This window comes from Argiope bruennichi, chromosome 1, assembly GCF_947563725.1.
Source record: "Argiope bruennichi chromosome 1, qqArgBrue1.1, whole genome shotgun sequence".
Taxonomy (NCBI): Eukaryota; Metazoa; Arthropoda; class Arachnida; order Araneae; family Araneidae; genus Argiope; species Argiope bruennichi.
In genome coordinates this window covers 125,268,120-125,340,208 of record NC_079151.1, presented here as the reverse complement: position 1 = coordinate 125,340,208, position 72,089 = coordinate 125,268,120, and the positions used below count along the sequence as shown (strand labels likewise).

The following is a 72,089-nucleotide window of genomic DNA, read 5'->3' as shown; positions in this document are numbered from 1 at the left end:
AAGAGAAAGAGTAATACGGACGTCCTCCAGATTCAACCACTCTACCGATTTCATCAATTTGTATTCATAACTAGTCAGTCATGATGCTTTATATTTGTTGGGCAAGCATAATTTAAAACAGCATTTTGTATGCATAGCTAGTCAATCATAATGCTTTATATTTGTTGGGCAAGCATAATTTAAAACAGCATTTTCAATTGATATTATAAGCCTTTTTTTTTAAAAAAAGTGATTAACATGATTAAATTAATTCTACTAATATGGTTAATGAACAACTGTTCACTAAAAGCGGCTTGCAATCAATAAGTTAAAAACTAAGTTAAGCAGTAAAACTCTCCACATTTTACTGCACAATTAAATACTCATTCAAGTATGTATATTTAAATGTATTGAAGATGTTACTGAATGCTTTTGTTTTGAGGCAAGTATCTAAAATTTTATAAAGAAAGAATGCTGGCAAGCATTCGCGTTATCGGCTTGGAAGAAATGAGGGAGTGTTTTTTTCGTAAGCAGCACTTCATTTTCTAGAAGCAGGTTACTGGATGGAAAAGTAGGTTTCTTTTTTCTCCTCCCGAGTTTTTCTGGAGTTGGCTTAAAGACACTGATCTAAATAATTGTTCCGTGGAAGAAATTAAATAACCAAGGACAGCATATGGGTTCGTAAACACGCAAATTGAACATGAAGAATTACGCAATGGATTTGTATAATTACTAGGGTTTGTCAAAGAATCATTAGTCAAATGTAATTTTTTATGGGCTCTTATTTTTATAGAGCATAGTATTTAAAAGAATATTTTATAATTTTTTTTCCTTTAACTACTGATTTTTTAAAACGAGGTGTTTATCTTTGCTTTTACAGCATGGGACTAGGGATTGCAATACCGCACCAAAATTTCAATACCGGTATTCTGTATTTTTTAAATCTTAATACGGGGATACCGGTTTTAAAAATTTTAGAAAAAGTAAGAAAACACAGGTGTTTCTTTGTTTTATTTTCCGGTTTTGTTAGAAATAGATGAGCAAATTATCCTCCTAAAATTTCATTATGTTTACCAAAATACTTTTGAGTATATCGTAATTACTTTCTCCAATTATTTATCTCCTTCAGATTCTATGGGAGGTATCAACTTTCAATGAAAAAATGAAAAAAAAAAAAAAAAAGATAAAGTCGTAAAATCATTTGAAAATTCAATCACTTACAAAAAAATTTCCGTAGCCCACATACTTTCATCGTGGTTATCATATAAAATAATGTTAACTTATTATTCCGTATGGAGAAAACTTCTCCAATGAAAGCAGTTTCGTATAATTGTCACCATTCGTTATTTATAGGAGGTGATCCCAATTTATGTTGCATTTATTAGCTCAATATATATATATAAATCATTCTCTTAAATGAAAAAGTGTTCTTGAACCCAAAATTATAAAATAAAATAAATAAAATTATAATTATTAATTGAAAATAACAAGAAATTCAATTTTTAAAAATCAATCAACTTTAATAATGAATGTCAAGATTAAATTCTTAATACTATCTCATTGTATAAAAAATTCTGAAGAAAGACAATGACAAATGAATATTTTTTTTAAGTCCATGCTTATAGCTTATATACAAATGCATGCTTCTCACAAAGGTTTGTAAGAAAATTTAATGCCAAAGCTTTTAAACAGATAAAACTTCCCTAGAGTAGAATAAATATTTAATAAACCAAATTGATTAAAACACTCATTGATTTCTAAATATTATTTTCTTTGTAGATTATGGATATTGAATGGGATGTAAAAGGATTTTTCTCACCTGGACCAGAAATACCATCTAGAGAAAAGCACAAATGCTGGATCTATGCTTTTTCATCAATTGACGATGAAAACATAGTTATTAATTACTGGAAAATAGGAAAATGGCTCCTATTTTTTGACAATGTACACAGGTCCAACATAACAGGTTTGACAGAGCACGATTACAACTGGCAGTTTATTAAAAAGCTGGCAGAAAATGACATTCTTTTACAATGTAAATGCTCCACAGCTTTGAAAGGCATTTGTGAAGCATATGACAAAAGCCGAAATGGAATTATATGCTGTTATACATTAGACTATACCAACAAACAAGATGTTAAAAGAGCTGCAGAAGCAATTCGCAAAACAGTCCATTGCCCTTTTGATTTGTTTTATAAGACTAATATTGATACCAAAGCTGGAAAATACAGATACAAAGGGGATAGATATGTATGTATTTATAAACACACAGTAGAAAATAAAAAGTATGAGAGAGATCTTATATTTAAAAATCAATGGAATCTTGTCAAAGTATAAAATTATTGCAAAATTTATGAAAAAAATGCTACAATCATTGTGACTACAACATATGAAAAGGCTTTAATGTATGTAATGATGGTGATACTAACATATGAAATGACATATGTGACTATGATTCTTAACACCTTAAATTAATAATACAAGAAAAGCAAAGATCTATATTAGTACCTCCCGTTAAATAGTGCTGTGTGTGAATATGCTTGTAATGTATTTAAAAATAATTTATACACATTTGGATAAGATAGACTTCAAAGTACCCACAAGAGAAAATTTTTTTAATGATAAAATTTTATGCTTAAAACAAAAACAACTTAATTCCAGAGTTTTTTTTTTTTTTTTTTTTTTTTTTTTTTATGATTCTAAGATGTATCAAAAAATATATTATGCTTTTCTGTATGTCTATTTCATTATTAATTTTTAAGAAAAAATAAGTTGCTTTTGTATTTATTATAAACCTAGTTTATTTTTGCTAATTGACTGTGTTTATAAAAACTGACACATGAAGGTGTTTTATGTAGTTGGTTTATATTTTAATATGGTTAATTAAATTTATATTCATTAAAAAAATTAATAATATTATTGTATCAAAATGTTAGTGTAAAGGCAGCCATCTCCCCCTTCAGAATCACTTTGTGTTTTATATATTCATATGTCGCTAAATTTTATTGATCTTGTAAACTTGAAGAATTGTTACTTTATTTGATGCTTAATGTCATCGTCATCAATTTGAATATACTAAATTCAATTGGTGAATGGGTTGGTCTAGAGTAGTGTCAATCTGAATTATTTATTTTTATTTATTTTAAACAAATACTATATAGATATCAAAAACTTTGGTATGGATATGAAATTTTATTTTATTTCTTCTAGATGAGTGAATGTTATGTAATTATGCACATTTTATTATTCATCTATTAATGTAGAAATAAAATTTTTAAATATTTTCAAATTAATTCTAAAATAATGTAAATGGGGATTTAGTAATCATTAAAATGATTTTCATAATCATTAGAGTTACAATAAATTTCATTGCAAACAGATGTTCTTAATTTGCTAACACTGAATGACAATTAAAATTGATTCAATTCTTGTTCATGAGGTATGTATAAATGCACTATGACACTGAAAATATTACAAAATTAAAAATTATAATAGTTTTTTTATACTGCATGAATTTTTAAAGCTAATTATAGCTCTAATAAAAAATTAGTTTATGCAAAAAAATAATTTTTTAGATATTAGTCCTTATTGAAATTTCGTTAACACATATTTACTTAAAAAAATATGCTACTTAAATGAGTTAGTTATAAACAGGAAATCAATACACAAGATAGTTCAGGAAATCATGTAACATAACAAAAATAAAATTTGATACACACTAAAATAATATAGATTAAAAAGTTTTAACTCAAGTTAAAAACTTCAGCTGAAGCAACTTTTAACTTCTGTGCCATTTATAGTTACTCATAGATTTTACTAAAATTTAATCTATCTGCATATTGAAATCATAAAACATGTTGCAGTCATCTATTGAGCTCTTAAATGAATGAATATTACAAATAATAGATGTTTATTACCAACATATATGGTTAATTGAATTATTGTCAGTTTCATGCCCACATCTAAACAAGAATTAAAGATTATATTAATCATAATTTAAGACCTCTTTGCAGATAAATAAAAAACCTTTTTCTCTTTCCTCATATCAACAGAAGATAAAATATTAAAGTGTGTAGAGTTTGCATATGTGGTTATACATTCTTTCAATATGGGGTTATCAATTTGAAAATAGCCTATCCATCACACATATAATACAATAGGATAATCTACATGGTGATTAGTAATTAAAGCTAAAAGAAGAAAGCATAATAACTCTAAGATATGTATTATCTGTAAAGTTTATTTTTGTATATGTAATAATGTATAAGCTCATTTTTGAGATCCCATTTTCAAACAAGTTGATGAATTCAATTTCCAATTTTTTAAAATCATCTCTATATTGTCAAAAGAAGACAATTCTTTGTAAATTTAATATTCATTTTTTTTTATGTCAAAGATATTGTCAATTGTTATGTTGGAGGGGGGGGGGGTGAAATTAGCTATAAAAAGTTCTTCTTTGCATGTAAAATAAATGTGATCTAGAACCAGCTCAATATGAAATTATTAATTAATTCACCATTCTTCTTCTAAAGAATATTAGGAATAATTATTGTTGTATAGAGCAAACTCTCCAATAAATGAGTACTTTATAAAGCAAAGTCTTGTATATAATTATACAAAGAACAATTTTTGACAGAAGGTTCAGGCTTAGAAATTAAATCTTGAATTGACACAAATAGAGTGAGGTTTAAAATACTTGTATATAATTGCTCAGTGTTTTTCTTATATGACGTTAAAAAGTTTTTACGAGTAAAAATATAATTTTCAATGATATTAAAAAAAATAAATTAAAAAAACTACTCCACTAAAATATTTTTGTTGAAGAAAGAAGTATTTACAATAAATTATGTCATTTGCATTGAAATAGTATGTTATAACTGTAGCTCACCTTTATATAAAAGATAAAAATGCAGTAGCTAGATCAATGAATCAGATATTTAATTAAAGTTTTGGTAAATGCATTTCTAGTTCAATCATTAACAGAAATAATTACAGTAAAAAGCATTTTGCATGAATTTCAACAAAAAATAATTTTGTCAAATTTATTAATAAAAGGGGCTTTAAGAATTAAAAAAAAAAAAAGGCATGAAAATAAATTTACAATTATCTATAGTCCATTTCATCTTATTCAATCTATATAATTTTGATATTTCTGGAAAAAAAAATATTTCAGAACAATATAGTCACAATTAATGAAAATTTTAAAAGTTATCCTTAAATTTGTAAATTAATTACTATTTGTGATGGCAGATCTGTTCTAAACAGACACCTCTTATATACACCATATTACAATAGTAATGGGAAATGCCATACTATGAAATTGTATAAATTAGAAGATTAAAAATAATGTTTAGGAATTAAAAAGAAAATTATTTTTTCAAAATGGGGTATTGAACATGTAATCTGCAAACTGGTGGTTAAGGTTTGAAACTGATACTCTTTTTAAACATGGACAAATAACTGCAACATGAATTATAAAATTTTATGCCATCTAAGAATGATTATATATTTCTCTGGCAGAGAATACATTTATATACAATTTTTTTTATTCATGGTACATTAAGGGTGAAGTGCATTTTTATATTTCTGGATAAAAATGCCATAGATATAATAAGACTCAAAGTTGTAAAATGTCTTACACAAATTTTATTTACCATATTTATAGCTCATTTATCAACAGAAATATGAATAGAGATAATATAAATCATATACTTTCTTGCTAAGAAGAAAATTAAATGATTTATTTTTAGTTATTTTATGAAAGTGTTAAGGGACTAGAAAACAAAGACATCGAAATGAATAAATATAAAAAGATCATCAACGATTTCATTTAGTCTAAATTAGTATGACTCTTCGATGTTGGAAAATCAATGTTTAATGATAGCACTCCATTATGATGTCTAATCATAAATGCAACTCTAATGCTATTATCATTAATGATAATAAATCTTATTATTAAAAAGTAAATACAAGTAAACAAGACAAAGAACAATTTTAACATTATTTATTCTATTCATTTTCCATTTTAACTCGTTTGTTTGCAGTATCTTCTTCAGTATATATCACTTGATCCACTGTTCGTTTCTGAGAATTTAAAGGAATTTCTGAAAGTTTTGGTACTTTGCATGCATGGACAATCCAACCTTGCTGTTTAGGTAACTTGTGTATACCAGTTAAAGAAACATACCCACATCCAGTTTCATTGCGGGTATGAGCATGTTTTAACACAAGCTTTCCAAGTTTTCTAACAGCTGATTCAGCTGTATTTTTTTGAAATCCAAAAAGTAATCCCAAATTTATAACATCTAGAACTGACCTTAATTCCAAAGGTTTAGAAGCACCACTTGAAATAAATATATGCCTTCCTTTCAAAACATCAACAAGTAGTTGAGCATTGCTTATAACCATTCGTCTTGATGTTTGATCCCTTAAACAAGGGGCATAAGTTATTTCGAAACAAATTCCTTTATCTGTAGCAAGGCCGACAGTAGTCCTTTTCAGATTGTAACCTAAGCTATCTGTTAAATTTAAAGAAATTATATCAAAGTCTGTTAAAGAACAAACATGTTGCAGCATTTTTTCACCAACAGGTTGTAGGGCAACAATGTCATATTTTTTTGTTATTGGACTTTTCAAAAAATGATGGCTATGTATGCTTTCTTCGATTACTGCTGTAATTCTATTTAACACTCTAAAATGTTTAGCCCCCTCAGCTTTGAAATCGATGAGCTTTGGCTCTGGTATAGATATATTTTTACCACTCAATTTGCTAGAATCTACGATGGTATTGAGTGCAACTGTTTCGAAACCGAATTCCACAGCTCTATCTAACACATGTTTTATAAGATCCTGTTGATCAGCATAAACGTCAACTGCTATGTTAAGATCCATCTTGAGAAATAACAGATAATTTATTAAAATTTTAAATCTAGATATTTACTAAATATATCTAAATTTAACCTATAAAAATGAAACGTATAGAGATTGTTGATTTGCCGTTAATAAACAAGCACACATGGAAATAAAATCACGGTTAAAGCTAATGTTCAAATAATGGCAATAATGGTTTATGCTATTAATCGCGCCACTTTCAAAGTAAATAGAAATCGAGCTGAGAAAAAGCTATAATTTATAGTAATGAATAATATATTTTTTAAATTTAATATCAAAATGTTTGAGGAATCGAAATGCTTTTTCTGGACCACACAATAGATGTATGTTGAAATCGCTTTTCATTGGCTCGCGTAACCAAGTGACCAACGGATATGCGTATAGCAAATGCGCGATCTTCATAACAAATAAGCAATGATTTGTGGTTTCATAATTAATATTTTTTTAAGTGTCAGTTAATATTTAATTAATTTTTTAATTTTCTACATATCAATTTATATTTCATTGAATTGAAACACGAGGCGAAAAACGTATGTAAATTTTATGGTAGGATATTTACAACTCTCCATAATAGCCATAGGCATTGAAAAAAAGCATGATTTTATATATTTAAAACACAAATGCCCCAATTACAATTTGTGTACTCAGAGAAAGATGAACTTCTTAAATATACTGCTGTTAATGACGCAGAAACACATAATCTCTGCTAATCCAAAGATCACCAATATATCCAGCTTGAGAAAAAAAAAATGAACTTTTTGAAAATGTTGTAAATCTCTGAATTTTGTAAATGTCCAATATCTGAATTAATCATGTTTTCCAATCCATCAAAATCCGTTTCTTCCATTAAATATTGCAAAAGATAAAAGAAATATACCCATGCTTTCATCAGAAAATTTGACCGGGGAATGTAAAATTGTACCTTTTACTAAAGACATCTGTACCAACATATTAATGAAATCTTGCTCAATTTAATGAAAGTTTGATTTTTAATTTGTAGAAATCGAAATTAATGCATCATGTATAAAAAAGAACCATATAATTCCTACACTACAGTGTGTCCTTGCCTCTGCAATAGATATTAAGTTAAGAAAAAGGTCTACAACATTTAGAATTTGCTAGGACAAATAAAGTAAAATCATATTGACTTACATTTATCTCAGTCAGAAGTTGTCAAGAATCAGGTGTTTAACTATAAATCAAATTAAAAGATATGTTTGTCCAGACAGTCTATTATCCCGTTAATATCTCAGATTTGGTTGTCACAGTTAACTAACAAAAGTTAAAATATAAAATATCATGATGCTCATTGGATGATCACTTTAAAAAAAAAGAAAATGTTATTATTATACATTTTAATTGTTATACTTATCAATTCGAATTTTTCGATTCTTCACATTCTATTGAATTGTCTGCTACATCATTTAAAAAGTTTTCCATTTTTATTAAAATAGAATCAATTTGTTTCTCTTTTTTTTAGTCGCTTGCACTTAACAAGAATTGAACGAATGGCTTTCATCTTGCCATACCTGGATTTGTATGGCTATTCTTCTAGGATTTAAACAAATAATACTCCTAGCAAGTACATAGTTGAGAAACTATTTATTCAAAACATTATGAAGGAAGTATGCATTTGACATTCATGCTTCAAACTTGTTAATTGTTTCCAAATTTTTCAGATTCAAAGCTCTTTTAGTATTCTAATCCAAAAGTAATCAGTATATTATATAGCAGCAGATGCTTGGTTCTGCAGAAATTTTTGGGAAACCTTCTACTCTGAAAAATAGTAATGATCATGTTTCTTTCTTCTTTCCGATTAATACTTGAATAATTAATACACATTAGACTAAAAAGAAGTTCAATATCTCAATCAGGATACAATTAGTGGCGGGTTTAGTAATTTTGTAGCCTGAAGCAGTGCACGTTATGAACCCCTTCCTTTAATTAACTGGTTAATTTAATTCCACGTTTCAATACATTTTTAACATGTTGATGTTTTATTTCAGGTTAAATGATTTGCTTCCATATAGAATCAGAAAAACAATATAATAGAAGCAGATTTTCGTTGTTTATAAATATTAGAATTATAAAGTGAACGCAATGAAACACACACACTTACACGAGAACCAGAAAATTTATGTTTAATAAAGTATTAGTATTATCCAACTATTTATTTATAAAAATTTGTATTTTTTATAAACTTGTTTATTTGGCAATCAAGAAAATAAAATCCTTAAATTGACCTTTGGCGATTCCCTCTCAGCTTAGTGGCCTTAAGTAGTTGCTTAGTTGATAATTACCACTACATATGTTTATTAACAATTTTGAATTTTTTTTTTTTTTTTTTGCATTTTATTATTTAATAAATTACAAATTTCCAATTTATAGATGACTATCAATTGAGAGAAATATAAGCTTTTTCGAATCCAATTTTAGACATTCGCCTATAATATTTTCGCTGTGGAATGGCCCATTAAAGTTGAAACCACATACCTGGTTTCCAATCTCATTTTTTTCTTTCTTTCAAAAATCAAAGATATAAATCCACTTGTTTTATTTCAAAGACTGGTTGAATGTTCACCAAATATTAGATTATATATTAAATGCAAGTTATTTACATCAAGATCATCCAGACACTTATATAAAAACTCTTTATATATGGCATAATCTCTATTTCTAATAAAATATGCGTGTATTGGCACTATACTGGCTAGACTTTTGACCAATCAAATATGGCCGTTATACTTTGGAGGATGGAAATGTGTACCTCAGAGTAATTTTTTTTAAAGCTTTTAATTAATTTAAAAAAAATAAGATTTCTATGTTTGATAACTTCCAAAATTATTCCTGCAAAAGAAAGAAAAGAAAGTTTAAAATGTAACAATATATATTTTTTAATGATGCCAAGTTCATTACTGTAAAACTCTTTAGTCTAGTTTTAATTAACTTTTAATCATATTTTTATGTATATTTCACAATAATATTTTCATTGTTTTATGTAATACTTGACTGCATGATTTTCTTTCACTGCTGAAAGGCAAAGGAGGATTCTGTTTAATATCTATTTTAAAAAAAAATAAAAATATGAAGTGACAATACCCCTAAATTTAGAAGATACATGAACAAATGATCTGTCATGAAATTGGTCTCCATTAAAAAAATTCATATATACGGTGCAGAGATAATATACAAGACTATTAACACAGTTCTAATATCTACAGTCTGAGAGAATTTTAGACATGAAATTTTATTTAAATTTAACTGAAATTAAATCTAATTAATATATTGATGGACCAACTGGTTCTAAAGGCAACTAGTGCGAATATATAAAATTGAGATTATTTTGTAGGCCTACAGGAAGGTGCTTTGGCAATTTTGCTGTCAAGGAACTTTTCTCAGAACAAGGCAGTAATCTCTTTGGAAGTAATACACAAATGATAATTCACCACACACATCTAATTCCCATCTAATCTTATTTCAATTTTGAATCTAAGCATTGTGAAAGCACAACGAATGGTGTAATAACATTATCTCGTACTGTTGGATCTGCTGAGGATTCCTTGAGAGTTGTGACAATGATCTTGCTTTTTACACACTATGCTCTCTTTCTTTCAAACTACATAAAGAGAGAAGACTGATGAATGACAGCGTTAGCTCCCATATCAACACCTTTTTTCTGTTGTTGGATTTCTGGAGACTAATGCAATAGTGTCCAGTTGAATCCTAATGAAAATTGGTTAAATGTAGGGGGAAAAAAACATAATAATTTTATTAATTAAAGATGTTGGATAAGTCATTCAAAAGAGAATAAATTTATTCCTGAATATGGGACTGGACATAGGTGAAAGGAATGAGAAAACAGTTGCATAGTTTTTCACTTTTAAATAGAGAGAAAAGGTTTAATTTCAAGCTATATATATTTAAAAAGCAGTTTATAAAGTGCCACGAAATATTAATATAGCTTTATTTGATCAAGAATAATTTTTTTAAAGAATACATTTGAAAAAATATTTTAATTTCATTTTTTTAATTTATGAGAAATTTTATAATTTTCTTTAAATAAATGCTACAAAGAATGAAATACCGGGTGAAAATTTTGGATAGATATCTATATTATATTTTGCAAAATTCAAGTTCATCAAGAAAGTCACCAACAAATAATTTAAGTGCATTTCTATCTGTTCAAATTTTTAGATTAGGGAAAAAAAAAATATCTATTTTAAAAATGCTGCTCTACTCTTTCAGATGTAATAGTTGAATAATACAAGTATAATAAAAAAAAAGTATTTAAAATAGAATTTCAAAAAAAAAAAAAAAAAAAAATTAGTGGCAATTTTTGTTCCTGAAAAACATTAAATAGTAATGTTCTCGAATGTAACGATAATCGGAAAAGGTACTCAGATTTAATAATTGAAACAAAATATTAACTTCATTACTAAACCTCATTTTTTTTTAAACTAAAAGTTGACCATTATAATACTATTTGATATCCCAAAGCAGCATTTTTAGAACAGGAGTCTTTTTTATGGTCCACAAAATAGAACAATTAATAAAGTATTTATAGGTATTTTTCAATAACTTTTCATTTCGACAAAATTGAATTTTTTTGTAAGACGATGTAGTTAAGAATCTGAAACTTTTATTCTAATATTTATTACTGTGTAATACATATTTAAGTGAAATTATATATAAAAAAAATATTAATTTTTGGCTATCTACTACTCATTGCTCTGTTTGAATTTCATGGCAAAAAAGAATATGAATTTAAATAGCACAAATAATTTAACACTAAATTATGAGAAAAAAGACTACTAAACTTGTTTACTTGTTTGTTTTCTTACTAGATCAATCTAAATTTCATGATTTTTCAGGAAAAAAGCTGTTTCCATGAACAATATAAAGTCATTTTTTTTTTTTTTTATAGTACCAAGTAAGATGGTACTACATGTTAGCTCTCAGTAGGTTATGTCCAATAAGTATAAGAAAAAATAAAAATAAAAATATATAATTAAACCATGAATCAAATTATTCTTCTAAATTCAACTGCAAACATATATTACAGTCTTAAAACCTTGAACTTTGTTCTGGCTTTAAATGGTGTTCATAGTGAGTGCATTGACTCCTTGTTTTTTCTAATTTTATAACAAGTAAATTCATTATTACGAAAAAATATATATAAATTTGAAACAGAATAAAGCAGCTCTTTTAAAATGCATACTAAAGCCACTGAATTACAAATAAGCTTAATTAATGAGGTATATTGTTGCACTTTCTTGTAAAAATAAAAATAATCAACCAGTTTGTTCTCCTTGATCAAGTTCACATGAAAAAGCCTTTATATTCTCAATGCCATTTATAACTACATACTAACACAGAAGTAGAAATTAGAATGTAAAAAAAAAAAAAAAAAAAAAAAAAAACCATTTGAAGATTTTTTTTTGATAGAAAATGTATGCATTTATAAGCCATTTTTTTAGGGAGTGAAATGTTTTTCAACTATACAACTAAACTTTCCAATGATTTTTTTGGCATAAAAATGTTTCATAAAATTTTTATTTTAAGGAAGTTTTTTTTTTTTTTTTTTTTTTAAATTGAAAGAAATGTTCATTAATAATAAGCAATAATATAAGTTCACAAAACGTATAACTATATTTGTTAACATCTTTGAATTTCAACAATATATAAAAGGGGAAAAAAATGAATTATAAATTGCAAAATAAACTTGTTCACTTCTCAATAAATATATATTATAAATACAAGATAAACAAAACAATATCTTGATAGGAATATTTTCTCAGATTAAAACCCATTGCAATTACAAAATTGCATATACAATATGCATTACTAAAATTCCATGTGCTGAAAAGGTATAAAGTTATGGTTTGTATATATATATAATGCAATTGGCAACTTTATCAAGTTACAAGGCACTAAAATTGAATAGAAATATTTAAATAATGCAAATCTATATTTCCTAAGGCATTGGAATTCTAGGGATGAAATATTGCAAACATCAAAGGTTTGGAGCAATCCAATTTAGGAATTTCATAGCAAGTTCATATCCCATAAAACAAGCCTGTAAGAAAAAGAAATTTAATTTTAATAACCCTTGAAACAAAAAAAAGAGGAAAAAATACATTAAGTTTTAAAAAAATAGTGAAATAAAATGTAAAAATTAGTATCATGTAATGGTACATAAAAAAAAAAAGAAAACTAGTATCTAATAACAATCAATTACTTTTAGCATCAAACCAGCATAATAATTTGAATAAATTGATGCAGAAACATAGTTATTACTTTTAAATTCAAAGATAGGAATAAAAAAATAAAAAAAGGAGGGAAGGAAGAGAGTAGAAAAGTATTTTTGTAAAAAATGCAGTAGTTGAAATGGTGTATGATGTGGTAATAGGGAACTTGGGCAAAAATGAGCGTCTCCTTTTGGTCCATCTGAGCATTATAAAAACAAAGATTAGCAAATTATTCAATTTTTTAATCATAAATATATTGAGGGGGGGGGAACAGAATAATTTTGCTTGCTGCAATTTTTGGTAGTTCTATGAACTCAGTTCAAACTACAAAATATAAGGCAAAATTATTTATGGAAATATTTCAACTTAATAGCTTGCTATTTCCCCCCTAACATTAAATTTGTTAATTAATAAACACCAGAATAACAAAAAGGAAAGGACATTAGATAATACAGCAGAACTTTTAACATTTTAAAGCAATTACAATGAACTTCTCTAGAATATGGGAACAGATTCAATGCAATAAGAAACTGCATAATTAACAAATTGAATTTATGCAAGTTCAAATAAATATTAATATTATAACTGAGAATATTGTTGGTGAGACATTATTCTTTCAGTTCAAACTGTCAACTTCCTTATTCACATAGCATAAACAGTAGGAAAATGAACACATTTGCTTTCTTAAACAAAATTAAAAAAATTAGTGAAAGTTAAATCTAGTATGTAATACAGAACTGTTTGTCTGTATTACATGAGTACCAAACATATTTTTTATTTCTGTGTGTGTGTGTGTGTGTGATACATGAGCAAGCTATACATAAATCTAAAGCATAATAGAAAAGGAAACGAATTTGCTCTGGGTTTCTTTTATCTTTATCTTATGGTTATAATTACTGCTTCGTTTTTTTTCACTTATTTTCAACTTTTAATTTGCAAACAGGAAAAATTAAAGATAGACCAATTATTGACCAATTAATGTAAGTTTAGATGATTGTAAAGTCAAAACAAATAAGAAATAATTGTTTTCTAATATTTATGTCAATAATAATCAACAACAACAAAAGAGAACTACTTACTGCATTGGCCGGGAAAGCTCTCAACATTACAGGAGTAGCACCCTTGTATAAGGCTCGAATTCCTTCCTCTTTCATGGTGTGCTTAAATACATCACGTATTCCATTTGGATAAGTGCCTTCAGGAGCTGTTTATTAATTTAAAAAGTTTAAACATTCAGATTGGTACAATACAGCCATTACACGGTTTTTAGATCAATAAACTACAAGTAATAGTTTGTATATAATATACAAATATTCTATAATAATAATATACAAATATTCTATAATAATAATATACAAATATTCTATAATAATAATATACAAATATTCCAAATTTATGATCTAAATATTATAAATCTAAATATTTATAATTAAACAGTAACATAGCAAATTAATTGATTGAATGATCATTAGCATTTTCTTACAGAAGAGCCATTGGTAGTAAAAACATACCTTTAGCACTCTACACATATATACAGTATTTTTTCAGCAAATTAAACAAACTTACTCACAATTTTGAGCTAAAACTTTCATAGCTGAAAAAATTTTTACTACTTGTACTGAAATTATACAAGATAATTATTTTTACAGAATGTTGCAATAACATAATATATTAGTATTAAATTTTTTAATTCAGTCAGCATATGGGATGGAGTGGATTAAATAAAAAGAACAATTTGTGGTAATAGATGAACTAACATACTTTTACAGTTTTAAGCTTTGAAAAAATATCAATCCTTACTAAGATAAAAGAGAATCATTGGTTATCTGAGATTTTATAAATCTGTATTGATTTTACATACCAGTTTGTAAGCGTGACTTCAATACATCTGCAGGAATAGCAACAGACCAATTACATATACCAGCAATTCCTCCAGCAAAAAGTGTTCTCCATACACTAAGATCGTTTCGGCTGAAATATGTTAACACTGCATTTCAGATATAAAAATTAGATGATGAATTTAAAATAATTGAAAAAACAGCTAAGTAAGAAAATATGGCCCATAATGCATATATAAGACGGTCAATCCTATTTAAACACAAGCAAGTATAATAACTTGCAACGTGACACAATATAATAACAACTATATATTTTAACATTAATATAGGGAAAAAAACTTACCTACTAACATGAAAAGAAATTTAATATTAGATCACAAATTGACTAATAGGTTCAAAATATTTTAGGGGGGAAAAATGTATGAAATTAAAAAGAAGAATTAGGGAAGAATACCATATTCAGAAAATTGTCATTAAAGAAATAAAAATATACAGACATATGAATTAATATTATAATTCAGATTGAAGATTAAAGGATTTTATTCAGAATTTGACAAATAAAGTTAAAAGTGAAAATTTCTCTAAAATATACTCTTCAGATGGCAGCAATAGTTTAAAATGCAGAACTGCATTGTATTGAACTACACTGATATGAGGCAAGCAAAGGAAATTGAAATTTGTTATTCTAATATTTAGCTTTCAATTTTTATAATTTAATTTATGCATTTTTTTTCACAAATGTTCTGCTTTTTATTTGCCCTGATTCCTGTCTATAACAACTTTTTTTTTATTCATCATAGTATATTTATTTCTTTTCTATCACATTTTATATCTTAACTTATGCTTTTAACTCTCACCATATGTTTAGTGCAGAGAGGGTAAACCTGGTTTTCTTACTGTAAAATTTCAAGTAGTCAATGAATTAAGAAATCCCTGTTATATATATAAAGAGAGGATTATTAGAAGACATGTGGCATCATTTTAATGGCCATGTTGTTATAAATACCCTGATAATAAAATATCTCACTGAGGATATATTTTTAAAATAATAAGTAACTTTAATTCAAAAAGTAACTAGTGCTTAGATTTTTAAAAAAATGCTTATGGATATTTTAAAATGCTTAAAGCATAAGTAAAAATATATATAGAATACCAATTAAAGCTCACATACCTTTGACCTGCTGGAGTTAAGACATTCTGTAGCCACTCATAAGACATAAAATACATCCCACTAGCAGGCACATCTACAAACAAGTTTAATAAGCATATTTTTACAATAAATTCAGAAATCAGAAATGTGTTTAATAATAAGAATCAAATATGTAGATTATATACAATGTATATATCACAGATAAATGGTATAAGTATCTAATATATGTAAATTTTATTGTGTAATTTTAATCAAAACATTCAGTTATATCTTGGAGAATACCAATTAAATATTTTAAGTTAAATTATTTTCAGGAGCATCATAGTATCATATTTAGAACGATTTAAATGAACATAATAGTGCACGCGCAACAAGGCTTTCTTTCTTATATTAATTTGTTGCAGATTTAAATATACATTTTATTATACCCAAATCTTTAAACAAAGCATATTAACTATTTTCAAACATTTCTGCAATACTATTTATATTTTAATAATTTGCTTTATATATTTATTATTATATGCACTAAATCATCTAGCTTAGCAGCATATAAATAGTGAGATACACAATTAATTATCATTATAAAGCAATTTGAATCTGATATTTAGAAATTTGCATTAAAATAAATTAAATAATTTGATTAATTAATAATTAGCATATTGAAATGTCATATAAGCATATTTTATTTAATGCATTCAATATAAAACATCATTTATCCAATAAAATACTTTTCCCCTATATATTTACACTGAAAATAAGCTGACTGAATTTTTTAAACAAAATTTTTTATATATAAAGAAAGTCAAAATTACTAATATTTATTGAAATATTTTTGCAAAAATGATAAAACATTTTTACTGTAGTACATTGTACACATAGGAATTAATCATAGTGTTTATTAATAAAATTTATTAGCTGATTTTATAATTTGCTATAAATCATTATTTTGCTGAGCTTGGAACAACTTTTTCATACTTCTGAATTATTAATTTATATAGTATTATATATAAACAATAAAAATGGCACACAAATGTAAATTGTTTAATAAAAACAAATAAAAGCTCATATTAAAAAATGATATGAAACTATTGAACAATTTGAAATGCAGAGAGGAAGAAAGGAATCTGAGTACAATATAATTTACTTATAATAATACCCACTAAACAAAAACAACTTTAAATCCTACAAAATTTAAATACAACAGGAAAATATTTTAACTTTCCACAATGCCTAAATTTGGTGGTAAAAGAGCAATAGAAATCTAAAATGCAATTTGAAAGGTTAAAAATCAGCAGTTTTCATAAAATATTAACTATTTCAAAACTTGGAAACACCAAAAGTACTTTAAAATATTGTCAAGGTTTTTCCCCCTTAATAAATATAACTCAATATATATATAACTCAATACATTAAAGCAAAATAACAAAATTCATTATTAATTTTTAAAAAAAATCCAAGTTCCTTAATTCTAATTTTATAATATATATTTAACTTGTTTTAAAAAAAATTATGCAGAGTATAATTATTCATCTTCCCCTCTCCCCAAACTTAAAGTGACCTAAATAGCTCAAACAGTAAAACTAAAAACTTATTTGCACCCTTTCTATACAAATAACATGATAGTGGCAACACTTCCTCCAGAAAATTTCATTGAGAAAAACACCACAATATCTAAGAAGGAAATAGAACAGTAATAACCTAGTAGAGAGGGAGGGAAGCAATCAAAAGGAAATATAGGAAGGGTTTGAACTTCAAATCACAGGAAACAGGAAAGAGCTATATCCGTAATCTAAAACAAGATGTACTGCTCAAAGCCTTCAGTTAGCAGACATGTACTTCAAACGATGAGTTCACCAAGATTGAACGATTCAGATTTATCTACAGCTCAGTGATATTTCAGAAAAGTTCTTTTAAAACTCAGATTAATCAAAGGATTTAAAGAGCTGGCACTGACCACAGACCATGCATTGCTATATAATACAACTATTTGTCATTCTCATAGGAATAGCACAATCACAGCAAGTAAGAAAACATTTTTATCTGTTTGAGCCTATCAGTGTATATTATTTATAAAATATATGATCAAAGTTATTTATTTACATAAAAGCATCAACTTTTAAGAATGTTTATTCATTTTCATCAAGGTAATATTTTTAATTTTTGAGGGTAATAAAATGTTGCTATTCATAATTTATTAATTTTAAATCAAAATGTAAAAAATACAATCTTTAAAAATACATGTTAAATAAAAATTAATACTATATCATAAGACAAAATGGAAAAATTAAGTATACTTTCAAACTGGCTAAAGTAACTCCTTTATTCTGCATTTACATTCTTACTTTTAATAGATAAATTTTTTTAAATTCTTTCTACAAACTATAATGCATTATTGTTTCAGAAAATTCAATGATTAATTTAAGAAAGAAAAAAATCAACAGGTTTGAAAAGATGCATAGAATAACAAAAACAAGAAATGAAAAAAATTATGATTAGTTCGTTTGATAAGAACTTCCACTACTGAAATATCTGTTTAGATGTTACAACAAATCATTTGCCTAAAAATGGAAATTACTATTAAATATTACAATAAACAGAATTTTATAAAATCATACATAGAACAAAAATTTTCAATTTGAATTAAAATAAAATCTGATATTTGATAAATTCATTTTATTTTTCAATTAGCTCATTTCCAAAATTTAAGTGTTTCCAAAATTTATTAAAAAGATAAAAGTAATAGATAATATTTTCAAATTCAATTATTATAAATAATTTAACAATCCAAGACATTAATTACTGAAAACAGAAAAATCATTCTCTTATAATTAATCAACTATAATTAAATAATCCATAATAATTAAAAGCAAATAAAACTATTTAAATTTAAAGATAATTACAAAAATAAATATTATTTCTTATACATAGTGAAATAATATGTTTTTGAACTTTAAATTTATAATGATTCATAAAAGCATCAATTTCACACCATTTTCAAAGTACTGAAAATATATGTTCAATTACAATAAAATTTTATAATTTAAAAAATTCATAAAAATAAAGAAAGTATTTAATTTTTAACAAAATTTTGCAATTTATATAATTGAAATGAAAGAATCTATAATTTAATAATAAAAAGCAAATAAATTTTTCCATTAAAAAATGAAAATAAGAATAACTACTCAAGAAAATAAACTAGAAAAATTAAACAATAAATATTTTAACAGGAAAACCATTTTAAATTTTGTAATCGAAAATTCCTTTTAAAACAAAGTTGATTTGGTTTCTTTTATACTAAAAGGTACCAACTGAAGCATCTTGGGGAAATCAATGTCCTTCAGAATGTGACTGTGAAATGGTCAGTGCATCTCAAACACTCATTTCACGATGGAAGCCTGAAAACAGTTCAGTGAAAACAGTATTATGTGTCTTCAGAAATGAGAGTTTATTTCTTATGTTGCACCTACCAAAAGATACCGAATCAATTACCGTGCTACAAGCCAATGACGACAGTGCAATGATTTTAACAAATAGCATTCTGAAAGACTTGCAGATGGTAAAAAGTATTGATCTGCAAGGCTCTTTATCAAAGGGAAAAATCTACATCACTAATGAAATCTTTCATGACCTACAGGATTTGAAATATCTATCCTTGCAAAGAGTAGACATATCCGGTGCAGAAAAAGCATTCTCTAAGCTTTCATCTCTAGAAGTGTTATATGTAATTCACTGTGATATTGGCTATCTAAAATGGGAAATGCTTGATGGACTAAAAAATCTCAAGGAACTTTATTTGGTACAAAGTGGAATAAAAGAACTCTATGGCTTTGCATTTTATGGAACTCCTGAACTAAGACGATTATTCCTGTCACACAATGATTTGTTTTCTGTTGAAGCAGATGCATTTGTTGGTTTACTGAAGTTGGAATATCTTGATCTTAGCAATAATAGAATAGATCACCTTTCAGGTTTAACTTTTCCTCCATTACCTCATTTACAATGGCTGGAGTTGAAACACAATCCAATAAAAGTTATATTCCCCCACTGCTTCCAGTTTTTGAATGGAACTCAACATCTTACTCTAGGTCACAAGAAACAACCTGTACACCTGATGAAATTCAGTTTCCGTGGGTTGTATTCACTGCTATTTTTGCATATACCAAATATAGATAATGATGCACTCTTTGAGCATATGTTTTATGATTTAAAATCACTAACACACATGAACCTGAGGGGCAGAATAAAGCTCATTAATGAAAGAGCATTCAATGGAGCACACAAAGTTCTAAAAAAATTGATCCTGCATGACTGCCAAATTGAAAGAATTTACAGTGAATCTTTCTATGGATTAGAGAAGTTGCATTTGCTAGATTTATCAGACAATCGTCTGCGCAGTATTCCAGAGGGTACTTTCAAACATTTGAAATCAATCAAACATATACGTTTGAATGATAACAAGCTGAGTCAAATGCCTGATAATTTGTTCCTACCACTGCACACTTTAGAAACATTAGGTATGTATAACAACCCATGGAATTGTACATGCAGAATGAGTTATTGGAAAGAAAATATCATTATGGCTAAATATGAACATGATGTCGATACATGCAATGGCACATTATGTGCTGATGATAAGATTGTCGAAGAAACAGATTTAACACCAAAATGCAAAGAGCCAAAGCTATATGAAAATCATAGCATTTTTCAAGTTCTCAAAGTGCTGAAATGTGAGAAACAGCACTAAATCATTACAGAAAATCATTCTTTGTAAATATGTGCTTCATTCCCATTTATTTTTTTAAATAAAAGATAAAGCATATATGCATTAAATCATGGCAGATTTTTAAAAACATAATCACATTTTACTTCTTCAAGCAATTGATTAACACATAAGCATTCTTAAAAAGTATCTTCAATTTAATGGTTAAGTTAACAATAACTTAACAACTACTATGATGATGGAGATTATATGATGTGACCACTAATCTGGATGCTAATGGATATAATTTTATTCAACTGAATGTTAATGAATAAGTAATTTTATTCATGTGTTTTGTTTTATTAAATTGGTGAAATTTGTGAAAAACGGAGAAATGGTACAAAAAAGTTTAATGAAATGTATATAAAGAACATCTGTGCATTGTAATGCTATTCGCTGTAACTTTACTTTCATAATAAAAATATTTGAGTTTTTAAAGAAGTTATTACTTGATGAACATATTTGCATTAACAATCTTTTATATTCTATGATTTCTACAAGAGAAAATAATATTTGTCAATGTTACTTATATCTTGTAAATTTCTAACAGACATTACGGAATTTTCACTTTAAAATGTATTATGAGGTTCTCAATTTTAAAACGAATAGAAATGTAACCATTCACATGCTTTGGATCAATATCACTGTTTCTGATAAAAATGCTCTTCAAATTATATACTATAAAACAGTATATGCAGTATAAAGGCTAAGAACTACTGTATGCATCTATGATAATTTTAGAGTTCCAACTATGCCTTGCACATAAAACAATATATATATATAAACAAATTAAACTTAAATAAAAAAGGTTTTCAGGCTTGTAAAATAAATGAATTCCATTAAAAGTACACTAAATTAAAAGAACATAATTTACTTTCATTTTTCAAAGAATGTATATTGTGATAGTCTTTAAAATGGTAATCACCTTTTGCTTCTAAAAATGAAGAAATGATATTCCAATATTTATTGTGAACACGATAGCTTTGAGCTCAAAGAATAAAGAATATTAATAATTCTGAATCTGCATGTTTGGGTAAAACAATTGCTATTTATTTTGCTTTTATCAATATTCTTGGTAATGAATTTCAGCTATATCATGATATACTTTTATATTTAATCAAATACATTATATTTAATTAGACATTAAATTACAGAGATATATTTATAAAATGCAAAGAAAACATTACAAGATATAAGAAAGAAAGTATGAGGAAAATGAGAAATATTTGATAAAATATTTTTATGACAAAGACAATTATCTGAGAAATTAGAACACAAAGATATTTCATATGACTCATATGTTTATTAAACTATTTTAATATTTGAAAATAAAATTTTATGCTCTTTTGATATGTTTTTAATATTAAAGAGTATCTGAGCCTTTTTAATAAAATTTTAAGAGATAAAAGAATATTTCATGTTTTAAAATGTATGGGTCAAGAAAATTATTTTATTTAAAATTTTTAAAACTAAAAAAGAAGTAATTTATTAGAGAATAAAAGATATTCATTTAAAGGAAGGTGTAATTAAATAATGCAACTTTTAAATATAAAAATTATTTCTGTGAATATCAAAATCCAATTATATTTAAATGTAATTGAAATAATTAAATTGTTTTAAAAACACTAAAAAAAAAAAAAAAAAACCCAAGTCCCAAAATAAATATCTAAATACTTTACCAGACAAATTTACTTTACTTTTAACTAATTTTACCTTTAAACAAACACAGTTAAGAATTTATTATTATAATTTTATCTTTGGGTAGTAATTATTACCAGAGAATAACTTGCCTATCTTAATAGTACATTAAATAGTTTCAAAATTTTAACAGCTTGATTTTCTAATATTTTCCTCTATTTTTCACATTTCAATGTAATAATTTTATTATTAAGTAGGAATTCAAAACAATAACATTAAAAACACAATAAAATTATTTTTTTTTTGTTTCTTATAATCAAAAATAAATCTAACAAAGAATGTAAAAAATTTCATGTTTTAAAAAGATAAATTTTAATAAAGCAAAGAAAACTATTGCATTTTTTATGCATTACCATAAAATGTTTACTTAGATATGCTATTGAATAAATAACATATTAAAAAAAGAGTACGGAATAATACAATTGTAATGTCATCGGCAATTTTTTGTTTAATAGATATCATATTACTTTTTAGCAACAAGAATAAAAGAAAAAAATACAACTGATATAAAAAATCTCAAAATTTAATGGTTGTGCTTTTCAAGAACAAAAAAGAAAATAATATGGTGCTAATGTCCAGAAAGAACAGAATTAAAAAAAAAAAAAACACTTTGATATTTAACAAAAAAACAATCATAATTGCAATATTTTTAATTAAAAATTTCAAACTGAAATAATCAGCAGATTAAAAATCTGATAATAGATCTCTTAAAAGACTTATGTCTAAAAAATTTAACAGATTTTGAAGTTATTTTGAAGTTATATGGAGAGAAATAACAGGAACTGCAAACCGGGGGTAAAGAAACAAAATTTTCAAAAATTTTAAACAATGGCAAAAAAAAAAAAAAAAAAAAAAAAAAAAAAATCATTAAAGGATGACTCTATAGCCTATTCAATTTATCAGGAAAGTTACAATTTATCAGGCTGATAAATTATTGACAATTTTTGGAAGAATATTGTTAACTTTAATTATTTTGTTTTGTTTATTTTGAATTTTATTTATATTATTTAATGTCGTATATTTTTACACTGCTGCTGTAAAATATGTCCTAAATACTACTTATTAAATTAATATTTAAATTTAATTTTTCAATTAGTTCTGTTTAAACCATAAAAAAATTAACTTACATTTTAAAAATCTATTGAATGAATAGAATGAGAATCAGTATTTTTAATAAATGTGCAGTCAAGAAAGCACTTGCTTAGTCTAACAAGAAATAATGGCTTTGCAAATCTAATGTATTTTAAAATGAATAATAGATTTTATTCTGTTTGAAAGATGAACAAGAGCTCCAGGTTTTAAATCCAAAGCCAACTGACACAGATTCCATGCCAAGATATTATTTTAGGGTGAAAACATACGAGGAAAACAAAATAGTTTAAATGAAAGAAACTTTTCTGATTTAGATGATGATTCTCGAAAAAAAAAAAATCCAAACAAACAGAAAATTGTAAATTCAATAGATAAAGTCTTCTTCTACCAGAGGAATGTTTGAAAATGCTCTATAATCACTGCTAGAAATATTTCATACAACTGAAGACCTAATTTTAATAAAAAATGTTAGTGTCAAGATGTATTGTTTTTACACTTACATGTTTTCAATATTAATAGAGTAATTCACATAAAATTTTCGTATTCTTTAAAAAAGGGGGCTTTACTCAGAACAATGATATGTTTATCTTTTTCATAGTCAAATAATGAATTTTGCAGATTAATGTTAACCATATAAAGCAAGAACTATAAAAGGAATAATTGAATTTTTACTCTATATACTCTATTTACTATAAAAATATTTTAAGCATATTCTCCAACAATTTGTTTTACACAAAATAAAATTTAACTTGCACAAAAGTTAACTTTCATCAATATGCTGCCATCATGTAGACAAAACTAAAATTAAAAGACTAAATTGATTCTAACTTCAAACCAAACCAAGAAAAGTGTAATTTTTAAGTATGTGTCAGGGAGAAATGGGATAACTTGATATTTTCTAAAGATAAGAACAAGAAAATAGTTTCTGTGAATATATATATATATATAAATACAGGATGTCCAATGTAATTTGATCTTAACACCTAATTACTAAATAGTATTAGGCATAAATACATAATAGGGAAAGTGCTCAAAATGAAAGAGAAAATACTATTTAATTAATTAAGTTTAATTTGATAAATGATCTGAAGAATTTAAAATTTTACATTTTTGTAGTCATATGTAGTCACTTTTGTAGTCACTCTTATTTAATAAAATATTCTTAAGATACTAACATTTTAAATAAAAAAAAGAACCATTTTATAGCAACTACCACTGAATAAGTTATGAAAATCTGAATGTTACTACATTGTAAAAAGGAGTGCTTTCAGACTGTTCTGTTGATCATTTAAAAAAAGATATGCTAATCAGCACTTGGAGTTTCATCAAGGTTGACTAGCCTCAAATTATGAAATTGCTGATTGTCTTAAATATTCAGTGATATTCAACACTTGTTGACTTCAAAAAGAGAATTATGCATCGACGATATGCTTTATATGATAAAACAGATGTTAGAATTATTGAAAAACAAATATAATTAAGTTCAGTAAAAGAAAAGAGTTGTCAATGCAAGGAGGGTTTACATAGATTTTGAGTTCAAAGAATATGAATAATTAATGGGCATTGCTACTCATTGGTGAAAATAGCATTACCATACTATATAGCAAAAATGGAGATGTCTTAAAATAAATATGAATAATCAAATTAAGTATAAAATATGAAGAAAATGAAACAAAAAATATGTTGATTGTTAACATTATAAAATTATCAGAAGAAAAGATATTATTGATTAATATGACACGAAACGCAGATGTATTAAAGCAAATTGGTGAGAAATTTTGCAGTGGGTATTCAGTATCATATCTAGAAAATGAAAAAATTAATATCTTTGAAAAGAAGAACCGTGTTCTCCACTGTAAATTTTGATATTAATATAGTGGCCCATATGAGATAGTAATTACATAAAAAAAAAAAACTAAGGTTTTATTAACTTATTTGAAAACCATATTTTGTAGATAGTTGTGCCTAATACTAGCTTCCTTCCATAAGGTATCATGAATTCTATAATATGCAATATATATCATAAAATATTTATTATTTAATATTAAGAATTACTTTTCTTTTAGAAAAGAAAATTTATTATTAAAAACGAAATTTTTTAAAAATATTACTTTGTAAACAAAAGTGTATTAGGTGAGAGAGGACATGTTTATGTGTAAGGGGAGGGAGCATGCTCTCAAAAATACTTTTTGTGAACGCTTTTCATGAAATAAAGAATATTGCTTACAAAAGATTTTTTTTTAAGCAGCAATTTTCACCCATTTTTCAATTTATACTATACCTCTTAAAAGAGTTGCAGCTGTCCCTTTATAAATACTTCGAATTCCTCCCTCTTTATACAGTTTCTTAACACAATCTACAGGTCCAGCATATTTAGCCTCAGCAGCAGAACCAGTAGCCTGCTGAACCTATGGTTAAAAAAAAAAAAGAAGTTAATGTTAGAATTAATTGAGAATGCATTTCTCTATTACATTCTAATATTACACATTTCACTTTTTTTTGGATAATATTTATATTGTCTAATAAAATGTTAATAATTCATTCTATATAAAATTATTAACTGTTTGAATCAGATGTAATAGAAATTGTCAAAGATCATATTCTTAAAGAATTAAATTATTCCAGATTTTAAATACATTAAAATGTCTCACAGAAAGCATTCAGTTATTAAACAATATTAAAATTATACAGTACCTTTGAAGATTAAAAATTAAAATCAAAATTTAAGTCTATGATATAAAAATAGGAAATAAGTCAGCTAAGAAGAGGTGCAGAATGAAATGGATGCAGACAATTCTGCTTCCTTCATACTTTTTTTAAAAAATAAATTAATTGAATATGTATGAAGAAAAATGATACTGAGAAGGGAAAGGATGTGACACACAGACCAGGGAGATAATTTAGAAAAAAGTAGATAAATGATTTCAAATTTTCATAAAATTCATCAAGAAATATTCATCTATGTCAGTGTATAGTAATAAATATCTTTACTCTATAAATTGTGATTTTTCAAAACTCTGATAACAATTCTCTAGGCATGCAGATATTCGAATTTGTATATCATATGATAAAAAGTAGGATAATGTTAAAAATACGTTTTCCTGATATATCTATAATCATGTGTATGCACTTTGATTTTAGATCACTTGTGTGATTTTCGATATTAATCATTTAATTGAAATTGATAGGTCATGAAACAAGACTAATACACTTTGAATGTTATAATTTTAACATATAGCACAACAAAATACACACAGGGAAGTTCTAAAAATATATATGCAACTATCTGGAAATATCCCTTTCCTGGGATTGTGAGGAAACTGTTAGTATTGGTTCAGAAATTTTACTGTAAATAGCTTTCAAAATATTTCCCGTTTTTACATATTTATTCCCCCTTCTCCCCTCCATGATAAACATTATATGACATTATTGTTAGTGCTAAATAACAAATTATTATAATAACAAATTACTGAATTCCTATTTCGTTACAAAATTAACAAATTCATTATTAATAAGCTATCTATAAACATTTATAGCTTGCATGCGTTATAAATAAGGAATTAGTTATCCGAATATGTATACAACAAAGGAAATTTCTCTAATACTCTAATAATTCAAGAAAGTTTTAATGTAATCACAATCTCATTACTTCATTTATCAGAAAGTTTCAGGTACAGAGTACAATTCAAATGAAATAAATAATAAGTTTGAAAAAATAATTTATATATCTATAAAAATAATTTTAAAACTTGAAAACAGTTAAGTATAAAAATTATAGTGAATTTTAAGATTTTTTTTTTAATTGCATTAAATAGTAGAATCAATCAAAACTCGAGGAAAATAAATAACAATAAAATTAAATAAAAATAATTTACTTGTAAAAGACACTTTATTCGTTCTCCAGGAGTCATAATTGCTGTTGTAAACACACCCGATAACATTCCGGCATTGAAAAGTTGTATCAATCTATTAAGTGAAAGCAATATCAAACAAATTTACATAAAAATCCACACAATAAAAAAGAAAGAATTATTGATATATATTAACAGCTCATGAAATGATTATTGTCTGAAAAAGAAGTTTGTAAATTCTATCTAAAATACATACATCACTTAATAATTTTCCTTGCTTTCATCATTTAGATGAACTTTTTAAAATTTTAATTTTAATGCTTTCATAATTAAAGCAAGATGAAAAAAAATACCACATTCTGTTTTTGTTTTATAAAAAAAAATCATATTTAAGTGCTTCAAGTAAAATTTATTGATTTGTTGAAATAAAAAATTTAAAGTATTGAAATTCTGAGTGAAATCAGTTCAATAGCTTTCTGTTACCTCAAAAACAATTATTGTCAAGAACAAACTAAAAGACCAAGCAACTTGGTGTTAAACATTATTTTCAATTTATTATCATTTATCTGGCAACCATAAAATATGGACAAGTGTGTATATTTCAATCATGAATTCCAGATTTAGTAGCAGAGAGTAAAACTAGGGGAAAAAACAAACAAACAAAAAAAACAGTTATTGCCATGTTAATTAATGCCACAACTTCTCACAAACATATGGAAACATGAAAAAGTTAAATCTGTAAGAATAAATCTGTTTATCTGAATCTATCACAATTTCAAAGGGCAATTGCAGCACACAAGGCAGGAATACTTTTTTAATGAACATCAAATATTTATTAAAAATATATCAACTATCCCAACTGAACAGAATATGATATAGAAAGTCCTACAACAGGTGCATAAAAAAAATGTATTCACATTTGATCCGTCATAGAAACTGTATTTCCCATGCTACAAGGTTCAATTTCTGGGAGAAAGTAATGTTATCTTCCTTCAACAGGTGGCAGCAGAATTCTAGCTCTAGCTACTCAACCCAGTTAGTGGCAAGGAAGTAACTACAAGATGGCGGATGGGTGTTTTAGCTTTGAAGCTCAAATGCCCAACTGGAGGTTTGAGAATGTTGTTGTGGTTCAAGGACAGTGGAGACATGGGTATAGTACAAAACCACCTTCAAGGGTAACAATTACACATTTACAACACATATTCGAAATGCATGAAAACGTGTGTGATGTGCATAAAGGTTGATTAGGGCGACCTCATATAGCTACAAGTGATAAATCTTCAATTGCAGTCTTGGAACTGTTTCAGCGTTCACCTCAGAAATCGTCAAGGCAAGGGGCATGTGAGAGTAATGTAAGTGCTAGTAGTATACTACGCATACTGAAGAAAGACAAGTTGTGTGTGTTCATTCCAAGGTAGGTGCAACAGCTAAGTGACGACAATCCAAATTGAAGATTAGAATTTTGTGAATGGGTACAGGAGAGGGTGAGACGTGAACCAGGATTTATGGGTAGCATAATTTGGTTGTATGAAGCCCAATTCAAATTGAATGGAGCTATCAATAGACATAATTGTATGTACTGGGCTTAAAAGAATCCTCACATTGCTGGTGAAAAGGCTGCGAATTTGCCTGGTGTAAATGTGTGGTAAGGTTTGTCTGCAAAAGGACTCATTGAAACCTTTCTGCTTCGAAGGTAATGTAACAGGCAAAAAGTACTTAACAATGCTTGCTGATTCCATATTCCCTGTCATTTGTGCATTATATAGCAATGACAAGCTTTATTTCCAACAAAATTGGGGTCCTGCTCCACTATCAGCAAGACACACATGGATCAAAATTTGCCAGTCCAGTGGATAGGACGAAGGGGGCCCAATTGAGTTTCCTCCACGTTCTCCAGACCTTATGCTGCTGGATTTTTTCTTATAGAGCACAGTAAAAGATAAGGTGTAACCACATAACCTAGACATACTTTGGAAAGAGATTCAAGCGGTATGCACAAAAATCCCAAAGGTACGATATACGGAATCAGTGGTGATTCGTACTCAACAATGAATTGATGCTGAAGATCGCCATTTTGAACAGTTATCACATTTGCATCAGAAAATGCATTTATGATTCAAATTGGACTTTAAGCTTTCCATTTCTAGCAAATTGAAACCTTGTAGAAGAGAATATAAATTGTCTATGATTATATTTTTTTGATGCACGCTGTATTAATTCTAGCATGTGCAACTGAAGACATTTTGGATTTAAGTAGTTATCCTATTTTTGGACTTAGTAACAGTGAAAAATAAATAATTCCACTTTTCATAAACAAATTTGATTCTGACAGAGAAGAAAAATTCCAACTGGTTCATATGCTTCGCACCCAGGGCCCTCGGTCAAGAAAGCAGATATGGGCACTGTAGGCCTTGACCCAATAGGCTGTTGTGCCACTAAGTTTAGTTTAGTAGAGAAGAAAAATTACAAATTTGAAAACTTAAAACATTTTTAGATGATTAAAAAAAAAAAATAATTGTGAATTCCAAATACAATCGCATTTACCATAAAAACACAAGTTTGTTAAGAAAGTATTTTATTAATTATTACTTATTCAATTCTGTGGTATTAAGTTCTATCTGAAATACATAAAAATAGCTTTACTAGAATTAAATCTCGTTAAACCAACATTTTCCTATTATTTTCCTTTAAGTACCATGATAATGATTATGAATTAAAAAAGAAAGATTAACTTCAAGGCAAAAGCAAATTTTTAAAAAAATTAATAGATAAAATATTCAGAGGAACATGAGAATTTACTAACGTCAGTTGTTCTTCAGGATGTTTTTGCTGAAGTCTTTTTCCCACTCCAAAACCAAAGAAACATACAGCAAACATGGGTGTCACTCCAGTTATAGGAGCAGCCATGCCTTTATAGAGGCCAAAAAAACCCTATATGTGAAGAAAAATGAATAAATCATTAATTTCCAGCTGCTCTATAATAATAAAAATCTTTGTAAAATAATTGTAACAGAAAATGTGATGGTTGTCAGCTTAACTAAACACAGTAACATTAAACAAAGAATGAGCTGCAAGTCTCATTTAATCAATAGCAGCAACAGAAAATTGTAAATTTAAAAGAAATAACTAGATAAATTACTACTATTTATTACTCATAATGTGATTCCATAAATTTTACATTAAAAGATACAAAAAAGTATGCTTCATAATAAATAATACATAAAAGATAAATAAAAAGAATGAAGAGTATTTTTTCCTCCAAAATAAATAAATTTATTTCCAAATTTGGAAAAGTGACAATCAAAAATAAACTACAACTACAATCATTAAAACTTTATGAAATAATTCATTTCAATAAAGATCCCCTTTAAAGATCAGAGGATTTTAAACACCATTCTGGAGAATAATTCTTAAAAACAATAATTTCTTATCATTTAAAAATTGTTCTAATATTGTAAATCAATTTGGAAATGTCATTTTTTGAGCAAGAAAATAAAACTAAAATATAGAGTTAAAGCTTAATGAGACATTAATAATAGGTTTATAAAACATAATATTAAGACCATAAATACCTCTTTCATCACTGTCTTTTTAGCACAGTCAAAAGTACCCGTGTATAATGGGAGCGCACCAGGAGCAGGCTTTGGCATAGTTTGTAAACGAACCTACATGTAAGCAAAATGCAAAATTTAAAATATTTTTTTTTATATTAAATTATTTAGGATTGTAAACTAACATATTCTGAATGGGATGTAATTGAAATTTTATACATTTATCCAGGAACATAAATTAATAATTTTAAATAGATGTAGGTAATTGGGCAAAACATTTTTTTTTTTTTTTTTTTTTTTTTTGTAAATCAAAAAGTATAATCTTTCAACATATATATATATTTAACTGTAAAAAGTTACTTCTCAATACTCTTCATGCTTAATTAATATAGAGCTATGGAAATTATGAGAAAATATCAATGCAAATTATGTCGCCACAATATGAAATTGAATATCAAATAGACAATTAGATATTCAACTTCATACATTATTTATTCTATGGGTGTTGAATCTTACTCTATTCCATGCTCCTGGATAAATTGGAAAGAAGAGGATGGAACTTATGTTCCTCAGCACAAAGCAAGTTTAGTTATTGTACTAAAAAGTTACTAAAATTCCCTCCCCTGAAAACAATGAAATAAGGATCAACACTATCTTAAAATTTAAAATATCAATTTTTTTAAATTCTAGAATGAATATTTTAGTAATTTATCAATTTATCAAAATTAATTCATACACAATTAGAAACAATTTCTTGTTTTGTTGTAGTTGTTTAAATCTTATTTTTACAGTTTAATCAATCACATCTATCACTCACACTTTGGCAACGCTAATGTTGCTTTCTTTGAACAAATTTATTATTTTATCAAGTAGTGTAAGTATTTTTTAACATAAAAGTGTAAAAATAAGTATTACTTATTAAGTAAAATCTTTAAAATCTAAGTAAAATCTTTTTTTTAACTGACCGTTATCAGATTTCACAAATATACACAGTGCGATTCCAAATTAACGGTTCAGTTTAATTATATTAACATTACATTTTTAAAGCAATACTAAAGGCTATTTTGGGACGGACCTCGTAATTTTAACTGCAGTCAGATGATGAGGACAACACCTCAGCTGGCACCTTCCTCTCTAAACTTCCCTACCACACCAGAGGGAGGACATTTGGCCTTGATGAATTTAGCATGCACCATACCTTTCACAATGGTCATTTGGTGCAATCAGGTCTCAAACTTGAAGCCCTCTGGTGCTGAACCAAGACCTTACCACCGCAGTCCACCAAATTCATGGAACAAAATTGTGGGAAGGTGGATAACAAGGATGCAAATAATATTCATACAGAAATCTCAGGTCGCAATTAATTTCTTAAGTCTTAATTACAGGATGTCTCAATTCATCTAAAACAAGATGTTTAGTTTTTGTACAAGTGAAGAACTACATTTCTATTTTAATAAAATTTTTGTCAGCAGTGCATTTATTTAAAACAATTATTTATTGTAATAGGAATGTATGGAGAACCAGCCCCTTAGCCACCCCAGATCTCCCAATTTATTGAGCATCGATTACTTTCTCTGGAAATATCTGAAGTCCTGTTGAGAGAAATGTAAAATTAAAGCAGTATGTTGCATAATTTCACATTTTTTTAATTCATTAAGGCTGAAAATTTTTAAGCCTTATTTTAATTTGTAACCCACTTAATTATTAATATGGAAAGATAAATAACAAATTTTAATATGAATAAATTTTATATGTGTTAACTTAAAAATTACTTTCATTGCAAAAATTATGAAATGCAACATTTTTTTAAACAATTCTTAATAAGTATTAATATATTTAAAGACTCTTCAACTTTGTCATTACTTATAATAAGAACATCTTGCAGTTTTAATCTTAGAAAACAATTAAATATGAATTACTTTTTCTCTTTTTATGTTCCTGAATATCAATATGATTCAAGAAATTTTTCACAAATTGTCATAAATAAATCATAAGAAAGTACTGCCCAAGTCTCTGCAATAATGTATGAAAATTATTCTATAATAACAATAAAATTATAGAATTATATTATAAAATTGTAGTCATCTGTTTCAGACAATTCAATTAACTGCTATACAAAAACGAACTAAACTAAGTTATTTATTAGAAGCAAGCAAACAAGTTTTGCATTTTCTTTTGTAATAAGTAAGGATTATTTCAAATAACACTTTTCATTTAAAAATTCAGATTTTTAAAGCTATATTTACAAAAATATTAACAGAAAATCTTCTTATCAATACGTTATTAAATAAGAAAAGAAAGTTTAATTTTAACTAATAATTTTGTGAAATTACTTTAATTGTATCTAATGGGTGTCCAGCTGCAACACAACAAATACCACCAACTCCTCCAGCTAAAAAGTTTTTAATAGGACTAGTTCTTTGCTTTTCCGACATTTTGTTTAGTTAAAAGGTTTCGCGAAAATGAAATGGAAAAATGAACGTTGAGCAGGATCTAATTTTCCTCCTAAGATGAAAAAGATTAATCATTCACTCTCACATGTTATCTTTCATTTGTTGATGACGTAGACCTGCCACTCAGAAGTTATAAAATCTAAATAAACAACTCATCAGGAGAACCAACGTATCCTAAAGGCTTATATATTTAAGAATAAACTATTTTGGAAAGTATTTGAATTTCAAAATGATTTTTAGTCAACAAATTTTTTTCAAATAGTTGAAAGATGTTTCATATATATTTTTAAGTTTATATATTAATTCTATATTTTCTTTTATAAATATATTTGGTAATTAAAAAATGGCAATCGTTTGCCATTGTTTGGGTGGAAAGTCTAAATTTAGGAAATAGATTTTATTTTATTTATTCCCCAAAATTAATATAATTTTCTGTGTGAAGCCATAAAATATTTATCCAGTTTTTCTGTTGAATTAAAACTCATTCTAGCATTTCTGATGATTTTAAAATTGCTGAACTTTTATGAAAAATATATGATATCCGATTTTGCTAAAATATGTCATAAACATGGAAGATGACGAAAGTGATCATGAGATATTGAAAGTTGAAGCAGACAAGGAAATAAGGATCATTCTTAAAGACTCGTCAGATGAAGTTTCTGTAGAGCTTATTGATGGGTCTGGAGAAATATTTGGGGTGGAAATGATAAAAAATAAAATATATCTATTCACATCCTCATTTGTTGTTACTTCCTTTCAAGGTTGCACTCTGAAGTTAAGAGGAAATATATCGCGGACGTGCACAGAAAATCATAATCGTGATATTTACGATCTCCATTTATTACTTGAAGAACGTCGTAAATGTGCAGATAAGAATGGTGGTAAAGGACCTATAACTCTGATTGCTGGGCCAACTGATGTCGGTAAAACCACACTTACTCGCTTATTACTAAATTACGCTATTCAACTTGGAAGAAAACCTTTATATATTGATTTGGATGTTGGCCAAAGTTCTATTTCTATACCAGGCACTATAGGTATTTTGCCTGTTGAAGAGCCTGGCGATATTGTCAAAGGTTTTAACGATGCAAAATCCTCAGTATATTTTTTTGGACAGAAAAGCCCAGGGCTGAATATGTTATTATATTACCTACTTATAAAGAAATTGGGTGAAACTCTAAATAATCGACTTAAAAACTCACAAAATATAATATCTTCTGGTGTAATAGTAGACACTTGTGGATGGGTTACAGGTGGTGGATACAGGTCTATTGTATTAGCAGCAAAATCATTTGAAGTAAATTTACTAATAGTTTTAGGTGATAAGAGATTGTATGCTGATTTGAAAGAAGATTTTCCTGACACTGATATAAAATTTATTCATAGATTGAAAGGTGTTGTGGAACGTACTAAACAAGTTAGAGCTGAAAGACGTGATAATTTAGTGCATGAATATTTTTATGGATCACAGATTCCTTTAAAACCATACACTTTTGATGTCAAATTTTCAGATGTACAAATCTTTCAAGTTTCTTCTCCTGCATATAAAGTTCATATTGATATGCTCCAAGAGGCTGATCAACATATTTCTCTTATACCAGTGTCAATTTCAAATAATCTTCGTAGCCATATCCTCGCACTTAGTTATGCTGACAGTGTTGATGATATAATGCTAACAAGTGTTTTGGGATTTGTTTGTGTTAAATCTGTTAACATGGATCAACAAATTTTTACAGTGTTATCTCCACAACCAAGTCCATTACCAAAAAATTTATTGCTTATGGGTGATATACAATATAATCGAAAAAATAAATCTAAATCATGAAACCATATTTGATTTGATTGTCATTTCTTGATTTTGCCATATAAATTTATGAATAATTACTATTCTATATGTTATTTGTTGATTTTTTTTAATAACCTACAAAAGTCTATTATGTTGGCAGATATATGTGAGAAATCATTCAAGAATGGTAGAGATCGATTTTACATAAGTGAAAATCCAAAATTGTCTTTTATTGGTTAAAATGTATTAATATTTTACTTTAATGAAATTATTATTATATATTTTTATTATCTAATGTATGAAAGTATGTGACAACTTAATTTTATATTGTTTTTAATTGCATTATATATGCATTTTAAATTTAGTTTCATATCCCACAGTGCTATTTTATAGATAGTTTATCACCTGGAGTGAAAACTAAGCATTCAAAATAATAAATTCCATGGATTCAAGATTCAATTAATTAGTACTCCACCTGCGTATGCTGTTTCAGAAAATAGCTTGAATGAAACATCCTTTCACAATTTATTAAAACAAAATTTAGCATTTAAAGCTCATAAAATGCTAATGCTCTTTGTTATTTCTTATTATGTAGTGCTAGATTCTTTGGCATCTGATGTCACAATAAAGATTACTTAAGTCTAGTTTAATTCCAAAATTCAAGAAATTTGTAGTGGATAACTGACTTATCCATCCTGGTGATCATTATATTTATTGAAATATATGAATAAATTTTTCTTGTAGACTAAAATGTGTTTATTTATTTTTACTTAAACCATATAAAGACTATTTAGCAAGAAATTTTACATTATGTGCCTGGAAAAAAAAAAATCAGGATTTACCAAGGATGCCAGGAATTGAAAAAGTTTAGAAACATATCTAATGTCAGTATCAGTTCAAAGCTATATTTTAAAATTTGTTCTATTACATTTAAAAATTACTTTGTGGAGGATTGGGGTGAGCGAGGATAGAACCTGGGACCTTGTGGTTCGCAGCCCAGTAACATGACCACAATACAAAAGCAATTGCTCGTGTAGCGTAGCTGTTGTTGTTTGTTTCTTATGGCACTTGCCACTGACAAGCCCACTGTTACGAAGACAGCAATTTAAGCCTGAGGGGGAACGTCTCTTATTTTTTATAGCAGCGCCAACTAGGGCCAAGAGTACGACTTTGCCACTCACGCATCACTCATTCGCTTGCACAACCCCTTTTTACAGGAGGGCACATTCACACATCTCACAGATAGAACAACAGAAGAACAACCATGCCCAAACCGGGACTCGAACCCGGGACGCCCAGATCACGGGGAAGACGCGCTACCCCTATGCCAGGACGCCGGCTGCGTAGCTGTTAACTGGCGTATAAGCTTTCACCACAACTTCTAATAATTTAAGATTTATAAATTTGAGATAAAGACAAAGCGTAGAAGTAGCTGGTTATTGAGTACTGGAAAATATATGGTATTATGAAGTATTTGATTTCATAGGAACTAAAAAATGACCTAGATAGTTTTGAAAGTCAATAGATTAATGCATCAGAAGAAAAATTAATTCTATATTAGAATCTGTATAATAAACTATCTTGCCAAAGTTTTGATTTTTGTTTTGTTGTTTTTGAAAACATTCTGCTTAGAATTTGAAGTTGATAAGTTTAAAAGCACCCTATATTTATGTAGTTTCTGTTCTAAATGATAAATAAAAAAAAGGTTTTTGAAAGGTTAAGATGAAGTTATTTGTTTAATGCTGGATAGAAATTTTATACAGGGAAGTTAATTTAATGGATAGTAAGGTTCTTGTGATGAAGCAATATGCTAGGAAGTTATGAGTATTTCACAGACAATGTTAGAAAAGATGAAACTTTTGATGAGAATTATCATGAATTTTAATTAGTCTTGATTGGTCAAATGATGATGATGGCATGTCCGCGTTACCACAGAAAGGGTGTGCAGTAGCTTCTGAGAGTAAAGACCCCTGAGCATCCTAGGACAAAAGTCCGATTTCTACGTCATATGAAGATGACACTCACACATTTGCTTGTACAACTCCTTTTTACAGGGGGCTCTTTCACACACCTCACAGATAGAGCACAGGCTGAAGAACAACCAGGACTTGAACCCAGGGTGCCCAAATCACGGAGAAGACGCTCTACCCCTAGGCCAGGAAATAAATATCCAATTTAACATTTAAAGATAAATGGCGGGCATTGTAGCATCTTTAATAATATTTGTAAACTTTACACAAATTTAGAAACCATTTAAAATCCCTGAAATTTTCTCTGTATGGCAATAATGAAGTAAAAAGCTAAGAAGAATTGCAAATGTGTACTTGAACTTATGCATAGCAAATAAGTCCTAGAAATAAAGAATTCTATGTTGCTGACTACTTACTTATTTTCACTACTTAACTTGAAGACATGAGAAACCATCCAATATATTAAAGAACTGGGTTTAAAGAATTCAAGCCTAGATGAATAAGGTCAGTATCTTAATAGTCTTCTTGTGAAATAAGAAAAATAATTATATGATTTCACTTATCATCTACTTTCAATTTGTGATTACTGATCATAAATTTAGTGATGTCTTGTAGAGTCCATAGACTAGTTAAATTTTAAATAACAATCCCCCCCCCTTTTTTCTAGGATATTGTAATGGCTGGTTCTATTATGGTATATAGCTTTAGGTAAGTCATTTTAAATTTATTAAATGTAAAAGAATGATGTAATAAAAACATTCTCCATAGTGTGAAGAATCAAATTGTAATTGGTCAAAAGTACTTATTTTATTTTTTTACTTATGAAATACTTATGGTATTGAAAATGGCTGGAATTTTGACCTAGAAAGTAATATTAATGACATAGAAGATATTTCGGCCATGTGGAGGCAGGGTAGAATATTAAATTAGTTATTACCTAGAAGCCCCAAACATTCTAGGTTTTTTTTTGGGGGGGGGGAGGCTTTGATTTAATTATAAAGGTTGTGCAGTCAAACATTTAAATTAAAAGAAAGTATTATTTAAATTAATTTTGTAACATTATTCTATATTCTTAATTATAATTTACAACTTTTATATAATGTTACTTTATAATTGTAACAAAAAGCATAGTTCTTTATAATTTAGAAAAAATTCTGATCTTATTATTAATTTAAATATTATTTAGATAATATTAAGAAAAGTTTTGTCTGTTTTTCTTACTAGTTTGTGTAATATTATTTTTAAATTTAAATTTTGTATTTTTTTATATATAATATACTGTAACCATCTCTATAGAAAGTGATCTGCAAAATTAAGCATTTTTATATATAAAGCTTCTTTTGTAGATTAAATTAAGTTCAATGAAAATATTTGGTTTTGAAAATTTTGTGGGAGGATGGCCCCTAAGATTTGCATTGCATAAGAGCTAGTAAGAGGCTTAATTGGGCCTTTATGGAGATATTGATACTTATCATTATTTTAACCAAATTAGAAATAAATATTAAGTTAATAGTCAAAGAATCAAAAAGAAAGATTAACTGAATCCGGCCCGAAGACTTTTTCAAGGGTCACCCTCAGGCAAGGATTCAAACCAGGGATTTTTTCTGTGAGGGGTCTGACTTTCGTCCAACAAATTGACCCCTCGTGACCCGAAAATCCCAGAAAATTGAGGTTTTAGAGATAAATTAGTATCACAAGATTAAAACAAGTAAAAAAACTAGCAAAAAACAAACCAAATAAGACCACAGCAATCATTATTTTAGTTTCAGTTATGAAGATAATACTCTAGAGTAATAATAATATGAAGATAATACTCTAATACTACTATACTCTCTCTTCTGAGTTTTGAGATGCCTAAATCATTTTTTTCTTGACATTAGAGAAATGTTTTTATCTAGTTCCAATAAAAAGTAATCCTTTATATTTTTCTCTAGTAGACCCAAGGGATGCAATATCCATAGTGGCATAATGACTGGGAGTAGGGGTACTCTGGTAATTTAATGCTTTAGGCACTAATCTTGAGATTTGCCATGGGAACAGAACATTAATGTCTTAATATTGCTTTTTAAAATTAAATATGATAAATGAGCAAAATTGTTTATAATGTCCTGGGTTTCATTTGCATTAACATTGCTACTGATGTTAATTAGGAATGAAAAAATTATATTAGGTCCCATGAACCTCGGCATGCTGCTGTAAGAAAGATTAAAAATTAAGCTTTTATCTAGGAGGATGAAAATTTTCCTAAAACTGTAGCATTATAATATGTATTCAAAAGATTCTATAAGATTTTGCAGATTTCTTGAAAATGCTGTTGGCATGAAGTAGCCATCATGTGTTATGAAGGAATACTTTCTTTATAATTAACAAATTATTTGCATACCATTGAAGCATCATATTTTGCAAATTTCAGCTTCTTTAAAAAGTTGTAATATGCTTATGCTTAGCAGATATTAAATCTCTAATGATCTTTTAATTGAATTTTGGGACCTTATATTTCTATATCTACAAAATCAATTGTTAAATGTTAAAATGAAATGTTTGCTTCAGCTTTTTATTTTCATTATTAATAAAAATTTATTTCTTGTGTAAAAATTTGAAATTAAAAGAAAATATTTTCATGTTTGCTTTTTTTTAAATTTTATTTATTAAGAGTTTTATAAACTGATATATTCAGATTAATATGTTCGAACATATTCAGATTAATATGTTCGTTGATTACCACTTGCAACTGCAATCTCAATAATAAAATACACAAAGAAAATTTCAACAGAAAAATAAAGAAGAAAGGGGAGAGTAAACTTTGTTTTAATTCAATAGCACAAAAAAAAAAAAAAAATTAAGTAATTTCAGAAAAATTTAATATGCTATATGAGGCTCATTATCATTTATTATTAGAAAAATGAAATATGTTCAAAAATGTTTTCTCTAAAATTTCAGTTCTATCACAGATTGACACAAATCAATGATTTAATCCTCTGAGCACCTAATTATTACTTTTTCCTGAGAGAAAGTATTGTAAGCATAAAGAAGAAATGTGAACTTGTGGTTTTGATGAATTCTCACATTTCAGACCCCCCCCCTTGGCCCAAAACACACATTTTTGGCATCATGTTTTTCTCTGTGAACACTGATACAACTTGAACATTGAGCTGGAGCAATAAAAATAGGTGTATGGATTTTAGTCAAATTTGAAGATTTCTGTTAATTGTGAACAAAATAAATTCAGAGGAAGTTTGGCTCTTTGAGTACTAATGGCTCTGATAACTACAAAACATAAATTTGGTACTCAGATTTTGCATCGAAAATGTTAATTCTTATAAAAATGTTAACCAAATCTATCAAAGGATTGGCCATCTGTTGTTTTGTATTCTTTCATACTTGTAAAATCAATGACTTAAATTATGAAATTCGGTATGTGATCTTGTGACTGCAGTTGTAGTTTCATGTCAAATTTTGGTGTCATTCAGTTAGAAGAAAGATGTTTAATATATTAAGTAAAAATGCTAGATTTACACCGGAGATCTATATTTTGTAACTACTGTTGTCAATGCCATGCAAGTGTCACAGCCTCACCCAAAGTCCACGATTTTATGTGGGATGGATGTAGGGGTAAGACCTTGGAGAATATATGAGAAATTTTTGGGGAGATTATTCCTGTTGATTTCAGGTTAGAAAAATCCATTTTTAAAATGTATTTTTTTCTATATTTAATTATATTACTAGTTAAAAAACGATGTACTTAAAACTATAAGCATATACAAAAAATGTATAACTAACATGAATACAATTTAATTACAAAAGCATGCAACTAACCTAAAAATAATTTAAATCATTGAAAACCGGTTAAAAAAAACTACTTAAAAAACGATGTACTTAAAACTATAAGCATATACAAAAAATATATAACTAACATAAATACGATTTACTTACAAAAGCATGCAACTAACCTAAAAATAATTTATATCATCCGTTGATAGTGTTTGTCATGACAACAATCAGAACAATGCGCATGCGTGAATTTTCTTCGCCAGTTGGGTAACGCAAATGCGTGAATTTTTCTACCCCAGTTGGGGTAACGCTATGCAGATTCTACATTTTTAATATCCTTTATTCTGTGTTATTTTAATTCAGAAGTACTTCAGAATGAATCAACATGGATTAATTAACAATGTTTACTTTTAAATGCATAAAACATTAAGAAAATAAACAGAATCGTTTGAAATAATCCGCCGAAAAATGTTAACCCTAGCCTCATTACTGTTGGGAGAAAAAAAAAGCTGAAGTCTTACTCATTTGGCGGTGGGGAAAATGGAAGATTTTTTTGGCGGGAAAGTTAGTTTTTAATTAATAATTAAAATTCTAATTTAAAATTCAAAAAAAAGGGACCCCAGGTGCACATTCCCGACCTCTAAGGTATACATGTACCAAATTTGGTAGCTGTATGTCAAATGACCTGGCCTGTAGAGCGCCAACACACACACACACATTGAGCTTTATTATAAGTATAGATGAATATTTAAGAAAATATACATATAAATGTGAATTGTCTTCTTTTGAACTGAATATGAAAAATGAAAAAGCTGGTATGGTGCCTTCACTCAGAAGATTAAATACTGTATACTTTCATTTCATATATAAGTTTTAGAACTAAATTATGGGGGTTGGCTTTTAAATAGGTATGATAATTTTGCATAAAAATTCTAAGTGCATATTTTTTATCTGGATGGAAGTGATAAATCGCTAAATATCGTCAAATACAGCACTTTTTTTTATTTCTACAATTTATATTTCATTAAGTAAAATTACTTTTAACTGAAATGAGCTTTTTTCTGGTGTTTGTGTGTGTAAGAATGAGTTATTTATTTTTTAAACTTTTTATTATTGCAGGTTTGCTGAGTCAGACATAGAATTTATAAAGAAATGCCAAGGAGTCATGGTTATAATTTTCATCAAATGCAATCGTATGTAGTTTGAGAATTGTTGTATATGAATTTCTTGCCATGTCTCGCCTTTTAAGCAAAAAATAAATAAATAAAATTATAAGCACAGACCAGCACATATATGCATCAAATACAAGAAAGCAAATGAATGAGATGGAAGGGTTTATTGTCATTGCTATCTACTAGCAACTTGATTGGAAAATATTACACTTATTTCACCTTGGAATGTTTTCACCCTCAAAGCAAAAAGTTTAAAAGTCACAAAATTTATTTTTAATTTTTATTTCAGTTTATATATGTATTTTCAGTTTGTAGGAATTTTATAATGAAAAGATAAAGTCTCATCTTATACATGGATCAGCTTATATTTTTTCAGAAATGTACTGTACTTTTCTTTATCCTTTTCCCCACTATCTTGTATAAATATTTATTTGAAGGAAGCACTTCAGGCTTCATACTTATTATTTAATTTTGTTTTTATTTTATTTATTATGAAACAATTGTTAAAGTAAAGAAAGTTCATTACTTTTGAGAAAAATATAAATTAAGTGAAAGTTCTTTAGTATGTTGTTCATTAGTATGCATTTTTGCATTTGTGCTGAAGCATTGCTATTTCATTTAATGTTTAAAAAATTGATTACGATGTCACAAATATTTAATAGTACAACACTTGAATCAATCATGAAAAAAAGTTTTCATGTATGATTTCAATTTACAGTTATTTAATTAGAATCCCAAATTAAATAATAATTTTAAAAATTTAAAAGAAGGAAGATTTTTTATGTAAATTGTGATTTTTGCATTTCATTGCAGCTTCCCTAAAAAGAAAGAAATCGAGAAGGACTGTTAGATTGCTATAAAAGTATTGCAATTACCACTGAATCAGGAAAAGAGATTGGTTGGCTTAAAACAGTGCAAGGGCTAGGGATTTTTAAAAATATATGCATTCAAATTATCTTATCTAAAAATATAATACACTAACATTAATGTAAAATCTCATTACATAATAATAATATATTATAAATATTATTGCAATTTGAACAAAGATTCAATCATTCATTGTTCTCATTAGTATGTTACTTTAGAGGTGAAACAACTTTGTTAATACATTAAAGGGGCATCTGCATCTGCATAATAATGTGTATTATGCAGATGTTCAAAGAGGGTGCACTGATGCTGATATTTTCCTCATCATCTGACCATAATTCATAATTTTGATGTCCATTCCAAAATACCCTTTGTTTTTTGTTGTTGTTTTTTTGAAAATGTAACCAATATATCCTAAACTTGTAATTAAAATTTTAAGAAAGGGATTTTTTTTTGTGTGTGTCTTTATACTCAATATAATTAATAATATGCTGTAAAATACACAAGGTATTTCCAATCTTATTTCCATGTTGGAGCAGAAATCTATACACTTCTTATAGTAATGTTACAGTCAAAAGATATATATGTGAGAAATAATTAATTTTTTTCCTTTAGAAAAATATCCTGAACTTATTAAAGTGGCAATCAATGCATATTTAGTCTTAATTTCAGTCTTGCTATAAAATTTTTCTTTACATTTAAATATTTCTTTAATTAAATTCTGTTTTAATTGTAAAATTCTATCATATTGCAATAATTCATAACTATTGTTATTACGTTGAATTTTTAAAAAATATTATGTCACTAATGAAATTTTAATAGAAAAATTATAATTTTGATTGTCTCAATTTTTAGTAACTAATTACCTTGAGCAACCAGTTGGTTCACCATGGTTTTTGATTATATTTCATTTCAGGTAAATGGTTTGGATATAACTTCATGTCTGTGATTTCCTCAAATTTTCACATATTAAAACTGTGTTATTTTAATTGTCTTCCATATATTCTGTACATGGATCTTTCCAATGGTGATCATTCCCATGGCATCATACTATTATTTAAATATGCAGCTCATCTATCTTCTAAATTTTACAGGTATTGTAACTCCACTTTTTTATTGGTCTTGTAAACTAAGCAGAATCTTTCTTTCGCTTTCAGCAATGTGTGTATGTGTTTAATTGCTCTGAGAAGACACACTTTTACCTTCCGTGGTATATATATATGCAAAATTTGGTTGCTGCAAGTGAAATGATCTGACCTATAGGACACCAATGCACACACATTTGTCTATATTATTAATAGATAAGAGATCAAATTTAGAAAGAAAAAAGAAATAATTAGTCATTTTAAAGCTTTGTTAATTAATAGAATTTTTTAAAAATCTATTCCTTAATTCTAATTTATTTTTTGCCTTATGATTGTGAATTATTTTTATTGTAATCATTTGGAAATATGAACATAATATTTATAATTAATTTTTTATATCTTTTTTAGAATTTCTACCTAAATATTTAATTAGTCTTTAAAATTTATTATGAAACTGTTAAATAAATTTGGAAAGAAAAGAAAGGCAAGCCAGAAATCCGATATAAACTAGATATTAAAGAATATCTATAAATTAGCATTTATTTGCATCTATTCCTTAATATCTGATTCTTTTGTTTTTAATATATGATCATCAGTTTTTTTATCAAATACATAAAAGCTGCTCAATGAAATATATATATGTGTGTGTGTGTGTGTGTGTAAGCATTATTTTATGTGAAGCAGAATGCAGGTGCGTGCAACAAGCAGTGAAGAGACTTTGCATTTTTAAATTTGATTCCCGGATTTATTCTCTCCTGGGAGACAGGCATGATTTATTTACAAGAAGGCATGGAAAAGGCACATCCGCCATAGTGCGGCACAAAAGCAGAAGTCGGGAAGAGAGGAAGAAATAAATTATCCCTTATCTTATATGAGATATTGATAGGAAAAAATTTTTTTTACAGTGCTAATATATTATGATTCTGATATGGATTTCTGACGCATGTCAATTACAAGTAAGGGAAACAGAGGGATCTTTTAAAAAGAATGTGCTTATTGGACATTTTTCTATCCCGTCACGTGGAGCATGTGAAAGTGCAAATGCAAGCATTTTTACAAAGCTTCTCTTGAATTAATTAAGTAGAGGGAGTGGAATTAGATCAGGAAATAAGAGACTATTTTAGAATGAAGTTACTATGGGTTAAATTAAGATAAAACTTTGGGAATTAATTTGGATTTAAATTAGAGTTTAAGCTATCATTACATATATATATATATATATATATATATATATATATATATATATATATATATATATATATATACATACTGTTATTTAAAATAATTAGAAAAATCAAAGAACAGTCCTCTATCTCCCATACATTTTGCTAGTTATTTCATATGAAAGTTTCATTGCTTCAGCACATGTCATGGTTTCTTGTTGCCAATCACCCTATTTTTGAGAGAAATTTCAAAAATACTACTTTACCTTTTATTCTTTTTATAAAAATTTTTTCACCAACTAGGAAACAAATTTCATGTTTTTACAAACAAAAGTTCATAGCATCTAGAGAGATCATTAATGATCACTTGCCAATCATTACCTTTCTTTTTCTGACAGTAATCTAAAAAAAAAAAAACTACCAATATATAAATAAAAACTGTCCCTTTTCTATGAATTAAATTTTTATAAATTTGCCGTAGTCACAAACACTCTTCCAATTTTGCAAATTCTGGTTTCTTATGAAAGCTTATATCTTTCAGAATGCCATCAATGATCATCTGTCATCTTCCATGCAAATTCTAAAGCTTTAATGGAATTTCCAGCCTCGGTAACTATAAAACCACTTAAGAAATATTGTTAACTAAATGAAATACTCTGTGTTTATTGTGCAAATATAGTTTTAAATAATACCTATTTTATTGTGATAAAATATTGTTCATCAAAATTGGTTAATATGATTAAACTAATACTTTTGATTAATGAATAAACAATTGAACATCGATTAATTGTAATCTAGAAAAAGGATGAATTAAAAACTGATATTTTTAAAAATTGTTAAACTTGTATACTTTTAATGTAAATAATTGCTTAACACTAGAAGGTGATATTTGCATACTTAACCTGAAGCTAAATTGCCTGCATCCAAATACCCCCTCTCCCTCCAAGTTGAACCAATAATGGAATGCCTAGATTATTGGAATGTTTTTATGTTTAGAGCCAAACTTAATGAATGCAACCTTTGGTATTTTATATAATCCTTTTTTCTTTTGTCTTATACTTTTGAGGCAATAATTATTATAATACAAAATTCGAAAAATATTTAATATTCAAACATATCTTTCATATGTTTTATTTGTTTATTGTCTATCAGTTATAGTTATACTTAACAATGTGGTATTGATAAACTTAAGAATTATTTTTCTTAATTTTTGTATTAAATCAATTTCAATATGTTTTAAAAATTTTAATATTACACTTTTTACTAATATTACACTTTTTCTTAAAGTAACTAAATTATTCTTTATAATCAAAACCATTTAAAAGCTGTATAAAAAGTATTACATTTATTTAAAGAATGAACTCGTAAATAACATAAACCATATTTAATACTCACATAATTATATCCAGTAATTACATTACATATATTAAAGTAAAAAGCATTTTATAGATAGTGTAATTCTATATTAAAAATGACCACTGAGGAAAATGTATTTCAAAGTTGCAGATTTTCATTTACTTTGTCTGAATGGACTAAATTATATATGCATATTCATTTCTAGTTAAATACTAAATTCCAATATTTGTTGAAAGATTTTATAAGGCAATAAATAGTTTTCTTTCTTGATGAAATAAAACTCTGATTTTAAATTAGCAAAATAAGGAATGTATTTTAAACTTCAAGTGTAATGTAATTTAAAAAGTTAAACAATGGTATTATTAGTAATTTTGTACAAAAAAATAATATATAACAGAGGAATGTTTTTTTAATTGATAAATGTTTTTTGAAACAGTGACCAGTTGGTTTGCTAATTTAATGGTCATTAAAATTTTGTGTAACTTGGTCTTAATATTTTTAAGTTTCAAATTTTGATAGATATATAATACATCTCATTTTAGAAGCCTTATGCTATTCTGTTTATTTTACTATTCATTTCCTTTATTTTCTGTCAACATTTCTAAAAGCTGTAAGAAAATGGATACATTCTGCTATTTCTATCAACATAAAAACTTGATTTCTAACCTTAAAAAATGTAAAAATTACTATTTTTATTTATGTTAATAGTATTATATTTTAAAAATAAATTTCAATCTTTAACTGATTTTTCTCTGAATTAAGTAAATATATCACTTGTTGTCCTGGAATATGCTTTGCTAATAATGATTTGTATTAAGGACAGAAGTTTAATTTTTCTATTTCGCATGTTTCATTATATTTTGTGTTAATATCAATAGTAATTTGGATTGTAAAGCAAAAAAAATAAATAAATAACTGTAGCTTTAATATTGACTTTTATTAATAACTTTGGTGTTCTAAAATTTTTATTTTTCTGTGTTATTGTTCTCAATACTCTTGAGGAAATGGAATGTATACTTAAAATAATTTTAAAAATTGATTAAATATGGCAAAAAATTGATAGAATTGAGAATCTTAAAATTTAAAAAAATTGTCATGTTTGTATTGTAATAAATTCAGAAGTTGTCTAGGGAAAATGCCAAAAGTTTGATAATCTTGGTTATAAATAAAATTAAAAAAAAAAATGCAGTGAAATAGACATTACCACTTTCCAAAGAATATACAGGCCAAATTTGGTAGTTCTAGGTCTAACAGTCTAGCTGGTAGAGTGATAACACATACAAACATATATCCATCTTTATTATAAGGTTTTATTATTGTGAGTAAGCATAAATGATTCTCATTATTACAGATAATTCACAAGAATTAAATTCTTAGCAGGTATTTAAAAAAACAGATCCCCCACCCTAATCTTTATATTATTTCAATAATTGATTGAACTTTACTTATTGTATTGATTATTGATATTGGTGCCTTGTATTAACATGAGTTTTATTAAATGACTGAAATTTTAGTAATAAATTGTTAGGGTGAGTTACAAAATAATTTTTGTCCACTGAAATGTATTTTCAACTGTAAAAAAATAAAGACTAGCTAAGATAGCAGAACAGTTTTTTAGAGAATACAATCCCAAGGTGTTGTAAAAAAATGATTTTTAATTGAAATGTTAAATGAACCATGTTCTTATAAGGTAGTAAAAATGGAAATGTCTAGCAGTCATCTAAATATTGTGTGAACCTTACTACATCTAGCATGAATAATTTTTGTAACTTTCTCAATATTTTTAGTTCTAAATTACATAGCCATATACTGCTATTCTCTGACTCTGTTGAATTGAAAACAATTGTCATAGTACTTTAAACATTTTCTGAGAATATTGCAGGAAAGAAAGAGAAAGAGCTACATCAAAGAAGGAAAAATATTACATCAAAAATTCTATGTATATATACCTTTTATTTTATGCAATAATTTATATATATATATAAAGGCATAATTTTTTTATTATAAAAAAACTATTTTATCATTTTATAGAAATTTTCTAAGACAGTGGAGTAGTGATTCAAGATACTACCATTAAAAATAACGAATTGCAGATCTGAAACCAATTTTATTGGTGTTATGTAAACACACTTGGTGTACAGTACTATGCAAATTTATTGGGACAAAAACTTTTTATAAAATTTTCTGTCAGGCACGAGTTTCTACAACATATTTTTACTAAGACAATTGGCCTTGACTAGTCTAAACTGGTTTAACCATGTGATAATAATCTTGAGAGAATTCATTTTTCTGAAGATACTGGTTCATCAACAATAAGATGAAAGCTTATATAAGCAGGAAGATGGGCAAGACATTAATCAAAAAATAGTTATTGACAGCTGAAACGAAGAAGAAATACTTGTAAATTCCCTGGAAATATTAATCCTCAATTAAGAATAAAGTTTTATTCAGTGATGAAATGCCTTTTTTTTTTTTTTTTTTTTTTTTTTTTTGCAAGATTTTTAATCAATATTTTTCAGACAAAGAGCCCATCAAGAAACAGCATTTGATATATAGCCAAACACCTACAAAGCAAAAATGTTTTGTGATTATTTTACATCTGGAGAGCCTGGCAATTTAGTATTAGTTAATGCAATAATGGTCAAAGAAGGGGAAAAAAAAAAATTAATATTAGAAGACAAATTTATGCCTTTTAAGCAAGTTTAAGTTTTTATTAGTAATATTGGTGTATTTCAACAATTTCTTGCTCCATGTCAAAATTATAAATGGGTAAATTAAAAAAAAATTCAAGAACAGAAACGAACAGTTTAGGATTACCCTGATAATTCTTCAGATAAATATCAATGAAAATTACTGGTGCATTTTGAAGAGATGTGCGAGTAAGATGGACTGCTCAGACAAGAGAAAAATGATTGTATAAAAGTTGTTTTGTGATGACATCTTTTTTCCACCCTAAAGCTGAATCTTTTGCAGGATTTTCTTGAAGATAGAACATGACATATTTTCTACTAAATTGAAATGCCAAGTATGTAAAAGAACTTACATTATTAAACAAGAATTACATGAAACTTTTTGCTTTAGTCTAAATGGATTTGTACAATATTATATGTCAAATCCATTGAGAGGTAACTTTCTTACTAGGGAAGTGTAGAAATTGTAGAGAAAATAGTTCTCACATGAATCAAAATGAAATATAAATAATTCAATCCCTAGAAATCTTTAAAATGCAATTTTCACTTTTTTTTTTTTTACTGAAGTTTATTAAGTACATAATTACAAATCACTGTAGGATGACATTTAATCTTCTTCATGATATGTAAATCAAATTTTAATACATAGTGAATATTCCTGGAAGAAGATATACCTTCTTCTTAGAATAAATGTATTAAAAAAAAAGATATAAGACAATGACAGTTTACTATGCAGCAATTGTGTTTTTTGCACATTAGCCAGATAATAATCATATGCAATATCATAATTATTAATTTACACAAATTTTGTACTTGATCAGACAAGTTAAACAGGTTATTATTATTATTTAAGAAAAGATCTAATACTTCAGATATTTCCTTTAATGATTTAAATTGAAATTTCAGATTCAGGAAAAAAGTATTTATAATACAAGGAACATACATTGATTATTTACTATTTTGAACATTACATAATGAAAGATAATTGTAAAAAAAGATCTTTTGTATAAATTTTACACAACGAAAAAAAAAGATTGCTATGAAAATAAACACCCTAAAATTTCTATTAAATTATCTAATATTTCACTTCATGAATTTTATAAATAAGTCGTCCACAATGCAATTACTCTTTTGATATGTTTTAATTAAGACATTTCAAAATTATAAATTTTATATTTAACATAATCGCATAATTTAAAATCAACAAAATTAAATAACTTATAATTTAGACGTTGTTCAAATGAAAATGAGTACATAATTCAAAGCCAACATACACTTTCCATTAAAAATACATACATACATAAAAAAATTTAAAATAATAATTAATAAGATAAAAATTACAGATGTTTTATATTTATTGTCCATGTTAACTACTAGTATTAAAGTAGATTTTCTCCTCAATGGAAATTGGAATATTTAAGTTCTATTAAAATGAACTCCCCGATGTTCGGTAAATCTAGTGTTACCCATAAGAAGAATCTTTTTTGGAAGAGGGCTGGGTTGTGGTGACAAAACAGTAATAGTGTTTCTTGCTATGTCAATATTAGTGACACATATAAATCCAATTACATGCATTAACATTAAATCTTCTTTAAAAGTATCTGTAGAACTTAATCCAAGAACTTGATCAACAAGATTATAACCAAGAGGCACACGTTCAAGTTTAGCATCACTTGGTATCACATCAGCCAAATATTGATCATCGTCTGTTACAGGTCTTGTTACAACTTTAAACACTTGTATATCTGAATAATTAACTTCAAATGTAAAAGGTTGTAACTGATTGGTTGATCCATAGAAATATTCACGGACACGGGCTTCTCTAGTTAGGTTTCTTAATGGTCGACTTCTTTCAACTACACCATCCATTTTAGGAATAAAAATCATTTTCACACATGCAGGCATGTCTCTTTGTAATTGTAAATATAAACGTTCTTCTTCCAGTACACACAAGACATCAATTTCAAAATTCATAGCTACAAGAGTGATGGCATCATATCCATGACCTCTTATCCAGCCACAGCTGTTAATAATCACACCTGAAGTCCTAATATTTTGATTTGTCTGTCTCAAACCTGATCGAAGAGTTTGCCCTAATTTTTTCAACAATAGAAAATACAATATTATATTGTGACCTGGACTCTTGTAACCAAATTCATAGACTTGAACAGCTTGATCATCAAAACCAGAAACTATGTCAGCAGGTTTCTCAACCGTTAGAACCCCTATTGTACCTGGTATGGAAATGGAGTTCTGTCCAACATCTAGATCTATAAACAAAGGGCGTCGTCCCAGACGAGCAGCATAATTAAGCAAAAATCGACATAAAGTACTTTTACCAACATCAGTTGGTCCAACAACAAGTGTAACGGGTCCTCTTTTGTTTTCAGCTTCAGCCTGAAGCCTCCGTTCTTCTAAGGAAGCATGAAGAACTACATTGAGAATCATAGCAGTATCGCTTACAATATAAACGGCTTCCGGCGTTCCGCTTAGTTTTATAACACAACCATGCCAAGTGAATATAGAAATCGATGAATTTGATGACAAAGAATACTCTTCATTTAATACCATTTCAGCCCCATATATCTCAGCTATACCGCTAACGAGTTTTATTGTAACATCAGTGGAATCTTCTCCCACCAGTATTCGAAGCTCATTTTCAACTTCGAGTTTAAAAGTTTGTATATCATCTATATTTTCGGCCATTTTGCCAAAGATAAATCGTTTTAGATAATGATAAGATAAGGACAATTGTATATAAGAAAATATACAAGCAATGTCGAATAATATATGATTATAATGTATATTTCTCAAAAATATAATAGAAAAAATAAAATATAAGAATTTGATGAGTTAACCCGGCATGATGCAGAATCAAAATACAAACATGCTTCCAGTGGTTACAGTCACCGCTACAGTTAAAAAATTAAGAGAAATAATTCTAAGACATAATATCTGATAAAAATGTTGACTTTTTACTATAGTTAATTATGCTTTCATATAAAGCTATTATTTAAAAGTCCTGTGTTAATAATTCATTCTGTGGAATTTCTTATATGCCATCCACTCTTATATATCTTTCTTCAATCATGCGATTTCTTAGTCACGTGACTGTGGGTCGTACTTGCGGTTAAGAATGACTAGGGATTACGAATATTTTCAGAGCGGTTATTACGTAACCAATATCAAAAAGTCACAAATACAAGTGATCAATACTTTTCAAAGAGGGGTGTGATTCAAATCCTTGATACGATCTTACTGATGATATTTCGATTACAGGTTTTGGATCACGATAGAAAGTAACAATTAGACATGCATAATATACGATTTTTTGAATAACAAGTAATATTGGTATTGTTATTTTTAAATATGCGTTCCAAATATCTGTTATTTCAATCATATTATTAATTAAAAATTATTACTTAATATTAAATATAAAATTTATTAATTGTAATTAATACTTAATTTACTAATTTAATTAACGTGTGATTGAATTAATTTATCTGTTTCAGCTTACTTCCTAAATTTTATTTTTTTCTCAAAACTATTTATTAAATTTATTTATTAGAGTGAACCATTTTCTGGAAAAGATGAGATAAAAATATATGTCATTTCTTTAAAATGTTTACTTTAGTCCTATATTCTACCAATAGATGGCGCCAGCAGTAAACAGAGTACATGTAATCAAAGTCAATCATGTCACGAGCAATTAAAAATGATCTGTATGGAATAGCGCATCATCAAATACGAATATCGGTCACTCCCGTAAATTGGAGCGGTGACTTCGCACTTTCCAGTGAAGCCTCGTACTTTCCAGTGAAATCACCGCTCCGATAAATTTCAGTGATATGCAATTTAATGATACGATACGATAATTCCAATAACCGGTCCGTTCACTTTTCAATCCAATCACAGATTTCTAATCGAGAGCTTCCATTGGACAGATCTTATCAATTGTTACTTTCCAGTAAAGTCACCGCCCCGGCAAATTTCAATGATATCATATCGATTGTTACTTTCTATCGTGATCCAAAACCTGTAATCGAAATATCATCAGTAAGATCGTATCAGGGATTTGAATCACACCCCTCTTTGAAAAGTATTGATCACTTGTATTTCTGACTTTTTGATATTGGTTACGTAATAACCGCTCTGAAAATATTCTTCATCCCTAGTAACAATCGATACGATATCACTGAAATTTGCCGGAGCGGTGACTTCACTGGAAAGTAACAATCGATACGATCTGTCCAATGGAAGCTCTTGAAAGAAATCAGTGATTTCATTGAAAAGTGAATGGACCGGTTCCTGGAATTATCGTATTGCATCATTGAATTGCATATCACTGAAATTTATCGGAGCGGTGATTTCACCAGAAACTGCGAGGCTTCACTGGAAAGTGCGAAGTCACCGCTCCAATTTACGGGAGTGACCGATATTCGTATTTGATGATGCGCTATTCCATACAGATCATTTTTAATTGCTCGTGACATGATTGACTTTGATTACATGTACTCTGTTTACTGCTGGCGCCATCTATTGGTAGAATATAGGACTAAAGTAAACATTTTAAAGAAATGACATAAATTTTTAACTCACCTTTTCCAGAAAATGGTTCACTCTAATAAATAAATTAAATAAATAGTTTTGAGAAAAAAAATAAAATTTAAGAAGTAAGCTGAAGCAGATAAATTAATTCAATCACACGTTACTTAAATTAGTAAATTAAGTATTAATTACAATTAATAAATTTTATATTTAATATTAAGAAATAATTTTTAATTAATAATATGATTGAAATAACAGGTATTTGAAACGCATATTTAAAAATAACAATAGCAATATTACTTGTTATTCAAAAAATCGTGGATTATGCATCTCTAAGAATGACGAATATTTGACAAACTGTTATTTTTTGTACTCAAAATTAGGGATGCATAATCCACGATTTTTGCAATAACAAATAATTTCGCTATTGTTATCTTTAAATATTTGTTCCAAATATATGTTATTTCAATCATATTATAATTAAAAATTATTAATTAGTATTAAATAAAAAATTTATTAATTGTAATGAATACTTAATTTACTATTTTAAGTAACGTGTGATTGAATTAATTTATCTATTTCAGCTTACTTTTGAATTTTGATTTTTTTCAAAACTATTTTTTTAATGGAGTAAAGCATTTTCTGAAAAGTTCAATTAATAAAAAGTCATTTCTCTAAAATGTTCACTTTAGTTCTACATCCTGCCAATAGATGGCGCCTGTAGCGCAAACCATTAGAAAATCATGTCACAGGCAATTAGATTTGGTTTGGTTATATTAACGTCCCGTTTGAAGCAACACTAGGGCTATTTTGGGACGGACCTCGTAATTTGGAACCACGGTCAGATGACGAGGACGACACCTGAGCTGGCACCCCCCTCTCCACACCACACCACTCCAGCGGGAGGACATTTGGTCATAACGGATTTGACGTGCAACAGACCCCCTTACACGACGGTTCTTCGGTGGAATCGGGTCACGAACCTGGAACCCACCAGTTCCGAAGCCGAGACCTTACCACCAGGCCACCGCGGCCCCCACAGGCAATTAGAAATAATCTTTATGGGACAGCGTACTGTCAAATGCGAATATCAGAAAGTCAAGCGGAGCGGTAAATTCACACTTATGAACACTTTTTTTGTGATAGCTCCACTTTCAGTGATATGTGATTCATTGATACGATAATTCCAAGAATAATCGGTTCATCCACTTTTCAATCCATTCATAGATTTCTCCTTTTCCCTTTTATTCCCGTTAAGGGGATGGGAGAATACATACCCAGAGGAAACAAGAGAAGAATGTTTTGTGTTTCTGGCTTTTCCTCCTCTACCCGTGAGGGTCGGGGATCAGCCGATACCCCTTCTATTCTTTCAGAGGTGTCGGCTTAGGCCGTGTAATGTCAATACGGGGAGTTGTTCCTTTGCGGTTTTAGGTTGAAGGAAATCCGCGACTCTTTTTATTCCTTTTCCACTTACAACATATTTGCCTATTGCAGACTTTAAGATTTTACATTAATATGGTATATAAAATTAAAATTGACTAATTCCTTCAATGTCTTTTTAGTACATTCGCCTCAGAATGATCCATCGTATATTAACTATTAAGCATTCTGAATCAAATATTTTTATTTTACAGTCCCCAAGGCAACAATATCAATATTGAGAAAACTTGAGATTCATTTTACTTGAAGTTGCAGTTTTTGATATTTCTATCGCATTTCTGCTGTTTTGGATAAGGAAGCATTGCCTAGTGTTTATCATGAGGTTTCATGGTACATTAACCAGAGAATGATTAATTTTATATTAATAAAAGGAAAAATAAATTTCTTTTTTTTTAAATTTGATTATCTTATGACAAAGAGGTCTTATATTCCTTTTTGTTAAATATATTTTGAAAATAAATTAAAAAATGATATTGTGTAAATATTTCTCATACAAAATACAAATTTTTATGGATATGATTTCATAGATCGTTGTAAAAGAAACTATTCATTTCTTCTATACAACTAGAAAGAATCATTAGAGGAATGGATTACTTTAAGCATAACTAATTTTATATTCCTTTTAAAAGCTCTTTGTATTCTTAAAAAATATTTTGAAAAAATATATTTTTTTAAAACTAAAATGTATGTTTTAAATCTAATTTTTAAGGGTGGATGACGTAATATATGTATGCATTGCGCTAAAATGCGACTCTCTTAAAATTGAATTTCTCCATCTCCTACATTGTTTACTACTTTTACGTATCACAAATTGGGGAAAGATACTGCTTTCCCCTTCTGCAGATTTTCAGAACAATAGGCATGCTAATTAATTCCCAGCGAGATGAAAGCAGTGTCAAAGCACCGCTTGCTTATCGCGTCGAATTTTCGCTTTGTGAGAAGAAAAGGTTTTCGATTTCTGAGAAAAATTGAAATTGTCTTGTAGTTTCAAAACGCAGCAAATCTGTGTGAGAATTGGTAATCGTTTTACAGTTGTTTCATATAATACTGCATAAAACTTAAGTAAAAAATAAATGTTTATAATTTTTGCTTTGATAAGGACCTGGTTGTAACAAATTAAAAGTGTCCGATCCTTTGAATTTTTTTAAATGTTTAAAATTATAAAAACATTTTTATTATATGGAATTGTAAAATTATTTCTAGAAATTAGGGAGAAAGATTTAATTCTTGAAACAAAAAGAAATATGTATATATTTGTATAAATTTTATATGAGATGAATTTATTTCTTATTCTGCTATTAAAATATTTGTATCTGTTTGTGTTTGTTTTTGTATGTGCTTGCATTTTTAAGAATAAGTAGAGCTGACTTGATTTCATAGAATCCAAAAAATAATATTGTTACGAATCTGTAATTTTGCTTCCCATCACGAATAGTATCACCGTAAGAAAGACCCTTTAAACGATCAGCTCTGTGGGTGCTGATCGGGTGACGCGTCAGTGGCCTCAGAGCTTGGCGACAAAATGGATAATGCTGGAAGCGTCGAGAATTTTCATGATCCATCCAATAGGAACTGAGATACGCCCTGATTGACCAAGAAGGTTCTGGGCTCGTCTCTTGGGAATTATAAAAGGCCGCTGCATCTCTTCGTGAATTGAATTGTAGTCCAAACCTTGACCCCGCTTCCCTACCCGCCAATGTGATTATCTTACCTGCTGATAGCCAATGAATACTATAGGACAAGTAAAAATCTGCTTCTAGAATTATTTACCCTTCCCCCCCCCCCCCAATTCCCGTTAAGTTACTCCACAAGTTCCAGCTACATTTAAACCTATCTTAAGCCTTTTTAAAAAACCCTAAAAATTGTTAATTTTGCTCAATATTCATGCTCAACATAAGTTGTTTGTCACTCATTCATCATTTCAGTCGAGTGGAAGATTAAAGGCCCCAGAGCCTAGGCGCTTCCCAACACCCCCCCCCACCCCACCACCACCACCATATCATTGGCATTGGAATTGTAGTCGGAGTCGCCGACAAGTAACGAGTCTTCGAGAGGATAGCGAAGCAACGGCGGACTCCCAACGTTATGTGAAGCTACTGCTGAACTGAGCTGTGAGCATTGAGTCCTGTTGTCTATTGTGAAGGCAGCGTCGTGTTGTGTGAAGTAGTGAGTCGGCAGCTAAAGCGAGGAGAAGTTCAGCCGTTGGAGAGACCGTAGAATGAAGCTCCGAGGATCCCCTCTCCTGCTGGATTCTGTCTGGTCGCTTTATGTGCTGTGGTCGATTACTATTTGTGGGCTGCTGTTGTTGTTGTGTGCTGCTGTGTGTTCGTCTCGCCTTTAAATATTTGTCATCTTTGTGCTGTCCTGTCTTCGTGTAAATAAACGTCGTCGTTTTTTCTACTGAGACCTGCTGATTGTGTTGTCACTCCATACACCCCTACAAAAGCGAACCCGGCGGTGGTGAAATCCGTGACAGTATTGTTAGAATATTTTATAAACAACAATGAATTAAAATCTTAATTATTTACTCTGCATTTTTATTTATTTTTATTATACCACATTTCTTCATAGTATTCACTAAAATGTTGCGAATACTACGTTTGCTTCTCCAAAAAAAAAATAATATTTTACCGTATTAAAAATATTATTTCTAAAATATGCATAAAATCCTATAGTCTCCAACGATCTTGCATTTATCTTATTTTACCACACTTTTCTGTTAGTTTGCCGTAGAAGGATTTAGGGTTTGAACTTTTTTCACCATTTTTCTATGGGTTGAATTTATTGTTGCATTGTCATCAAATGAATGTAAATATTCTTTTGTGTACATAAAAATTAAGAAGAGACTAATTTGATTTTACAATAAAATAATAACTAAGTAAGATTATTATACGATATACGACTGTATTAAAATTCAAGTTATAACAAATGGTATTATACAATAAGCAATAAATTTAATAATATTATTTATATCACTACTTGGAATGAAGTTTTCAAGTAAATAAAAATTCCCTAATGGCCATACAAATGCCATTTAAACACATTTTTTAAGAATGCTTTATAAACTTTCTCTTTTGCATAAAATCCTATAGTCTCCAACGATCTTGCATTTATCTTTTTTTTTAAACATTTAGTCAGCTAAATTATATTTTAAAAACATTTTAAATTTTTAATTCACAATAATCGCAATCAAGATTAGTGAATCAAATATATCCGCCAGAGGATTTCAAAAGATATTCTTAAAAAAATATCAATTTAAAATTTGGAGAACAATAAAATAAAATAATTCTGATTAAATTTTTTATTTAAAACAAAAATTTGAAAAGATATAAGAAGCCGAAAACAAAATAAAGCTGCAAATATCAGAAAGAGTGGTGAAGAAAAAAACATATTCAAGTTTCCTCATGTGTTTAGTAATTGCCTATTTAAATGAAAGATACTGATCTTCTTTTTCAGATAGTGTTTTTTCCCAGAATTCGAGTCATAAAAGGTGGTAAAAGGCCGAGTAAATTCAGCAAGAGGGCGAATAAAGAAAGGACCTTCCAAGTACAAAACATCTGCTGTATTTTCCGTAAACCTTTTACCGAAGCACAGATTTCAATTAGTAAGCATTTTGAACGCGTTTTTTTTAAACACATTTCGAAAAACAGAGAGTAAAGTATCTGGACGAAATTTCATTTGAAATAATACTAATCTAATGCTTTCACGTTTTAAATCTTAATTCTTATAGAAAAACTGGCATGTTTTGAAAAAAATTAATTTAAAAAACTTTTTTATGCCATTTAAGAAGGCATCAATTCTGTAAAACAATCTCATGTACAAACAATAATTTAGTGCGGAAATGTTTGCATGTATATAAAAAAAACTAAAAATTACACACACATACATGTATACACAAACAAAAGGGTTGTCATATTTAAATTAGCATTTTTGATTCAGATTATAATATATATATATATGTCTGTGTGTGTGTGTTAACTATATATATATAAACGTTTTTAATATTTCAGGAAACTTCGAAATTTTTGCACTAAATCTCTGAACTTTTTCAAAATACTCTCAATCAATCACAAATTCTCAGAATGAAATAGCTTTATCTATAATAGTTAAAGACTTGATAATAGTTGAAGAATTGACTTGGGACCAAACAAAATCGATTACCTTTACTTCTTTTAGAGTAGCAGTTTCCATTATTATTATTAATTTCATGTTGAGAAGATATTAGTCAATTTTCAGGCGACCCCCCCCCCCTCTTCTCTTTTTTTAGAAGCCAAATTCTCAATAAAAAAATTATTCAGAAAATTTGATATTTGGCCCAGTATTATGTTTCAGGTATACAATTTTTTAAATCGGTACGAAATTGTCTCATTTTAAATCATTACATAATAAATTTTAATTTCGTTATGAAATATTTTTATCAGATATAAGCTTAGAATATAACATTTCAAAGCCATTGTTTTGTTTTTAATTTTCCCAAATTTTTATTAATTAATATACAAAACCTAATGCGCTATTTTTCCGTGCGTTGTTATATAAAAGAAATTTCATTTTTTCCCTCATTTCAGATTCATTTTGAATTTCTTTATGAACATTACAAAGAAATAGAAATAATTCTTATGGTTGAAAATCCACATCTCTGTTTAAACTTATAAACGAAACCAAAAAGGATAGAAGTAAATTTTATTGCAACAAAAGCGCTTTTACATATATAATTGGTCTGAAGCGATTTCAGATTTTTAACAGGTGTTCTCTGTGAGATTCCGAGTCTTGAATGTGATTAATTATGAATCATTGACATGCCGTTTCGTCAACTAATTCTGTCGGCACTCAGAGGGATTGGAGCATCACGATTGAACTTGTTGGAAAACATTCAGCCAATCACATAAAACATTTGCCAGTAATAAATAATTAAATAACTCGATATATATACTTTTTATGATAGCCATCAGGAATGATTTCATTTATTTTGTGCTTAAGATATAAGCAAAGATTTTTAATTTTTTTTAAGTCAAAAAAAACTTTTTTTTCCTGTTAATTTTTATTAATTTTTAATTATATTATTTTTATTAATTTTTTTATTTTTTTATTAATCATTTTATTTTTTTATTAATCATTTAGAGACACTGTTTAAATCGGATATTTGAGGAGTAGCAATAGTTCAAATGATACTCTTTTTCTGTTGCTGAGTTAAATTAAATTAAATTATTGACTGATTTATTATTTTTCGTTTGAATAGCTTCCAGTTTTTAATAATCTGCATAGGAACAAAAAATATAGACAATATTAATGTATTTAACTCATCGGAGTTTTAAAGTTTTCTTAATACTACAAAAGAACCAAATCTGGGAAATACTTAATTATTTAATTTATATATTAAATTAGGGTAATTTTATGTGCAATGCGAAGCATATAAGAGTATTTTATAGACTCAGCTAGATTTTTGCGCTTTTAACGAAAAAGATAAGCCATAGATAGTGCATTTTTACGAACACCGCTATAAAATTGTGTTTTAATAAAGAAAAAAAAAATTCCACAAAAAAAGTTTTTTTTTCTTATTTATGTAGATACACCGGGTTTTTATTCTGTTTCTTTTATTAAAACCTTCTCTGAAAAATAAAATATAATTTCAATAAAAATAATGTGTAGACAATACAATCTAGAATATACATGACTGACAATCAAAAGTTAACTGAAAGGAAGAGTCCGAACTGCTAATGCAGTTCCTCTCGGATCGCTTCGCTCGCTCACCACCTACTAAACCACTTTAGTCTAGCAACAGATATATTCAGATTCAATTTATTCCAAAATATGATAAAACAATGAAAGAAATAAAAAATGTAAAGCAAAAAGTACACTCACAAAAATGAAAGTTCTCTGTAAGTACAAATACCCTTTCATTTAAATAACTATATACATGCACCAAAGAAACAAATTTAAAAAAATTGTGCCTTTATCACAATTTTTCCAGTATACTACAGAAACAATAAAAAAATTAATATTGAAAAAAATTAAATAAAATTAAAAAAAAAACGCTTTTCTCACAATTGTTCAAATTTGGAAGCTACACTACAGAAACAGACTAAGAATATGATATTTACAAAAAAATAAATTGTCTGAAAGCAGCTATATTCAAAATTCGTGTATTCCACTTGAATTTACTCCTTTTTCCCAGTAACGTGCCTGGCAAAAAGAACAGAGTGCTGACATAGTCCCACAACTTTGCTCCTGTAGTTCGGAAACTTCGCTCCATTCTCATAAACCTTCAAACCCTATCTCGTTCATTAAGACTGGATTTTCGTATGAACGATTCTTGAGCATTTTCATTCGATTTGAGTTCTCTTTTTTGACGATTTCGTTTTAAAATCAATACGGCAGGAATTAAATTCATCGTAAAAAATTGTGTCCGTTTTTTGACCGTTAATTTTTTGTTTAAAAATTTTCAAACCGATGCAAGAATAGCGTTCGCTGAAATCTTATCAAACCGCGTGTTGATGCTCCCGGGTGAGGTCGAAGTGTTGCCAAACTGCGATTAACAAATTCGGCTGATTTTGCTTCCATGTAAGCCTTTTATATATATATAGATTTTTCATGAATTATTTTTCATTCCTTCATCATTTCTTTCTCAGTTTTACATATATCTTCACTTGTTAACAGCGTACTGTTTCCGATAAATTTCATCGATAAAAAATTAATTTGATGGGTAAAACGTATACGCAAAATTCTTTCAGACTGTCTCCCTCAACACAAGCATGGCTGTAACACTTTCCAGCTCCTGACTGATATCGTTTTTCAGGCAATCATTGAATAAGAAAAATGTTTTAAAATTCCATTATTATAATAATGATGAATATTTCAAAGTAGAAAAAACAGGAGGGAAAAAAAAGGAACAGAATGCACACACATATATATAAAATAATTGGCACAAAAAATTCTAAAAGAGAAAGAAAGTATTAACTAACATAGACTTTAAATATTAAAAATCACATATTTAGTCTTATATCTTTATAAATAGTTTTCAACTGAATTTTAATAGATCAAAGGTGCTACACTCGTGGAATAAGAATTTATCTATTTTACACTAACGGGGGAAAAAATCCCAACACCAAGAAAAAATTATTATAGAGTAATGAAATTTGGCCAATGCATTTCTTTAGTTAACATTAGGGATGACGAATATTTTCAGAGCGGTTATTACGTAACTAATATCAAAAAGTCACAAATACAAGTGATCAATACTTTTCAAAGAGGGGTGTGATTCAAATCCTTCGTACGATCTTACTGATGATATTTCGATTACAAGTTTTGGCTCACGATAGAAACTAACAATCGATACGATATCACTGAAATTTGCTGGAGCGGTGACGATACGATCTGTCCAATGGAAGCTCTCGAAAGAAATCTGTGATTGGATTGAAAAGTGAACGGACCGGTTATTGGAATTATCGTATCGTATCATTGAATTGCATATCACTGAAATTTATCGCAGCGGTGATTTCACCGGAAAGTGGGAGGCTTCACTGGAAAGTGCGAAGTCACCGCTCCACTTTACGGGAGTGACCGATATTCGTATTTGATGATGCACTATTCCATACAGATCATTTTTTATTACTCGTGACATGATTGACTTTGATTACATGTACTCTGTTTACTGCTGGCGCCATCTATTGGTAGAATATAGGACTAAAGTAAACATTTTAAAGAAATGACATGTATTTTTAACTCATCTTTTCCAGAAAATGGTTCACTCTAATAAATAAATTAAATAAATAGTTTTGAGAAAAAAAATAAAATTTAAGAAGTAAGCTGAAACAGATAAATTAATTCAATCACACGTTACTTAAATTAGTAAATTAAGTATTAATTACAATTAATAAATTTTATATTTAATATTAAGTAATAATTTTTAATTAATAATATGATTGAAATAACAGATATTTGGAACACATATTTAAAAATAACAATAGCAATATTATTTGTTATTGAAAAAATCATGGATTATGCATCTCTAGTTAACATGTTTAATTGACTAAATTTTCAAGATCACAGGTTAATTTAAGCTCAAGAAAATGCATTTCAAATGTGAAATGCTGTTACATTAATAGCCGGTGTAACCTCCAGAAGTTTAAATGCAAGCATGCAAACGTGCATGCATTGTGTCATACAGGTGCCGGATGCCACTTTGTGGTATTGAGTTCCATGCTTGTTGAACTTTTTCTGTCAATACTGGGACGGTCAGTGCTGGCTGTGGATGATGCTGGAGTTGTCGTCCAATGATATCCCATACGTGCTCGATTGGAGACAGATCTGGTGATCTCGCAGGTCGATATGTCGATACTCTGTAGAGAACGTTGCGTTACAACAGCGGTATGAGAGCGAGTGTTATCCTGTTGGAAACTCCCCCTTGAATGGTTTTAAGAATGGCAGCACTACAGGTTGAATTACCAGACTGACGTACAAATTTACAATCAGTATATTTGGGATAACCACGAGAGTGCTCCTGCTGTCATAGAAAATTGCTCCTTAGATCATGACTCCAGATGTAGATCCTGTGTGTCTAGGCCGCAGACAATTTGGTTGCAGGCGTTTCTCTAGCCTCCTTCTGACCAACACACGGCCATCACTGGCACCAAGACAGACCTGCTTCCATTAGAAAACACAATAAATCTCCACTCCATTCTCCAATGAGCTCTGGCTTGACACTTCTGGCGTCGCAAACGGCAATGGCTTGGAGTCAGTGGAATACACACTACAGGGTGCCTGGCTCGGAGCTGTCCTTGAAGTAACCGATTTCTAACAGTTCGTTGTGTCACTGTGGTGCCAACTGCAACTCGAATTTCTGCCGCAGACGCAGTACGAATGCACCACAGCCGTACACCGAACACGCGGTTTTCCCTTTCAGTAGTACCAAGTGGCCGTCCGGAACCCAGTCTTCATGAGGCAGTGCCGCCCCTTAACCACTACTCTCAACAATCATGCATAGTGGATACATTCCGGCCAAGTCTTTCTGCAATATCGTGGAAAGAAAATCCACCTTCTCCTAGCCCTGTTACACGGCCTCGTTCAAACTGGGCGAGCTGTTGATAATGGCTTCTTCGTCTTCGTAAAGACTTTCTTGGCTAACATCGACTCAGTACGTCAAATTTCAAAGATAACGCTCACGAACTTTACAGCACGCATTTAAAACAAAACTGATTTGCAACTTCTGAGTGCGCGAAATTTTAATCGATGTCATCTTTCAGATGCATAAATACGCTCACCAAGTTTTGTTTATCTAACACAAGTCTTTCTTTGCGTTGGGATTTCCCCCCCCCCATCAGTGAATTTCACGTCGTTCATGAAGAGCAGAATTTTTGATATAAGTTCTTGATGCAGATTTCTTATTTTAAAAGATCAGAGATATTGAGTTAAAGTTTTTTAAAATCAAATTTATACCTTTTCCAAAACATGATCATTTTGGAATTATTGGGAGTAAAATTTTGCGTAACGTTAGTGAGCATTTAATCGTAGAATTTCTTTCACATGGCCAAATACCGTCTACACTTTCGTGGACAAACGCGCACGGAAAAATGTGTGTAGTGACGTCATGTGGGGATTTGCTGTATGGTAAACCTAAAACACAGGTTAAAGATTATGGCTAATTTATCGCTCTTTATTCGCTTTTTCTGTTTGGTGAATATCTGTAGTTTACACATTTCGTTAGTGAGATTCCTGTTCATGCATTATATCCTGGGATATATTGCCGTTTCATCAATTTTGTTAATTTTTCAGTAATAATGACAGGTTTACGTACAAAAAAAATCTAATAATTGCATAATGTATCTGTATTGGTATTTCATAGATTAAATTGTGAAAATCAAATTGAAAACAGAAATATGCTAAAAACGCGATTTTGTGAGTTGGATGTGCAATTAATTTTAAAAATAAAACCTTAACTATTATTTATTAATCAAAACATTAAGCAATAACAGAATCATTCATATTCTGCAATTTCCTTAAATGTAATATATAATGTGCTGAACAATATTTCAGCGGTAAGAAAATGAATTGATCCTTATTAACTGGTACACAGAAATATGCTAAAAAAGCGATTTTGTGAGTTGGATGTGCAATTAATTTAAAAAATAAAAATTTCACTATTATTTATAACTTAAAACATTAAACAATAACAGAATCATTCATATTCTGCAATTCCCTTAAATGTACTATATAATGTGCTGAACAATATTTCAGCGGTAAGAAAATGAATCGATCCTTATTAACTTTCACAACAGCATAAAATTAAAATAATTTTTCAACTGTATGGAAGAAGTTAATTATATATTTTAGAAATTCAAAAATTATACCATTATTTAAAAAAAATAAAAGATTTAATCTGATCAAATACAGTTCACAAAAAGAAGACAGTTCACATAAACATTAATAATTTTTTTTAATTCTGAAAATAAATTTTCTTGGTTTTAATGACTATCTACGGGTGTCAATATCTCTTCGTCTTCTGATAATTATTGTACGAATTTCTTCGTGTAACATTTATCTTTAATAATGAATATTCAGTGGATTCCAAATAGCCGGCTTTTGATGAATAAAGTCGATCAAAACCCATTTTTTATTACATGACCATAAATCATTTTGGAAATGTGTTTACAAATTAGTTTCATATTGGCTCAATCGCGCCATTCTAGGCAACTACGTCAGTACCAAAGCCATGTACGATTAGCTGAATTTTGTTTGCAAACAATCTTTCCGTCGCTATCGTCTACATTTTCAAGCTGGTTGAAAAAAAGCTCACGATGACGGAAAACTTGCTTGACCGGTTGCCTGCGGGTAAAAACGGAAAATTGTCCACGAAAGTGTAGACGGTATTTGCCCGTGTGATAAGGCCTTTAGATTATCTTAATGTCGATCACACATAATATTTTTTTGTCATAATATTATCTCGAAACAGACTTTTCTCTATAACAATTGATACAAAACAATAATCTATTTTTGATTGAATTATTGTTTTAAAATACATTTTTGACAGTTTTTCCTCGATCATACATTAAATTTATGTATTTAAAATATAAGTATTCATCAACAAATTCATTTTTTAAAAACTTAAGTTGATTAAAGTATTCCCACATGACTAAAATATAGTACTCTTTCGAGTGTCCGGCCTAATATGGCAAAAGGGTAGGTCGGAGTTCTATGAACTCATTTCTTTGCCCACCAACACCAGAAGACAAAGTCTTTATAACAAAACTCACTGTTATAATATGTTTTCTTACTTCTTATTGAATACGAAACCCGCCATTTATCTCAAGCCACGTAGAATGTGAACGCGGTCCGGTAAATCATAGAAGCAGTTGCCGGTTTTTGCTGTTACACCAGAGTCTAGTCGCTTTATAGTGTGTAATTTCTCCTCCAAAATCAGAACAACTTTTTAACGTTTATCACCAATTTTATAAACTTCACTATGGTACCTTTAAAAAAACATTAAGCGTATCCCAAGAACAATTTACGAACTCTGCAGTTATAACCAGGAACAACAACAACAAGTAAGGTTCGCTACACACTGACGAAACAATGAACTACAAGCAGAACGCTGCTTTTTTTTTTTTTGTCACAATTTATATTTTGCACACGACACGTAGAAGGATCGTAGCAGACGCCCACTTCCAATGTCTTAGCACTGTTGCCAATGCAAGACATGCCTTCCTCATTTAATTACAAAAGAAAACTGGACTGGATAGTACGGAAGCCAGATAATCGCGAACGGGATACTCGGGAATATATTGCATATTAAATCAACTACATATGCTTTTATTACAGCTCTCTCTTTTTTCCCTAGAACATTTTTCTATATTTATTATAAATTCAAATTTGGGGGATATTTGGTGATATTCAGATTTCTATTTTTGATACATATTTTTGACGGAATTTCTATCAATAGCAAACAAAGAGTATAAACCAGTAAATCTGAATCTAAATTCACAGACCCATAGTATTCTTATATAAATTTAGGCTTTTTTTTTTTTTTTTTTTAACATTCTAGTATACGTAGATGGATAAAGTGCAGTAATCGTCAAAAAGCTCAAATTCGAGATTTTGACGAATTTTTATGTTTTAGACCTTCTTGAATTCGAAAAACACATTTCTGGAAAATGTCTGTCCGTCTGTGACAAGGATAACTCAAAAACACTTTGATGCAGATGGATGAAATTTGGTATACCAAATTTGTAGATTTCTATCAAAATATGGACAAAATCCGTTCAGAAGAAGTATATATCGGGCTGTTCAAATATAATTTAACACGATAGCTACAAAAAGGAGAGCCAGATAGATTAAATTCGATACACAGAATTAACATCTATAGTCTAGACAAATTTTGAGTTAAATCCAACAAGGGATCGACGTTCTATATTTTTCATAAACATGTAAACGTGATAACTCAAAGACATCAAATTTGGTATGGGATCTTGTGACTGCAATTGCACTTTTGTGTCAAATTTTTGTTTCAATCGGCTGGGGAAAATTGAACTAAAAAATTTCGGATACTATTAACCACTTGACTGGGATTAATTGTCCAAATAACTTGTCAAGGCTTACTCGATAAATTCAGTAAAATTACTATATTCATGCCAAATGTTAATATTTCGAAACTATTGTGAAAGCCAATACCATGCAAGGCGTTCTCTGAAATTACACCATTATTAAAAAATATGCGAGAAAGTTTTAAGGAGACTACTTCCGCTGGTTTCTCTTTATTCTTCGAGTTGTTTTGAATACTTTTGATCTTTCAAAAATCAGGCAGAGTTTAAAAGACGTAAGACTTAGAAAGCTTAATACTATAGAGGAACGACTGTTCTTTAAGGAATGATAGTGCAAATTAATTTATGCATATTTTTACGGATATTGCACGAAATCCTTCCGGTAGATATGTACGGTGAAGAAAGTCCAGCAGACTGTATAATGGATAAAGATGCATTATTTTGCACGAAATCATGAATTTACAGTAGCAAAACACAATCGAAGCGTACACAAAACAGCACATATAGTAAACAACAGCAACTCGGTAATGAGTGATCGTAAAAGAAACAAGCCCTCCTACAGAACTCACTGGAGAGAGACTTCACTCAATTTAACTAATTCTCTCTTTATATATCTTTTATATTTTTCGGGACAGGGCAGAGAAGTTTCTAGAAAGATCGCGGAAATTCGGACCTTAATGGAGCTTTTGCTAAGATTCTTGAATATTCGAAATTCATCACCTTTATCGTTAACGCTTCTTTGCATGATTTTTTTCCCTTTTTTCTGTGAAATAAACCAGGGTGATATAATTCATGCTCTAGATCAAAGGAAAAATGTTTTTAAAAAATCCTGGTATAAATCTATCTATATCTATAATAAAGCTCAATGTGTGTGTGTTTGTGACATTTGATTTTTTTTCCTTATTATGCAATAGTAGTGAAAAAAAGTTGCCAGCAACAATTAATTCACAGTGCATATGTTTTGAGTGTAATTTTTTGTTCACTTAATGCTATAATGGAAATTTCCTTCATCATGGAAAGAAGAGTTAAAGTCAAGTGGAGGGGGTCATTGATCCAGTATCCACCAGAGCCATCTATAAAACTTCCTTACCAGAAGACTTATTGCATAGAGATATAACAATACAAATTCTTAACTATATTATGCCCTTTGCAACTCACCTTTTCTAAGGAAGAGGCACTTTAGCTCAAAGGTTACTGTGCCAAATAACCAAGGTTTTTTTTACAACAAATTGTAACCCACCCACCTCTCCTCCTTCAATTATTATCGAAGATCATTTATTTTATGCATGAAAGAAACTTTAACAGTAAAATTATTTTCTGTCTTAGACTTTTTCTCTACCAGTCACCTTCTTAGATATTTTATTTTCAATATTTATTTATGCTTATTTCTAAAAAGTAAATACTGCTGTTACTAAAGCATTTTCTCTCGGCAAAATAATTTAATACATAATATTTCTCCAAATTATATTTGAATTACATGAAATTTTAAAAATTTAAGGCAAAAAATATTTTTTGTGGAATTTAGTATGAAATGCATGCAAATAGTTTACATACACTCACAAAACTAATAATTTCAAATATATTTTTAAAATATGGATATTGATGTAGGAAGGGATTATTATGGATTAGAAATGCCACAAAAATATTTTGGATTATAAAACTTTTTACATCATATATTTAATAATTTGACATTAAATAATTTCAATTGATTAAATTTTACTGAATTGATGTATTAAGTGTAAAAACTTTCAAATAAAAATTGAGACTTTAAAAATTCTTTCTTAATGGAAAAGAATAATGAAATAATTAAAAATTTTATTATTAAAATTCTGACATTGTTAAAATGATTTTTAACTGATACCAATTAGATTTTCAAAAATAAAATGCTACTGAATGAAAAGAATTATGTAATATCTCTATTTAAGAAATGGACTTTACCATTAAGTACTAATACATAGTTTTATTTTAAACATAAAAAAAACAAAAACACTGTGGAATATTCATTAATGTATCATGCAAATTATTTAGCCATCAGAATATTTTGTGCTGTATTCAATTTATTGGGAGATTCTTAAGAATTAAAATTTTATCATTCATGTAAAAGAATAGAATTTTTTGATTTAAAAGTATAAAAAATTAAATATATAACCAAGCATAAATTCATGTATTTCTTAATAGAATAATTCAATGAGGATAACTTTAAAAAATGCATCATCAATTCCTTGCTTTTTGTTTAACCCAATTTTTAAAATCCCTAATATTTCCTCCAGAAAAGTGTCAAGAATAATTTACAATGTTTCATACGCAAACAAATTTTTAGTATTTTTATTCACACAGAATTTATATACAGAATATAAAAAATGTAACATATTTCAAATGCTTCTTTTTTTGGCTTACTTAAAGAGAATTTTTAAAAAGAAACACTTTCATAGTTTTATTAATTAGATAAATACCACATATTGAAAAAAATTACCAAATAAGAAAATATTAATTGTTTATTTATTACTTACTTTACCATTCTGTACGATGAATTGAATACAGTTGTAAAGAATCTTATATATACCAACAATTATATATATATATATAGAATATTAAGATGTTTAGAATACATATATATATATATATATATTCTAAAAACTGCCATCATTCATCTAACTATTTAATGCTGTTCATTAATATTTCAATATTTAGAATTAAAATTTTTAATGCTGTTAGAAAATATGATATAAAATGCAGAATTTAAAAAAAATTAATAATGACCAAGTTAAAATCAAAAAGGTGAAATTTCTGTTTCTTGCTCTACAAACATTAAAACTGAGAAATAACCCTGCCATAGAACATTAATGGCATTTCTTAATTCTGGTTTCTCCCAATAAAAAAATTTTCTTTTTAAGAGGACTAGGCTGAGGAGATAAAACTCTAATTCTATTTCTTGCAATATCTACACCAGTGATGCAAATGAAGCCAATCACTGGCATATATATTATATCTTCATGCTCATCATCAGCAGAACTCAATCCAAGAATTTGATCGATTAATTTTGGGCTAAGAAGTACAGGCATAAGTTCAAGATCATCTTGCTTTATATCATCCAGCGCATAAGAGTACCTGTTTATTGGTCTAGCTTGAACTTTAAATACTTTTATATCTGAATATTTAATTTCAAATGTAAAAGGTTGAACCTGATTAATAGGTCCATAGAAATATTTACGAATACAAGCTTCTCTGTCCTCACTTTTTTCATACCTATTTCTTTCAACATCACCCTCCATTTTGGGAATAAAAATGACATTCACTCTTGAGGGCATGTCTTTTTTTAATTGTAAGTACAAAGGCTCTTCCTGCAGCACACATAAAATATCAATTTCAAAATTCATAGCTACAAGAGTGATGGCAGCATATCCATGATGTAAGATTTCACTTTTTGACCAGTCACAGCCATTAATAATCACACCAGAAGTTCTGACATTTTGGTTTGCCCGTCTCAGACGTGATTGAATAATTTGACTAAGTCTTTGCACTAGAAGAGAATACAACCTCATTTTTTGCCATGGACTCCTATATCCATACTGGTAGACTTGAACAGCATGGTCATCGAAACCAGAAACTATATCGGAAGGTTTCTTAACAGTGAGGATCCCAATGGTACTTGGAAGGGAAATGGAATTCTGTCCTACATCAAGATCTATAAATAAAGGACATCGTCCCAGTCGAACAGCATAATTAAGCAACAATCGACATAATGCATTTCTATTAACATCATTTGGGCCAACAATAAATATAACAGGCCCTTTCTTGTTTTCAGCTACAGCTTGAAGCCTGTGTTCTTCTAAAGAAGCATGAAGCACTACATTGAGAATCATTTGAGTGTTGGTTATAATATAAGCATCTTCAGGTTTTCCACTTAGTTTTATAACACAACCATGCCAAGTGAATACAGCAATAAAAGAATTTGGTGACAAAAAATACTTTTTATTTAGTTCCATTTCAGACCCATATATCTCAGCCAGACCACTGGAGAGTTCTATTTTAACATCAGAATTTTTTCCAACTACTATACGAAGTTCGTTTTCGGGTTTGAGTTCAAATGAAGATTTACTATTTGCAGCACTATTTCTCGCCTGTAAGCGAAGTTCACTTCTAACTTCGCGGTTAAATGTTTGTTTATTATATCTATTTTCGGACATATTAAATAGGTATA

At 28.3% G+C, this 72,089-nt stretch overlaps 7 protein-coding genes across 7 annotated transcripts; 3 read left to right on the top strand and 4 right to left on the bottom strand.

Moving 5' to 3' along the window:
- Positions 1-5,966: 5,966 nt before the first annotated feature.
- LOC129968779 (ribonuclease P protein subunit p30-like) lies at positions 5,967-6,983 on the bottom strand. The gene has a single exon (XM_056083027.1). It carries the CDS (start codon positions 6,868-6,870, stop codon positions 5,989-5,991), a length of 882 nt encoding a protein of 293 aa, XP_055939002.1. The 5' UTR covers positions 6,871-6,983; the 3' UTR covers positions 5,967-5,988.
- A 5,617-nt stretch (positions 6,984-12,600) lies between these two features.
- On the bottom strand, positions 12,601-33,639 carry LOC129967254 (mitochondrial carnitine/acylcarnitine carrier protein-like). The gene is made up of 9 exons (XM_056081874.1): positions 33,391-33,639; positions 31,079-31,171; positions 30,310-30,437; positions 27,531-27,621; positions 25,937-26,063; positions 16,128-16,200; positions 14,980-15,089; positions 14,198-14,322; positions 12,601-12,946 (listed from the first exon to the last, which is right to left on the bottom strand). The coding sequence occupies exons 1-9, from the start codon at positions 33,490-33,492 to the stop codon at positions 12,884-12,886; spliced, it is 912 nt and encodes a 303-aa protein (XP_055937849.1). The 5' UTR covers positions 33,493-33,639; the 3' UTR covers positions 12,601-12,883.
- LOC129967238 (leucine-rich repeat transmembrane neuronal protein 4-like) lies at positions 17,880-21,306 on the top strand. The gene is made up of 2 exons (XM_056081873.1): positions 17,880-18,128; positions 19,408-21,306. The coding sequence occupies exons 1-2, from the start codon at positions 18,069-18,071 to the stop codon at positions 20,848-20,850; spliced, it is 1,503 nt and encodes a 500-aa protein (XP_055937848.1). The 5' UTR covers positions 17,880-18,068; the 3' UTR covers positions 20,851-21,306.
- A 439-nt stretch (positions 33,640-34,078) lies between the features above and the next one.
- Positions 34,079-35,335, top strand: LOC129974981 (protein CLP1 homolog). Its single transcript, XM_056087820.1, has one exon. It carries the CDS (start codon positions 34,079-34,081, stop codon positions 35,333-35,335), a length of 1,257 nt encoding a protein of 418 aa, XP_055943795.1.
- Positions 35,336-37,123: 1,788 nt separating this feature from the next.
- Positions 37,124-49,153, top strand: LOC129969338 (uncharacterized). The gene is made up of 6 exons (XM_056083873.1): positions 37,124-37,770; positions 37,934-37,974; positions 42,157-42,230; positions 43,993-44,170; positions 45,866-45,933; positions 48,712-49,153. Exons 1-5 carry the CDS (start codon positions 37,762-37,764, stop codon positions 45,906-45,908), a joined length of 345 nt encoding a protein of 114 aa, XP_055939848.1. The 5' UTR covers positions 37,124-37,761; the 3' UTR covers positions 45,909-45,933; positions 48,712-49,153.
- Positions 49,154-50,786: 1,633 nt separating this feature from the next.
- Positions 50,787-52,076, bottom strand: LOC129974975 (protein CLP1 homolog). Its single transcript, XM_056087811.1, has one exon. The coding sequence runs from the start codon at positions 52,074-52,076 to the stop codon at positions 50,787-50,789; it is 1,290 nt and encodes a 429-aa protein (XP_055943786.1).
- Positions 52,077-70,728: 18,652 nt separating this feature from the next.
- LOC129974968 (polyribonucleotide 5'-hydroxyl-kinase Clp1-like) lies at positions 70,729-72,075 on the bottom strand. Its single transcript, XM_056087797.1, has one exon. The coding sequence runs from the start codon at positions 72,073-72,075 to the stop codon at positions 70,729-70,731; it is 1,347 nt and encodes a 448-aa protein (XP_055943772.1).
- Positions 72,076-72,089: the final 14 nt, after the last annotated feature.

Coding starts and splice junctions, on each gene's coding strand:
- LOC129974981 (XM_056087820.1), top strand. CDS start 34,079: ATGGAAGATGACGAAAGTGATCATGAGATATTGAAAGTTGAAGCAGAC.
- LOC129974968 (XM_056087797.1), bottom strand. CDS start 72,075: ATGTCCGAAAATAGATATAATAAACAAACATTTAACCGCGAAGTTAGA.
- LOC129967254 (XM_056081874.1), bottom strand. CDS start 33,492: ATGTCGGAAAAGCAAAGAACTAGTCCTATTAAAAACTTTTTAGCTGGA. Junction 16,201..25,936: donor AGCTGCAACTCTTTTAAGAG/GTATAGTATAAA, acceptor ACTTGTTTGTAG/ATGTGCCTGCTAGTGGGATG. Junction 12,947..14,197: donor GAGCTTTCCCGGCCAATGCA/GTAAGTAGTTCT, acceptor TTTTTCTTACAG/GCTTGTTTTATGGGATATGA.
- LOC129967238 (XM_056081873.1), top strand. CDS start 18,069: ATGCATTGCTATATAATACAACTATTTGTCATTCTCATAGGAATAGCA. Junction 18,129..19,407: donor GAATAGCACAATCACAGCAA/GTAAGAAAACAT, acceptor TTATACTAAAAG/GTACCAACTGAAGCATCTTG.
- LOC129969338 (XM_056083873.1), top strand. Junction 42,231..43,992: donor AATTTTCATCAAATGCAATC/GTATGTAGTTTG, acceptor ATTTCATTTCAG/GTAAATGGTTTGGATATAAC. Junction 44,171..45,865: donor CTATCTTCTAAATTTTACAG/GTATTGTAACTC, acceptor TATATCTTTCAG/AATGCCATCAATGATCATCT.
- LOC129974975 (XM_056087811.1), bottom strand. CDS start 52,076: ATGGCCGAAAATATAGATGATATACAAACTTTTAAACTCGAAGTTGAA.
- LOC129968779 (XM_056083027.1), bottom strand. CDS start 6,870: ATGGATCTTAACATAGCAGTTGACGTTTATGCTGATCAACAGGATCTT.